At 34.8% G+C, this 72,089-nt stretch overlaps 1 protein-coding gene across 1 annotated transcript; it reads right to left on the reverse strand.

Moving 5' to 3' along the window:
- Positions 1 to 28,589: 28,589 nt before the first annotated feature.
- LOC144432726 (uncharacterized) lies at positions 28,590 to 42,603 on the reverse strand. Its single transcript, XM_078120993.1, has 10 exons — positions 41,331 to 42,603; positions 40,907 to 41,110; positions 40,008 to 40,421; positions 37,199 to 37,366; positions 36,626 to 36,940; positions 36,149 to 36,487; positions 35,485 to 35,799; positions 34,860 to 35,264; positions 33,551 to 33,666; positions 28,590 to 33,055 (listed from the first exon to the last, which is right to left on the reverse strand). The coding sequence occupies exons 1-10, from the start codon at positions 42,601 to 42,603 to the stop codon at positions 31,763 to 31,765; spliced, it is 4,842 nt and encodes a 1,613-aa protein (XP_077977119.1). The 3' UTR covers positions 28,590 to 31,762.
- Between the last annotated feature and the right edge of the window lie 29,486 nt (positions 42,604 to 72,089).

Below are 72,089 nucleotides of genomic sequence, written 5' to 3' on the forward strand. Positions count from 1 at the left end.
TAATTAGTTGAATAATTTCGGGACGAAAAATATTAAACCCTGGCACTATATTGGCGAGCACAAAATATATTGACGTACTTATCTTTGTATATGCGAAATATTTTTGAATAACCTCTCCCCATCTTTTATAATTTATTCTGACAGTCCCTCCCCTTCCGATTTTCGAGTGACGTCACGCCATAAGTAATGACGGCTCCAAAAGGCGAAGTAATATCGAGATCTATGTAACAAATCACGTCTTCATCAACCCAAGTGACTCGAATTAATGTACCTTGGAAATGGTCCTGTTCTGAAAAGATTCAATACCAATACAGTTTAATTTAAACTGCATTAAACAGTCGTCCCTTGTTTCTTGTAGAAGTGAATGTACTCAGGAGGTACATACTGTCTAACATACAAATAAATAACAAACACAAATTTACCTTGTATGGTCTATCACATTCCTCTTCTAACTTCCATGTAAAGTGACAAGGTAGACTCATCAATGTTTCTCGTTCAGATTTCTTTGTTGATTTGATATCCAACGTGAATGTGAAATCTAAACGTAAAACGAGAAATGTAACGTAATAATAATTATTTATATAGTTATTTTTTTACGTGACACAATATCTTATTACATCAACAACTCATACCACTAACGTGAGAGGAAAAATATTAAACGTCTTCACGCGAAGCATCTCCGACTACTATTGTGAGACGCATTTTGGTTCAGCCCAAGGATAAGACAACACCTTAACATCTCTTTTGAGTTATACACAAGGTACCATGTAAGGAATGTGACTAAATGTTTATTGGCGAATCGAGACAATTGAAAACCAGGATCGAGGAACAAAAAAGCAAAACTGTCGTTTCGGCTTTAGCTGAACACTTCTGTAGTAACGATCGCAACATAGCGTGGGACTGTTTACAATATTAATGATACATCCTGATTCGTCGAGAAAGAACATAGTAATTATCAACATCTAAACGCTACAATCCCAAAATCAACAGAGAAGGAGGCCATCAAACTTCTTAACATCTGCAATTGGTTATTCATTTCGCCACCGAGTGGTCAGGTATATATGTATATCATCGTCTCATCAAGTCGATGAAGATTCATAATTACATATCTTGGTTTAATTTACCGACATAAACTAATATCTGTCTGAGTAGTATTTTGGTCAACTACAAACGGACAACATTTCTCTCGTATTTAAATTTGAAGCCAGGCTAGCTTGTAGTGGAAATTGTGATGTCACGCTGAAAACATAGTTATTAACTGACGATATTGTATTTAAATATTCTGTAAATAAGAAAATATATTTCAAAGAATAATATAAATAACCTTCTATCATTGGATCCAGTGTTTTCCGGTCATCACTTTTTGTAAGATCCTCATGTCCTTGACCTTTGTTTTCAAGGTCACTTATCTCTTGACGCAATGTTACATTTTCACGTTTTATCTTTGAGTAGTAGTCAGCGATTCTGTCGTCTGATTTATCTTGTTGGCTTACAACTGACTTCATGGCTTTCATTTCATTCTGAAGTATGTCATGTTCCATCTGTTTACACTTCAACTTCTTCTCAGTCTCACTATGTTCACTCCAGAAATAGCTGAAAACGGAAAGATATTCATCGCGGGAGAGTAGTCTTAACATTGAGAGCGCACTTCTGAGCATGTCAGAGCTTAAAAGTTGCCGTTTCAAGTGCAGGTCGACAGCTTTATTCTTCACAAGGTCGAGTAGATCTGATAAGATAAATAGTGATAAGGTGTATAAACATCCCATAATATACAACTATTTAAAATTTGATATCGTCATTTGTTTCATTATAGTTTGTTATTTTAATACTACAAAATCATGAAGAGAAATTATGCAACTATGTGTTCAAGGTATACCCTCGTTTGTATTCGAAGGAAAAGAAATAAAACAGTCGTGAATTCGACTGTCATTCAGAAATGATTACATACATACCATTTGTACTGTATTTATAACCATCGCCATCTTTGACACGAATAGAAGATAACTGATCGTCATCTAAGATGAGAAGTCTTTGGATACCAAGGGCAGACAGAATCTCTGGTTTTTCAGATATCAACATTGACAACTGTTGAGATCGTTGCAGCTCCAATATCATTGTGATTGTAGTAGTCATTGCTGCAGCTTCTTCATCTGGTTCAGTCATCACCGTTTGACAGCTTCCAAGTAGTTTTGATAAACCAAGTCTCATGGCATCGTCTTTGTACAGAGACGTGTCGAGTTGAAGTGCTACCATAGCTGGACTTACTTCTATGAGAAGAATACATACAGTAGTTAAATAAATTGGAATAATTTAGCTTTTTTAGTACGAATGAGATGACATAATAGTAAAGTCGGGGATGTATATAGGAAAAATATTAGATATTTGTAACACATACACTCACCCACGTAACCATTTAACCATCCATCCATCCATCCATCCACACACACTAATACATCTCCCCGCACAGTGCACACGTGATTGCTGAAATCAATGTTAGTTTTACGTCATAATGCTCGGAGTATGATTCCGCCGACTAATACAAATTCGGGCCGGTCTGCGAGAATGTGTAGTCCGCGGAATCATACGAGGAGCATTATGACGTAAAACTAACATTGATTTCGTGGAATTATATATTTATCACATGATTAAGTATTTCCACATATTTTTTCCACAATTTAGAATAGCATTTTACGAATACTGCATCGTTTCATCGCACTTTATTCTTCATTGCGTATACACAAAAATGGCGTCGATGATATGGGGTTTTGAGTTGCCCTGTTTGATGTCACACAGGTGAAGGTTTGCACGTGTTTATGTGATAAAACATGTAACTTACAAATTCGTAACTCCTACCAATAACCGTCTGAAACTAAATAGCCAGACGAATCTGCTCACCTGGAACTTGTTCTAACCGCTCCTCCAAACTACTGTTAGAATCGCTGATTTCGGTTTCCTTTGGCTGGAGTTGTTCACGTTTGCTTTGGACTGACTGTGTACCCTTCAACTGATTTTTTAATATTTCACATTCCATTTTTCTGGACTTCAACATCTTATGTGTTTCACTGTGATCTTCCCATAAGTAGTACAGAATGGAAAGATATTCGTCTTTGGATAGTAGTCTCAGCACAGAGGGCGCACTGCTTGTCATGACGTCTGGACTCCAAAGTTGACGTTTCCTCTCCTCTGCTTGTTTTATGTTCATGCCTTTATCCACAACAAGTCGTGAGACGTCTATATAGAAAAATATTGCAATTATACTCATAAATCTAATAACACACATACCAAGTTCTTATCTTATATTTTATTACTGTATACTCACATGTTAATATTCTAAATGTTTTAACGCCCATTTCAATAGACAACAAGTAATTATAAAATTACATTTAGAATTGAATATCAAACATATCAAAGTCTTATTTTTATTATCTTATGCTCACATAACATACAACCATTTCAAGTTGTATACGTACCTGTGTGATTGTATTTATAACTATCGCCATCTTTGACACGAATAGAAGATAATTGATCGTCATCTAAGATGTGAAGTCTTTGGATACCAAGGGCAGACAGAATCTCTGGTTTTTCAGATATCAACATTGACAACTGTTGAGATCGTTGCAGCTCCAATAGCATTGTGATTGTAGTAGTCATTGCTGCAGCTTCTTCATCTGGTTCAGTCATCACCGTTTGACAGCTTCCAAGTAGTTTTGATAAACCAAGTCTCATGGCATCGTCTTTGTACAGAGACGTGTCGAGTTGAAGTGCTACCATGAAACGATGTTCGTCTATAAATGGAAAAAAAAGTAAAAACTGCCTGCTATTCGATAGAAAACTAAGAATAGGCTCATATTGTGATATTGATTTTTTATGCTTCTAAACATAAATAAATGTATTTCCCTTCATTACTCATCTTGTGGAAATTAAAATACCATGTGACAATTTCTTAGTACAGAGATATGCCGATTTGGCATACTCTAAGAGCACAAAGCTAAGCCCAGAAAGAAAATGTAAAAAATAAGGTCAGGCAAAAGTGTATTTAACTCGTGTTGTGAATTATAACAACTATACCTCTTGTTTCTTGTTGTTGCTGTTGCTGCTGTTCGTCTTCTTCCCTCTCTTCTCTGTGCTTTTCTGCTTGCCTGTTGATTCTGTCCTCTTGTGTTGATAAAATTGAGGTACGTGATACATCAATGCCACATACACCACACACTTTTGAATTGGTGACTTTGGGCTGATAACCTGTCAATTAGTAGATAAGATGTGTACAATACTTGCTAACAATATCAGTACTTTATGAGTAAAACATTGTATTCATATATACACATGAAATCCTAGAGTGCATCAATGAGGACAGGCAATGAGGATTATTTTGTTGTGCTAACGAGCGAAGAAAATCGAGGGCAAATTCCAATGTACGTTATCATGATAACCGTTCTTTGTTTTTATTAAATGTTTGTTTTACCGTCAGCATAACTTAATGTTTCTATTTTTATGAAGTCGGGATCGTAAATTGACAGTAACATAATATAAGTACGACGATCATGGGGTTTTAAGTTACGATCATCTATATTCTCAACTTTTACAACTTATAAAGAAATATAGAGGCGATTATGCGTCACATATAGTCCTTGCTGACCCTCATCTGTAAGGATTTATTACGTCATTACTTGAATAGATTACGTCATAACAAATCAATAGGAATTTACATTGACTGTGACACATATCTATATGAAAAATCAACATGTGATGTAATTATACGTCATCTATCACCAATTTAGCATTCTGATTAGTGGGGAGATTTGCATATATAGAGGCCTATTTTTCATCAATAGTCATATGTAGACAAACCTAACAGACAACTAGAAATCCGCTTATGTCATCATTGTGTGTACATTTGAAAATTATTTGAACTGCACGTTTCATGTTACAGGGAAATCATCAAAAACTCAACTACAGAGCAGCACAAGTGCGACCGGTGTCAGTAGACCCACGGTCTATCCTAAACATTATTCCTATAAAGTTTGGAACGATATCCAAATTACGGCCACAGATCAGATGGCTTAATATTTGTTTAACTAGAACACCAAAGCATATTACGAACATTTATGTACGTTTAAGCAGCAGTAGCTGTTACTGAACATATTTTTTGAAAATGTTTTGTTAGATACAATAAATTACTCAAAATATTGTATACCCTGAGCAGTATTGAATCACCTATAGGTGCACATATCCTTTATAGCTGTATACTTGATAAATCATGTCAGTAATTGATTTTTAAGTCCGTACACATAAATAAGCGCCCTCAACGGTGATCACGATTAAAACTGTTATTGCAGTACTAATGGATAAGATCGACCACTGATTAACATGTACAATGTCCCATTATTGGTATTTCAGTTAATAGATTATGGTTGTCTAGTCGAAAATCAATATCACAGTTACAAACGAGTGCAGGAATAGCATTGGTGAGGATTTGTCACAACATCACCAACATATAATTTTGACCACTAATTTACAGATACAGTGACGTTTTATAAGTTACTGACCAAGTATTTGAAAAAATTAATGTATATTTGTTACTTGATGGAAAAAATGTCCAAGTTGCAGCTAGTGCAGGTTAATGGAATACAATATTACAATGCAAGAACAAGGACGCCCTCATTTTTCAGGTGAAGGGCATTTGTTCGAATCTGACTTTGAGTGATATGCAAATAGTAAATATTACGTCATAAAACAGAGCAAACGCGCACTCTGATTGACTGGGTTGGGTGATAATGTTTAGGCTGAGACTGAGCTGAGATAACCAGAAAAACAAAAAACAAAAACGATTTGCAGTCATCACAGAGGTTCGTGATTCTAGGTCGACAGGAAAAATGAAACAGTGTTTTTACATATTGAAACTGAACTTGTAGTCGTGGGACACGTATACAAAGTATGTTATTTGCCAAATACCATTTCATATCCTGCTACTCGAGATCATTTTCCCGGTATTTCCGTCGTTATTACCGGGAAAATGACCACTCACAGCAATATATGGAGCGGTATTTGGCAAATAACAGATACTTATATTTGCCCAAGAAATACCAAGGAAATAAACCAAATCAAAATAAAACACAACTATTACATTTTATAATACACTAACCTTCTTTGAAATGTTTCAACCGTATTAGAGCACGTCGGTATTTCCATGATGGTATGGATACACGTAGGGATACAGCAGAGGCCTTGCATCGTTGTAGTTGTGGTACTGTAACCAGATCTTCCTTGAACGTAATGGCAAGACTTCCAATGGTATACTCATGCCACAATTTCTCTAATGAATTTGACGTAGGGCAGTTCAACACAAGACATAAACTTTGTCGTTTTAGTAGCTTAATTTCGATAGGGCCTATTTGTTCCAATAGGGCTTTTACGCGCGGTAAATCTCCAGAGCATTTTATTTCATGTAGCATTATGTCAGAAGCATCCTGAATCATCCGGGACATTTCATCTACAGTTGTCGTCTTCTGAGAGACTGGAATGACGTCAGAAACCTTCACCAAAATTTCGAGTTCTCCTATTAAAATCAAGCACAAAGTGACAAATCGTTCAATAGATTTCCTCAGGAGTAAAACATGAGGTTATTACCCGATATTCACCTCTTCGTTGTTGTATCACTAGGAGAGTGGTACGTTGTCGAAACGGCACGAATGGTGATACGAGATATAAGTGAAATATATGTTCTGTTTGCATTCTGATATGTTGGTTAGGAGACCTGGGTATTGTTATAGTGTGCTTTCAAATGATAAAGATGTACAGGATCTCTTGATGTCATCAAAGTGCAGAGTCTCTTAATACATGTGACGTCAATGGGTAGTAGGCCTATTAATCAAAAACCCAAATATGAAAAGTTACTGATTAAACCATTTTAAACAACAAAACACCATATTATTTTGTACAAAACCTCTTTTTTTCATTATCTCAAGGTCATTGCTCTTTTTAGTATTTTAGTATTTTAGCGGCAATAATGGTATGAGGAATCAATCCAATACAAAACACTGTATATTTCGTGGGTTCTAACTTTTTATGCATTTTGACAAAAGAAAACCACAAAATAATGTATTAGCTTACCTATCTCTGTTGTCACTGGTTGGACGAGACTTGACGTGTCGTCAGCGTTGCCACCACTACCTTTGTTATCACCAGGTGAACTTTCACCTCCATCTCCACCACCACGTCCATTTATAAAGCTATGTGGAAGTTGGTCTTTATTGGAAATATTTCGCTCCTTGTCACAGTTTTCAGGACTTCTTCCGTGACCGTCATTTTTATCGTCCGTTGCTGTGTTAAATAAATTACGATTTGGTAAGTATCAATACACACTAATACCAATAGTTACTATAAAACAAATACTGTTTGTGAAAAATTGAATTTCACCGAATCAAACACCTAACTAGTGTATATGTTTCTTTTGTCGTTTAGAATAGGTTGTCTGTAAATAATTTAAAAAGTAATAAATATAAGTGAAACGGAAAAATTGAATTCACCTTCAAGTTGTAGGTTTAGTTTGTCAGACTTCGCCATCATAGAGGATATACACCATTCAGTAAATGTTTTCTTTGACTCAGCAATCACGCCGTCCTCTGCAGATTTCTCCAATGCCTCTTTCAGATATCGGGCTTGTTGACAAGCTGTGGTGTAATTTTTTAAAGTTGTCATGATTTTGTGTTTCCATTTTTCACTAGCACTTTCAGTAGATTCCATAGGCCCGATATCGCAGAGAGGGGAGGTATGTAATGGAAAGTGCCTTTCTATCAGGGTGCCCATTCCAGATGATTTGTGTATAAGAACCGGAACTCCATTTCCAATGGCCATGAGACCAATTATACCAAAGGGATCCTGCTTCATGGAAAATGATATGAACAGATTAGACTGCTGCAGATCGCGTTTGATCTCGCCTGGAAACGATATTGGTGGGTATGGAGCAATTTGAAGATTACTAGTCTGTATTTTTCCTTCGATGTACTCTTTACAGTCGCGGTGACATTCTTCTAATATACCTCTGAATTTCCATACCAGTCGAACGTGATCGTATTCATAATACTTGACCACCATTCCCATGGCCGTTGCTGCAGTTTCGAATTCTTCAATTACATTGACGCCTGACACTCCATATATGGAAAGAAGTTCTATTCGCTGGTCGAGTGGTGATGGACAGAAATCAAAGCTAGGGAAGTCCTTTCCAAGCCATGGCAGATATGTTATGTGCGTTTTATTCTGTAGCATTCGAAGTTTGTTTCTGAAATGGTCAAACACCCTTGTTCCTAAGTGTATCAGGGTTTTTGAATTTTCGGCATAGTCAAATATATCATTTTCAATCTTTTGTAGGGATGCCGAAGTCAGTTCACTCTCTTCTGGAATATCGTGAAAGAACGGTACAAAGTCTGCATCGGGACAAATGTCTTTTTGGAAGGCCATCGCAGCACCCGCTGTTTCATTTGTAGAGATGACGTACCCAAAAATGAGGGAGATTGGCTCGTATTTTGTCACTTCTGAGAAGAATTCACTAGGTAGTAACAGCATATCAGCCATGTCATCAAATGTTATTGCCCTTTTATGTCGTAGTTGTGGTACAATGAGATGCACTCCACTTTTTCTCGCATCATCGATTTCTTCCTGTGTCGCCTCTAAAGCCGTAGAATAAACTCTATGCCCAGTTTTAGCAAGATTAATGGAAAGCTCCTTGTGTATAAACGATAGACCCACACCATATTTTTTTGGCCACCATTCTTTGCCAATTACCAACGCTGATCCTGTACGTGTTGACATTGTTCTCTTCTCCTGTAACAATTAAATGTAAGACAATGACGTAAATAAGTTACTGAAAGATATAGGCATATCTCTGTACCTTGATTTTAATTTCAACCTCTTGCATGTAACTGTAAAATCATCCACATCAGTTTCAATTGTAACGTACAACTTTTCTAACGTACGTATAATTCTCTGTTCGACATTTGATGAATGGGCATGCTATGTGAACCAGACTGGTTTATGTTTTACAAGACTGAATTGAATTATGAAAGTTGTGAAAATGAGTTAATGATCAGCTGACTGATCGAGTTTTGAGTAAATAATTGTTGTAGAAAGGATTCTACTGTTCAAATTTCCTTTTTCCATCCTCTCTGTAGACAAGACAGTGCTATTGTTGAATTTTGAAGAAGAATAACAACAGTGCTAGCCTCGGTATGGTATTTTCCTTGCATTCTATAGTCATTATGTATACAAGCGTAATGAAGATTTACAATTCTGATAACATCCTGGAATGTCTTAAAAATTCATCAGTTGTACGATATCAACGCTATTATATTATCATCTCCTGAGAATGTTCTGGTTGGGATATTTATTCATGTTCAGTTACAGCTGATACAGGTTTAACTGCGGTTGATACGTTTAGTCATATATCACGATATATTGTCAAACAATGAGAGTTAGATAACTAAATTCGACAACATTATGAATTCAGGAAATAACGTGAATGTTATATTAGTTACCTGTTACTTTTACCTTCAGTAAGGTTATATATAAAATTCTGTCCGTGTCTGTCTGTCTGTCTGTCTGTCTGTCTGTCTGTCTGTCTGTCTGTCTGTCTCAACGGCTGGCTCAGTTCAAACGAAATTTGACGAACACTCGTTTGGGTAATGTCAAGAACGATTTAGTTTTTGGTAATCATTTCATGAATATTAATGAGCTATTTTGAAAACGATTTATCGACGGTTTTCATTGGAAACAATCAGTTCATATATGCAACCCCATTTGAACATTATATTATAGATTTACAGACTCCCAAAACAAAAGTGAATACAATTATGTAGAACCTAACTAGTAGCACATATCATATAACTGACAAATCCAATTATCCTAAAATGTATTAATTATATTCCATATAACAGTATGTTACTGAGTGTACATCAATTCAAGATGGCAGCTAAAACTAACGAAGGATTATTCGGACAAAAGTTATTATTCCAATAGTTAACAACAATAAGGTTGATTCTGAAGATAACTGTAAAGGTGTCCATTGCGAAAAAGAAAAGACTGGAACAGAATTAATTAAACAATAAAAAACAAGGGCAGAAACTTACTTGCTTTGAAACTCGTTAATTAGCGAATGATAAAAACATGACTATGAAACTTAAGCTTAACAAAGTACAAGGAGCAGATTACGATAACGGATGTTCTCAAACATGGTTGATACCATCGAACGACATCCTTTAATGTGTAGGCGATCTCTTATGTTGGTGAATTACTCAGAGGATTTCTATTAAATAGTTATGAAAGATAATACTAATTAAATAAACCATAACAATTTCAAGTATTGAACATTTCACTTGGTTCTCTTCTAAATCTGAACAGACCTAAGTATTCAAATGTAAATATGATAAAGTACTATTTCAACTCCCCAGAGAAAAAAAAACATGACTCTAACAATCTGTTAAATATCAAATTAACTCCGAACACAAATACCATACCTACTTACCTTGATAATTTATCACCATTCATTCAGTGGTTCTTAACGATTGGTATTGAACTCAACAAAAGTTTGATATATACGGCAACATATGTTGTTAAATGAATAGCAAACGGTCATTTCTGATTGTCAACGCAAACAGTTGGTTGCATCAAGTTTAATTTCCACTTGTAAATTGAACGAAGTCTAGTGTTCACACACACCCCTACGATTATTTCTAAAGTAGGCAAACAGTAACAGCGGCCAGTCTTTCATGTCACAATGATGTATGATAGCAAAGACTTAAACGTGTACAAAGTCCACTAGGTCTGAGATTTCTTATCAACAAGTTGGCATAGTAACTCTAGTCAGAGATGTAAACTGAATGCCTACCGTACGAGTCAACCATAGATTGTTGTTCGTGCAATCACACTTAATTAGTTCTTTACAAATTAGCTAAAGCATACACTCATATTCGCTGAAAAATGATGGCAAAGGGGGCGGGGCGGGGATGGTAGTGTAATTAACCCAAAATGAGAAACGTACTTGTTTCCCGTACTACAGTGTAGTTCATGAGAATCGAACGTCTTACGTCTGCACTTTTTTGATGGCGCGTGGCACAAAAGACGATATGACGTTGTCGTACTCGTGTCTACATGTACCTTTATACATTTAAAACGATAAAAAACATCAAAAGTCTGAAGTAGGAAGACAGTTGACTGACAGCAAGTATTAACAGAAAATCAGATCACCGTATTTATATATATATGAATATATATATATATATATATATACAGCAAAATAATTCATTCACCATGTAATGATACTAGATCCAAGGGAAAACATTGTTATGGTAACTATAGAGGCTATGTAATTCAATCAGTATCACATGTTTAACATTGTGAAATATTCACAACAAGTTGCGGTATAAACTATAATAAATCGTTGGGGCGCCCTGTTACACTAGCTTCACCACCGTGTACTAATGAAATCTTACGAGAATCAGTAATAACAATGTTGATCTCAACATTTATTGACATTTGACCAATTACTGAATTCCTGTGAATAACAGTAATTATTGGAATTTGATGGCGTTCGCTCGTATGCTTCGTTAATTCGTCAACTGCTCCTACAAAGTATAATTGCAGTCCAAACTTACAGCAGAATTGGATTCGGTGCATAAACAATGTCTGATGGGAGTCAGGTGTTCACAGTACCCTCTGTGCAAGATTGTTACACATGTAATATTGGCAATAAATGACACAATGAATCAGGTCTGTGTATTATATTCTAGTACTATCATAGTGAAATATCTCCGAATCGTATACTGTCGCCTGCCATCGCCGATGTTGTAGTTGAATGTTTGTGAAACTGATGAACGATATATCAAAATTCAAAATGTTATTATAACTTTTAACCACATATTACTACAGTGCAACGACAGGTTTATATTTGCAGATTAACACAGCCGGAGTAGAAATCACGAAAACTTTAACGTTCGTTATTTTCCTTCGCCGAGCCACCATTTTGTGCGGGGATGGAATACGTTTTCGTGAGGGGGGTAGGGGGGTAGGGTAGGGTAGGATGGAGTAATTTGAACGGGGATGGAATTTATTTTTAACTCCTGAAAGGGTACGGGAGGTATTAAAAGAGGGATGTCTGTCTGTCTGTCTGTCTGTCTGTCTGTCCGTCTCTATATGTGTGTCTCTGTGTCTGTATATCTGTGTCATCATTTTCTTAAAAACGGCTGGCTCAATTATACTGAAATTTGGTATACACTATGTTTGGGGTAATGGCTAGACATGATTAGTTTTTCAGCGAGATCTGTTTGTGCTAATTATAGGAATTTGCATATCGATAAAATCTACTAATTAAGCAATATCTCAAGACTGCATACTTCAATTTCTATATAATTTAGTGTATTGTTAAACATAACAAGGTGCATTTGTCCTATAAAATTTGTTGATGTACCTTAAAGTGTTCATGAATAATTTGCTTAATTAATGAGTTTCGGTAATTATGCTATATCTTAAGACTGCATACTCCAATTTCAATACAATTCAGTACATACGTTAACCATAACAAATCACATATTATGTCCTATAAAGGTTGTTGATGTACCTTACAGTGTCAATGACTAATGTGCATAATTAATGAGTTTCGGTAATTAGGCTATATATTCAAACTTCAATTTCAGTATAATTTACTATATATATTAAACATAACAAAGTCCATACGCCCTATAAAGTTTGTTGATATAGCTTACAGTTTTAATGAAAAATTTGCATAATTAACGATTTTAGGTAACTAGGCTGTATCTTAAAAATGCAAGCGTCGAATTTCATATAATATTATAATATGGTACATATATCAACCACAATAATACACACCTGTCCTATTAAGTTTGTTGATACAACTTTTACTTTAATGAATAATTAGCATAATTCAGTTTAAATCTGGTCTACATTGAATGGGGGTGGAGTACATTGTAACGGGGATGGAGTTCATTTTTTATGTGGATGGAATACTTTGATTAGCACCCCTCCACATGGTCTGATGTGATGTGATGTGATGTGATGTAATGTAATGTAATGTGATATTCTGTGATGTGATATGACTGACAGCAGGTATTGACAGATATTTAGATCATTTGATTACATGCTTTGCTGTAATAAAGTCAGTTGATCTTTGTAATGATACTAGATCTAGAGCTAAGAAAATTTGTTATGGTAACTTGAAAATTTAGAAACATATTCCTAACTTTTGTAAACGATATGGAAAAATTCTAGAGTGTACATTGTTTAATGCGATTTTTGGTGGCGCTCTGATTGTGTATTATGCACCGCACTACCAATGACGTCTATTACAGGAACATGACAATAATAGTTTATTCACCTTTGATCAATCGTTTGATTCGTATGACTACATACATACATACATGCATACGTACATACATACATACATACATACATACATACATACATACACACATACATACATACATACATACATACATACATACATACATACATACGTACATACATACATACGGTTTACTGAAGAAAACAATCATAAAAGAATCACACCAATGATATGCAATACGAAAAACAAAATTTATTATCACAGAAAATTCGTGTTTGTGATTTACGGCCAAATGTGATAATTACATTATAACTGAGTCTCGGTCAGTGGAATGCTTCTACACGTCTATACAATCCATCACATGTAACAACAAAAGACTCCCTTATTGGAGCGCCATCAACGACAAGTCTTTCAGTCCTATAAGAATGATCTAGATTATCACCAAACAGCATAATTATAAAGATATAATTCAAAGGTATACTACTATATATTTTTATTTTATGGAATTCAAATAATATTTCTATACAATCATACAACTACAAAAGATTGACTTTTAAGTAAACACACATGCAAAGAAAATAATTTTCAATACTCCATATAATTTCCCAAAACACACTAAATCACAAATGTCCGAAAATGTCATCAACAAATACAATGATTTAAGCTACTGCAGATATTGGTCAATTGCTGTAAATCGTTTTACATTCGATGACAATTAAAACAAGGCTAAGTCATCTCTATGTAGCTATGATAGCAAATAGCGCCATCAACGTTGTATAATAACACATGGTGTTGAAATTAATCATTTGCTTGTAATATTCATTAGATGGGTAATGAAGTTAGTCAATGATTGGTATTTTTATGACTCATTAAGATCTTTACTTCAATTCTACTTGAATAGATTACATAGATCTAACAAAATTAAATGTTAAACTTGAATTACAGATAAACATCACAAATATCTTTCAAAACAATATGAATACATACAAAAGTACAATATCGTGTGTCATGTCATTAATATAAACAATGCACGTAACGTCAATTGTACATTCCAAAGCAGACATGAATAATTACCTTTCACTATAAATTTCAATATGTCTAGATATATAGTACGTAAGTAATGACGTCACGAAATAAAATAATTTCCAACACTTGCTGAAAAACACATTTTAAATAGACTTATCCTTACGAGAGCTATCTCACATATCTTTTGAAAATGCTGACAATTCTAACTATTTTTCATCAATAGGACATTGACAGCTTTGATTTTTTACACAAACGAATTGTGAAGTTTTGATGGATTTTATTGCTATGCTAGTGCTTCCTGTACTTTATTCACATTATGTAATTAAGGATAGTGAGTTTCACTTTGGTGAGGAGGTTGTATGCTGATGTTAAAGTCATTGGGACCACTTGGTAGTCGCATATTTATTCTCCTTAATTTAGATATGATTTTCTGAATGAGTGTCGAGGTGTCAGAGCTTGTATTCATAAATTGTTTTATAATCAATTATCACGGTAAAAGGTGTTTTTGTTTACATGCTTTACTACTAAAATAGCATTCGTGTCTTGAATTTTGATACATTCAATTTCATATATTGGTAATATGCAATTCGTGGAAAAATGTATGTACGAGGTTAGGGGTGGACTACCCTCTCCTCTTTATACTGCAAGTCTGGAGATTATTCTTCTCTCCGTCATACTGACTTGAGTACATTTACCTATCATTTACGGTCATCGAAATAATGAGAATGTCGCCGAGTGCTAGTTTGATATTCTTCCTTTGGGCTGGTCCACGTCGGGCGTGTCTAGAGGTTTCATGACGTCATCATTCCAACAGTTTAGCGCTCTAGCTTCTAAATAGAATAACTATTCGTTTGACAAGTTAGAAAATTCGTGTGATCGTTCGCAGTTTGTTTTCTGCTCTTATCATTGGTTCTTTCACACAACTGTGGAGGGGTTGGTTTCACACGGTGTTTCTAGTTTTCCTTCTGTCATATTTTTACGAGAACCTTGTCAACAACTTTGATTGTACACTGTTTAGCTCGTCAACACATTTCTTTATTATACCTATCACGAGTGCATTCTTTTCACTCGTGACTGATTGTTTCAAATTTGCTACTGTGTCATAGTATATGTTGATTGATTAGCGGTCGTTAGAATATTTCTGTGGCTGCTGATTTGAAGTTTATACAGTTGTCTTCATTTCTCTTCTTAATGTCATGTAGTTTGCCCTGTTTAAACTCTAGGTTCATGACAGCTTGCAATGTTGAGTCTGTTTTCGTTGTCATGACAGCTAATTGGGTGACGCATTGGAAACCGTACGATGAAATTGATATACATTTGTATTCTTCGGCTACTTATTCCTCTCTCTCTCTCTCGCTTGCTTGGTTTCACATCTTTGTATGGATGTCTGGACATGTAATCACATCTTTGTGCGCCAGTAGATGTCTTGACATCTAGTTAGCTGGATTATCATTTCCAGTTACCTCGAAGTTGTTGACTTTTGTAGCTTTAGTGGTAATCTTTCGTTGCAGGTGGTTTTGACCTTGGTTTGTTGTATATCCGCTCTTACTAGTGGTTCGTAATCAATGATTGTGTTGAATTTCTTAACAAATAAATAGAGGTGAAATCGTTCAAATGCCCATATAATTTGTTTTCTGAATATAGGATTGGAAATTGGCTTTGAATTTTACGACTGTTTTGAGTGGTTTTGCACTCTTGCATGTATAATGTATATACAACGTTGAATATGAACTTCCATCATCTTTCAGGATCAGGAAGTCGTGTATACCGAGAATGTTGACTGATGAGTAAGTATCGATGATAACATTACAAGTTTTACCTTGAATAGTAATATCCGATATCGCCAGTTCGTCATAAATAGAATGGCTAATCCAATTCAATGTCAGTTGGTTCGCCGGTCATTTCACTCTGTAATGCTTGTTGATAGAATTGACATGCCGTTTCAAACTCATTCAACTTGTTATACATATCACCTATCTTGACTAGTGCATCTTTGTTGTCTGGGTCACTGTGTAGCACCTTCTGCATCTCTTTGATTACAAGTTTAGCTGCCTTCTTCCCCCACCAGTACTCAACGCCGTCTTCAACTGTTTTCTCGAAGAATTTAATGGCATTGACTACACTGTAGTCCATCAGGGAGGCATCGTACGCCCTGGCCGTACACCAACACGCCCATGACTTGTAATATGGATCATTACTTATTTTGATAATTGACATGTATGTTGCGATCGCTTCTAAATATTTTCCCTGATACATTTGCATGCTGCCAATATCACAAGAAGCTCTTGCGAACACTCCACCAGCACACTGTATTGCACGATTGTAATATTCATTTGCTGTCACTAAATCTTCACTACATATTTGTTTACCACTATTCACGTCATGTCGATATTTCATGTAGTGTACGTGTCCCATATCATCATGGTAAAATGGATTATCTGGTAATATCTCCATTGCTTTATCGTAGTATTCAACTGCTTTGTCAAACTCATTTATTAATCTGTATATAACACCAGCACACCTCAACACCCATGGGGATTTAGGATTTATACGGAGAGCTTCTTGTATTTCATACTTTGCCTCTTCAGTGTTTGATTCTAGTAATACCCAACACAAGATAGCTCTAGCATAGCTATGATTAGGATTGATTCCTAAAACTCCCTTTAAAGATAGCTTACACTCATTCATTAAAAGAGTATGTTTTACATATGTGGTCTCATACATTCTGTTGTTACAATAAAATTGCAAAAGGCCTTGAAAGACCAGCCAATCTGGTTTGTTAGGGAATACACTTAATGCTCTTTTAAAACTATCAATACCTTCATTAAACGTTTTCTTTACAAAATATATGAAGGCTGTACCCTTGTGTCCGTAGATGAATGCTTTCTGCTTCTCGGTCAGTTTACCACTCCCTAGCTGATCTATTTCGAGTAATATTTCCCTAACCTTATCAACCTCACCTAAAGTGTGATAAACCCAGGCTTTATCAGCTAGAATAACTAACTTATCACCCAATGGTCCATCTTTATCATCACTGCTGTCACGTTCGTTCTGGTTGTCTTGGAGTGCTTTGTCAAACCATGATAAGGCAGCAACTGGATCTCTCTGTTCTGGAGGTCTAATTTCTGATACCTGTAGATAACCCATCATGGTTGTATGTGGTGTTGGACTTAGTTCGGGATGGTATGTTGTCTCCTTATATCTGCACACCTGACCCTATTAACGAAATACAATCGTACAATGATACAGCAACACTACAAACATAAACTCAATGCTGTTCAATTCTATTGATCATTTATTTATGTGAATAATTTTGGAACCGAAATATGTAATCTGGCACTATATTGCCGAGCACAAAATATATTGACGTATTTTGCAGAATGTGTGATGATATGCGAAACATTTTTGAACGACCACCTCCCCATCTTCTTTGCCAATTTATTCCAATAGTCCCTACCCTTCCATTTTTCGAGTGACGTCACGCCAAAAGTAATAACGGCTCCCTAAAGGCAAAGTAATATTACGAGATCGATGTAACAAATCACGTCTTCATCAACCCAAGTGACTCGAATTTATGTACCGTAGAAATGGTCTTGTTCTGAAGACTCATTACCAATACAGTTACAAAGTCGCCCCTTGTTTCTTGTAGAAGTGAATGTACACAAGAGGTACATACTCTCTAACATACAAATCAATAACAAACACAAATTTACCTTGTATGGTAGATCACATTCCTCTTCCAACTTCCATGTAAAGTGACAAGGTAGACTCATCAATATTTCTCGTTCAGATTTCTTTGTTGATTTGATATCCAACGTGAATGTGAGATCTAAATGTAAAATAAGAAATGTAACGTAATAATAATTATTTATATTGGTATCTTTTTGTGAGACAATATCTTAGTACATTAAACATGCATATCGTTAACGTTCTAATACGTTTGAGGAAAAACTACTGAAAGTCTTCAAATGTGCGAAGTAATCCGACCACTTCGTAACAAGTGTACATTGTCATGTATTCGTCTACGCAAGAATGTCACAAAGAAACTGTTTCTTAGCATACCATCTATATGGCATTCAAACCACATACTATTCTAAGATGCACTTTGGTCTAACCCATCGATAAGATAACACCTGAACATTTCTGTGGGGTGATATAGTGGAAGGACTGATGATGATGCCATACTTGCTCTCATGAACGATACAGACGCTGTGAAGGTATATAGAAGTTCAGTCACACGTTTTTCTGAGAGGTGTACTACACATTTCTTTTTAGCTAAATGTGAAACAGGTGCAGTACTGTTGGATTGCATAATAGCCCTCTAAATAGCCAAGTGGCTAATACTAATAGCTACATTAGCAATAAGAATAGATCTATTGTGGCTTGAAATGTCTATTCGGGCTATTTTCATTTTCCACCAGTAGTTTTCAGCCACTATTAGCTATTAGTAGCCAGGTAATAGTTTACTATCAGCTATTGTAAAACCAGGAGTATAATATAAATATCTCCTAGGCAGCTATTAAGGCTAGTAGCCAGGTGATAGCTAATTACGAACCACTGTAAAACCAGGAAAATAGTATAAATACCCCCATAGGAAGCTTTTGAGGCTAATAGCTATTAGTAGCCAGGACATAGCTTGTTTTAAAGTATTGTAAAACCAGGAATATAGTATAAGTATCTCCCTAGGCAGCTATTTCAGCTATTAGCTAATAATAGCCGCAATTAGGCATTAATATCCGGCTAATAACTGTCTTTCAGCTACTAACCCTCAGTACTCTCCAGGGACTGGCTATGCAGCTATTCAAGCTCTTAGCCATTAATAGTCGCTTTTAGCCATTGATCCCCATGGGCTGGCTATGCAGCTATTCAAGCTACTGGCCATTAATAGCCGCAATTAGCCATTAATAACCGGCTAATAGCTGGCTATCAGCTATCAAACCCAAGCCTTCTCCAGGGGCTGGCTATGCAGCTATTCAAGCTTTTAGCCATTAATAGCCGCTATTAGCCATTGATAGCCAGCTAATAGCTGGCCCTCAGCTACTAGCCCTGGCTCTCTCCAGGGGTGGCTATGCAGCTATTCAAGCTATTAGCTATTGGTAGCCAGCTAATAGCTGGCCCTCAGCTACTAACCCCAAACTTCCTAACTAGGAACAACAACGCTAAACTGTAGCATCGGCTTTAACTGAGTACTCCTGTAGTTGCAAACATAACATAGACCGGGACTCTGTTTACAGTATTATTGATACATTCCACACGATTCCTCTAGAAAGAGCTACGCTACAATCCCCAAATCAACAGAGAATGCCATCGAACTTCTTATTTAACATCTGCAATTGGCCGATTATTTCGTCACCTAGTGGTCAGCTCTAACTATATGGAATTTGTCATTCTGAAGATAATCGTCGACAAATTAAAGCTCATTAATACTAAAAACTATGAACTGCTTGTGTTTAACCATGTACATTTAAATATACTTCAAATATATTTTGTCATTGCGATTTCCTTTCCAGTCTACTTTATTCTGGGATTGCTATGTACTAATCATTATCACTAGTACAATTTATGTCCGCCATAGCACTGTGAACAATTTAGTAAACGTACATCGATATGTAAATATGTCAGTGAAGGCATGTTTCTAAGCTTAAGGCGGCGATCTTCCATTCCCCCGCTCATCAAGTCGATGAAGATGCAAAAATATCTTTGTTTAATTTAATTTTTTAATTTATGTCTTAGTAGTATTTTGCTCAAGTACAAACGGACAACAATTCTCTCTTATATTTGAATTTGAAGCCAGGCTAGCTTGTAGTGGAAATTATGATGTCACGCTGAAAACATAGTTATTAACTGACAATATTGTATTTAAATATTCTGTAAATAAGAAAATAAATTACAAAAAATAATATAAATAACCTTCTATAATTGAATCCAGTCTTTTGAGGTCACCACTTTTAATCAGATCCTGATGTCCTTGACCTTTGTTTTCAAGGTCAATTATCTGCTGTCGTAATGATATATTTTCACGTTTTATCCTTGAGTAGTATTCAGCGATTCTGTCATCTGATTTATCTTGTTGGCTTACAACTGACTTCATGGCTTCCATTTCATTCTGAAGTATTTCATGTTCCGTCTGTTTGCACTTCAACTTCTTTTCGGTCATACTGTGTTCTCCCCAGAAATAGCTGAAAATGGAAAGATATTCATCGCGGGAGAGTAGTCTTAACATTGAGGGCGCACTTCTGAGCACGTCAGAACTTAAATGTTGATGTTTCAAATGTAGGTCGACAGCTTTATCCTCCATAAGGTTGAGTAGATCTGATAAGATAAATAGTGATAAGGTGTATAAACATCCCATAATATACGACTATTTATAGTTTGCTATCGTCATTTGTTTGTTACGTTTATTTATTGTAGTGCGACAAATCCATGAAGCAGAGAAAGTTATGCATCTACGTTTGTGTTCAAGGCATAAACTCCTTTGTATTTGTAGAACACAAAAATAAAGAAAAAGTCGTGAATTCGACTGCCATTCACAAATGATTACATACATACCGTTTGTATTGTATTTATAACCATCGCCATCTTTGACACGAATAGAAGATAATTGATCGTCATCTAAGATGAGAAGTCTTTGGATACCAAGGGCAGATAGAATCTCTGGTTTTTCAGATATCAACAATGACAACTGTTGAGATCGTTGCAGCTCCAATAGCATTGTGATTGTAGTAGTCATTGCTGCAACTTCTTCATCTGGTTCAGTCACCACCAGTTGACAGCTTCCAAGTAATTTTGATAAACCAAGTCTCATGGCATCATCTTCGTAAAGAGACGTGTCTAGTTGAAGTGCTACCATAGTTGGACTTACTTCTATGAAAAGAATACATACAATAATTTAATAAAAGGGAATCGTTGATTTTGTTATTTGCACCGCTTCTGTACGGATAAGATGATATATTCAATTGCAAAATCGGGAAATATATACTAAGCAGAAGATGTGATAATTGTGACACTCACTCACTCACTCACTCACTCACTCACTCACTCACTCATTTATTCATTTAGTTACCCACCCAGCCACCCAGCCACTCACTCACTCACTCACTCACTCACTCACTCACTCACTCACTCACTCGCTTAACGACCCATCCACATACACACACATCCCCCACGCACAGTGTATACGTGATTGATAATCGTCGTCTTTAAATATAACTTTTAACTTACAAAATTCTCAACTCCCACACTTAACCGTCTGAACCTAACTGATCAAACGAATGTGCTCACCTGAAACTTTTCCTAACGACTCCTCTATCCCACTGTGAGACTCGATGATTTCGGTTTCGTTGGGCTGGAGTTGTTCACGTTTGCTTTGGACTGACTTTGTACTCTCCAACAGATTTTTTAGTTTTTCAAATTCCATCTGCCTGGACCTCAATATCTGATGTGTTTCAGTGTGATCTTCCCATAAGTAGTACAAAATGGAAAGATATGCATCCTCAGACAGTAGTCTCAGCACAGAGGGCGCACTTCTTGTCACGACGTCTGGACTCCAACGTGTATGTGTCCTCTCCTCTGCTTGTTTTATGCTGATCCCTTTATCCATAACAAGTCGTGAGAGGTCTACAAACAAAAATAAAATTATGAAATTATATTCAACTAACAAATATACCAAACTCTCATATGATTATGTACTCGTATAATATACTAAAATTTTAACTACCATTTCAAGTTTCACACATACCTGTGTGATTGTATGTATAACCATCGATATCTTTGACACGAATAGAAGATAATTGATCGTCATCTAAGATGAGAAGTCTTTGGATACCAAGGGCAGACAGAATCTCTGTTTTTTCAGATATCAACATTGACAACTGTTGAGATCGTTGCAGCTCCACTACTAATCGCTGTAATGTGATTGCAGGTAACAATAATACACCACTATCACATTTGACATTGGGAACCACTGATATTTCAACCAAACACATTTGACATTGGCATACACAAACAAAACATACAGCTCGATTACAATCAGTGTATCTGATGGCAACGTCCACCCAAGCCTGTAATCTTGGGACTGGGCGACATCTTTTAGGGGCCGGAAGGATCGCATTTTACTTTGACTAATTCTATAATGTTGTATAATTTTACATTTTCGGGGAAATTTGGCATCCCACTGCTGCCACATAACTTAGGGTTAGGGTTAGTGTTAGGTACCGTAATATCAGACCATAAATCGCTGATGACAACCATGTCATGAATTAAGTGAGAGGCGTGGTGTGAGGAGAGAATTAAGCCACAGTATATCCCACGGGAATAAAACGGGATGTTTGGGCTAATGTTGTGGAGATGTTGAGTAATATCTTGTTTTAAAATCATAACAAAATACCAGTTAAAGATATCCCCTTATCGTGCTTCATAATGTTAATTCTGTGTGACATAGTTCGTCTATAGTAGTTTGTTGTACTTTATATACTTGTATATTTAGAATACTCATCGACTTATAACATGAAATATTTATCCGTCTAACAAATCACTAGATTAACTGTAAACAAGAAATAAAACGTGTACAGGCCTATCCTGCACTGATGGTATGTGGTCAAATGGCACAGTAAGCGTTATTGTCGTTGTTGATTGCTGTGCTCAACAAGATTAGTTCAGTCTTCGTATAAATCAATACATTTTCCAAATTCAATATATACAGACATATTTATACAATCATATATATAACATACAACTTCGTGAACACACAACATAGCTGGTGCACAAACCTAAAATTAACATGTGTAAATGCTGTTAAATCCCATACCATATGGTTAACATTCTTGCACGAACGGTGAAAATGTTATTCGACATATAACGTCATAAACTACTTAAGGTGTTGAATTTAAAGGTGTACACATCTGACCTAGACAGCTTGAGTCAGGTCAAATGGCATGGTATGTACTGTTATCGTTGTTTATTGCTGTTTGCAAGATTAGTTCCGTCTGGGTACAAATCATTAAATTTGCCAATGTCAATAAATACCGACATATATAATGCAACCCGTCTATATAAAATACAACCTGGTGAACACACAGCAGAGCTGGTGTTCCACAAAAACGAAATTTAACATTTGTAAATATAGTGCCAATGGCATTGTAGCACAACTGTATTTAGTTGTTGCTATGAACGTGGTCTAGTTGCTAGGCATATTTGCATACATTTTTGGAATCTTTATTAACTTCCTGCTCTTCCCACTTTAAATCTTTGCAATACAAGCCATCATTCAGCTGTTGCTATGTCCGTTGTCCTGTTCCGAGGCATATTTACATACATATTTTGAATCCGTATTCATGTACCTACCCATCATCATTTCACTGTTACTAAGGGCGTGATCATAGTTTTGAGGGCCAATTGTGTCATAATTCTTTTAAAAATTAACTGCAGAATAACACCCCCAGAAATATCCCCACCAAGTTTCAACCCCATTAACTGTGCACTTTCAAGATATAAGTTTTTGACTAAAACTGACATGTTTACACCTAATTTGCATATCGCTGATGGTGTAATCACACTATTAACATATGCCCAGATGCTCATTAAATTTCAGGGAAATGTGCTTGCTGGGTTTGTAATTATAGATTTTTGACCACAAATGCATATTTTAGCCTTAATTTGAATAACTCTGATGGGATCATCATGTTATGAACAGGTCAATATAAACACTCTGAAGAAGGTTCCCATCAATTTCCAACCCAATCTGCTCAATTATCTTGGAATTATAGAATTTTAACCAAAATTTATAATTTTTAGCTCCGCTGTCAGCGAAAGCTGAAAGCGTAGCTTTAGGTATAGGTGGGTATTGAGGTATAGAGAGTAGAGTGAATCATAGGTGTCCGTCAAACTTTTATATTTTCACTATCTACTCCGAAAGTGACAGTCAGAATTCTTCGATATTTGGTGTGCATGTTCCCTGGGGGGAGGCTATTCAGATTTGTTCATGCCAAGTTGATCTGTGCCATTTTCAATTTTTTATGATTTTTTTTCCAAAAATGACACTTTCATCAACTCCTCATAAACTTCAAGTCAGATTGCTTTGATATCTGGTGTGTTGATGCACAGGGGGTAGCTTACTTAGATTTGTTAATTTCAAGTCAGCACGTCTTCTCTTCTATTTTTTATGATTTTTTTTTTGAAATTTGAAAAAAAAAATGAATATGTTAATGAGCATTATGACCGACGCCATATTGGAAATCAGTCCGCGAGACTTTAGGTAAAGTGCAACTTTTCAAAAGACACTATTGACGTCAAACAAGCAATGTTATATGTTCTATAGTCTTAATTCTATGCATTGTGCGCCCAAATGACAAATATTTGTTCGAAAAAGGGTTGTAAACTTCAAATCCAATTCTCCACCTCCTACAGAATGGTTCATTCCAGTATATGCACCTCATTATCATTGTGAGAAGTCTTCCTCCATGCCTGAACTGAAGTGTATCGAACGATTTTTGACAGAGTCAGTCGTCAATAAAAACGATAATACTCTTTCTAAAATTACCACATTTTGAAAGGGAAAGTACTTTGTGGTTCATTTATGGACTTTTGTTTTTGTACGATCAATATTGGTCGCAAAATTACAGCGTCAAAATTGCCGATGTGATAATGCACGACAATCCCAAGTACCTGGATGCACGAGGGACTAACCCAGAAGCAAGTCGTTGTCAGCCATACGTTACAGTGCAGTGGTAACATCGTCCGAGAAATCGCTGCGTTCAGTGTCATTATTCACAGAATTGTTGTTTTCGAGTGAAAACCCATCTTGAATTGTATAACTCTAACATGTCAAGTTATATTTTGAACAATGAAAGTTGTATCGCTAGTTTGAGACGATTTTCTCACGTACTATCGGGGCTTACTTGGACTTGGACCTTACTCCAGTTCATCGGGAAGTTTAGCCAGCCCGATAATTCTTTCTGGTTTAGTTTACAACACTTTTGATCGCGCAGATTTTGCTGTTGTGATGAAAAGAAATTAAAAAAAAGATCACTTCAACCATTTCATTGTGTTTTCTTTATGAAAGGTAATCGAACATGAACGAGTGTTACCACTGTAATCAGGAGGGACTATGCTGTAACGTATGGCAAGGGTTCGACATACACGCTGGTCCGCTATCCCGCGAGTCTAGTGACTTTCTGTAAGGACCAGTAAAGGTTACTAAAATGCCCATTGCAGGTAGTCCGACGGGACGGGATAGTGACTTTTCGATAGGTATATTAGGGAGCTCAGAATTCAAACCACCGGCTATATGATGAATTCACGGTCATAGTAAAATTCATTTGATTTTTAATTTGCTATTTTGACCAACTCCGGTTGTCTATTCGCGATAAAATTACGATTAGTTTGGGAACGGGGTAGATTTTCTATGATTCCGTGTCATAAAAGCATGTGTTGTGTAGTTTTCGAAAAGCACACCCGGTGGGAAAGTCGCCCAACAGGCGATCTCGCGCCATTGCTGTACTACATGGCACTTTATTCTGGCGGGGTGTCTCTTGAAAACGGGAATAGCGAAGGGTGAGCCAATCAAGTGAGACCTTTCAAATGTAGCTATATAGCCAATCAAATTAGTTGTACGATGATATGTGTATAATAATAATTATCATGTCTGGTTCGTCATGTTGCACATCACTGTTCTGTCACTTTCTACCTATATACTCGTAAATTCACGTGCTGTGACTGTGATCTGCATGTATTGGAGTGTGTTTTGACATGACGTGGTAGCCTACATCATGTTCCCGGAATTGTAATAGGCGTACACTGTAGTGTATTATGAATGCAACTCTTACATGCTTGATGCACTTTGGCGAAGGTCAACAACCCGGGTCCACATCTAGCATCTAGCACCTCGGACGCGATATTGACATTCAGGTTTGGGACTTTTCTGAATTAAGTCTGGGTTAATAGTGTAATTTCTCGTGTTTTGAGATGTAGGGAATGTGTTGTGGTTGCTTTCTGACGATCGCGTTATGTCTATGCTAAAATACACACGTCAATTAACGATACGAAAACGCTCAGCAATGAGATGAGAGCACATGTCAAAGGTGGTATGGGTAGACTACTGCTGTCAGTGTAGATCTAAAGTTATGATTTAATATATTTTGTCTGCCTGTCACTTCTGTCTTCAAATCGAAAAAAAAAAACATGATTAAAACATGATCAGAAACCCACGCTTGATCGACGGCATAATTGTACGTGCTTGGACCAGTTGCAATGAAAATGCGACACAAATACTATTACTCAAAACTGTCAAAACGGTGACACAATATGGCAATATTATGTAATCTGAAGACATATCGTTTCACAAAGAACGCGATAAAATTCCCTCAATCGGCAATCATTGATCGTGGTGATCTCTAGTATAGTAGTCGCGTCACCTCTATTCGATTGAACCATGGATAGATCAGTGATTTATCCCCAGGATACAATGTAACAATGAGCCGTCTCCCCTCCATTGCATCATGATTTTTTATATTGAGTAGATTAGTTGTGGTGAGCGTTTTGAATTTTACGTAGTGGACTTTGTACCTCTGAATTTAGACTGGGACAAGTTCCTTGATCGATATTTTTTTTGCGTTTGTTATGTGTTGATACTATTTCTTTTCCCATTTCTATTCCCACATTTTTTTGTCTTTTCCATACTTACAATGTAGCGAAGTCTAGGCTCTCGCAATACATGACTGGATGTTTTTCAGAAAAAAGTGTAAATAATTAGCCCAGACTTGGGTAAGCGGTAAAGTCTACTCTGAACCCGATAAAAACTCGCTGGTTGCCTGTGCTCTATTTGTCGTGTATGTATCTGAACATTTGCCGATTCATCATTCATGTACATCATACTCATAGCTAGCTAGCAGAATAAAGACTGGGTAGCAATTTATTTTACGCAATAATGGCTTGCTGTAGAACCTCGTTCTGACGTGCGCTTTCACGATGGCGGCCTTGTCAGCATCGTGCGAGGACTACACGGAAGATTCCGTGCCTTACAACCCCGTAAATCATGTTTTCACTAAATTTCCAAGGTAAATTTTTTTATTATGTATTAAACAACCCATACAATGTGTATTTATATTGAATAAATGTTATAGCAGGAAATTTGCAAGTTGTCAAATTACTGTCGATGGTAATGATTGTAGCTGTGTTGTGTCTGTGTCGAACTTTGTCCTGCCGACAATACAAGGTGCGTTGCGATGCTTGAAACAACACAACATTTTCAGGACTAAAATGTTAGTTTATATTCATTATCTCAGTGCCAAATTTGGTGTCTCTACCTTATGTGGTCTATATTTCGTACATATTTCAATCTGACCTTGCAAGTTCTCAAGTTAATGAGTGTGGGTACATACGTACGTCTGTGTTGAATTTACCATGGCTGACAAAATAGGTTCATAATGCTCGAAACAGCACAAAATTTTGAAGACTAAAATTTCAGTTTATATCCATTATGTGTGCCAAATGTAAGGTGATCGAATCACTCTTCGTGTTACTGCAGCCTCCAAAAACATAACGTCGAACCATTGTCTAATAACGGTACTGCCATAGTGAACCGCTAGGCTAACAACACCAAGACCAGGTTGGCCGTTTTAACATTTAATGCCTACCCTGTCACTGTCCCCATGTTTCCCTAGTCCTGCTTGCAGACAGAGAAGGAAGGGACGAATTATTCTGTCTGCAAGCAGGACTACCCTGTCACTAACTTAAGTGCTTCGGGGAGGTTCTCTCCGTTCACTCCGTTAATATTGGAATAGTCTAAGAACAGTCCAGACTCTGCGTTTATTTTAGAATATGACAGACCTAGATATAAACAAAGTCTTACATGTAAATGGTACACTCAACCTACATCAAAGGCACCCGCTGTTGTTTTTTGTTCTTTACCTATATATTGTATCTATAGCTACTTGAAGCTCACTCCATGCAAGTGTAACAAATAGTGAGCCTCTACTGTTAAGGTAACCCCCTTCAATGTTTCTCTCTCTCTCTCTCTCTCTCTCTCTCTCTCTCTCTCTCTCTCTCTCTCTCTCTCTCTCTCTCTCTCTCTCTCTCTCTCTCTCTCTCTCTCTCTCCACTCTGTACACGGGATCGACTTGGACTTTTAGGGAATTAGCTCAGACTACACACAATGTTCATGGTTAACCTGGATCATTTGGAATTGGACCAGTCAGGGAGCAGATCGAAGCTCCTGACCCCAGACCGTCTCTTCCAAAGACTGAATCCATCATTTTATTATTCCATCAAATTCTTATAAACATAAAATATACAATACTCAAATGATTGGGTGATAAAATAATCAGCACCATAAATGACTAAAACGGAAGTATTGCCGTCGCCTTAATTCAATGCAAATGATATTGGCAAATATGAAAACTAGCTAAACAATGTGATCACGTCATTGTCCTTCCAACTGTCTGTAATCAGTCATTATTTGACACTGTTGATCTTTTAATAACTTAATGTTGTCATCGCAGAAGAATACTATTCGCGAAATGCAAACATTTGTTCTAAGTATTAATTCATGACAGCTGAGAGTTCACGGTGACCTCGCAAAACATCAAAACTTAGCGAATATCAAAAAGTTGTATTCTGTCATCCGTAACACAAGCAAACACACTGCTCTATATTCGCCAGTTGTGTGTCCAGAGGCTATAAAACCGTTCCTATATCAAACGACACGTCACAGTGCTTCTGGCATGCTGTGAGTGTGATTAATCCAATTCATTTGACAATGTGTACTTTTCCTCTCTTAGACCTCAACGGCTCCGTTTGTCCACGCCGTGCAGTAAATCACGTTTTTTAATAATTGATTCCTTGCAAGTAATATGAATGAACTCATTGCAGCAGTGTAACATAGTTTGTTCACCTTTGACTGTATAAACATTCAAAACCTAAGTTCAGTTGTGCTAAGAATCGCTACTATCATGGTCTACTGAACATAAAAAAATGTTAAAGAAACACACCAATGAAATGAAACGAAAACAACACAATTTATTACAAAATTGGAAATTATATATAATTATTTCACTCAGTGAAACTTTCTTTTACAATCTTTGTAGCTGACACTTTTGTGACCCCCCACCCCCAGAAAACAAACGAACAAACAAACAAACAAACAAAAACTTGAAATCTGTTTACGGAAACTTTCACAAAATCTCTGGTAAGTTGTGCTCTATCACAGGATATTATTGCCAGCAGAGCACCATGACGTGGTGTCAAATGTAAGTCACAGAATTCTAATCTATCACATCTACAGATCAATTGGAAGATCATTATAAAGGATCATCCAGTAATTAAAAAGGGGGAAATTACCCTCTCCTATTCATTTTTATCTAAATACAAAGTAGTTTTCCCACAATCTCCTTTATCTGTAATACAACCCTTGCCATGTCCTGTTATTTAAACATGCGTGAATTGGGTTAAAATGTTGAAGGTGAAAGGGACCCAAGTCTGACACTCAGTGGCAAAGACTCAATCCCAACCTTTTAATTACATTTAAGAGCTTTCCACTACTATCACGACCATGGTAAAAATGACTGGAAGAACATAACATGGACTAAGGTCAACGTCCCCAGTCCAGGACATTACGTCCATTGTCTTACTTTACTGCCCCCCCCCATTCTGTGCTGTGAGACCACTTCTCTCCTAACACCACCATAACTAAAAACAAAAGTGTTTACTGCACTCAGGTTGTCAGCCGTTATTGTACTATGAGTGTTTTGATATCATGGTACAACAGTATACGGTAAAGTGTTACATAACCTAAATAGCGCCAATTGTGTTGTAGCACAACTGCACAGTTTTTATCAATGTTTATACACATGCTGATTCATGCTTGGTATACATGTTCATTTGCTGTATGACTAATAAGTATGCAGTTGCCTATCCTACCATGTTGTTAGCTTTGCAACATACATGTACGCTATCAGTGGCTGTTGTTATGTTGCTAGACATATTTACATACATTTTTGAATGTTTATTTGTAATTGTAATTGTAATGGTAATTGTAATTTATTTACCCATCACAAAAAAATAATACATAACAATTGAAAGCATATAATACACAATGTGTGCATAATTGTATCAGAGCGGGCGAGAGGCTAGAAAACAGTTTCTATAACTATTCACTTGTCTATGAATCCCTGATGTTATCTTTGCGATATACATGGTCATTTGCCTGTTGATATGGGTATGGTCTTTTTGCTAGGTATATTTTCATGCATTTTTTGAATGTTAATTCATTTGTCTATTATTCCCTGTTGTTATCATTGGTAAATACACCACCGTTTGGCTGTTGCTATGGGCGTAATCTTGTTGCTAGGCACATTTACATACATTGTTTGAATGTTTATTTACTTGTCTATTAATCCCTGTTATCATTTTGAAATACGACACCTTTGGTTGTTGTTATGGGCGTGGTCATGGTTGCTAGGAATATTTGCATACATTTTGTTAAATGTGTACTCGCCTTCCAGATGATGTTATTTCACCTTGCTATACTGTCATTTGGTTGTTGCTAAGGGCGTGGTAAAGGTTGCTAAGGTTAATTGTGTCAAATATTTTGAAGGAAATCTGCAGAATAACCCTTTTAGAAACATTTCACCAAGTTTCAGTCTCAGTCTCACTGACCAAGTACTTTTTGAGATATAATTTTTTTGACAAAATTCATTGTTACACCTAATTTGCACATTACTGATGAGATCATTATTTGCTTAATACTTCTTCATCTATACACCCTCAGATGCATCGCAATTAAATTTCAGCCCAATCTGCTGAGTATTTTTGGAATTAAAGATTTTGGACCAAGAAGACACATTCTTATATTGCATATTACTGATGGAATCATCATGTCATGAAGAAATCTAAATTTAGTCACCTCTAAGAATGTTGCCACCACATTTCAGGCAAATCTGTCAAGAAGTTTTTGAGTTTAAGCTTTTTGACAAAAAATCACATTTTTTGACACACATATCCACGCAGACAGACAGACAGACAGACACTTGGCAATGCCTATAGCACTACTAAACCTTATCAGTTCAGTTGTGCTAAAACGATGTAAAACTGCCATTTTTTGGTATATTACTGTTCAGTATTGAAACATCGTTATGTTCGACATTTCTAAAAGCAAGAAGAATGTTTCAAACTAATATATTGAAGAACTATGGAACATTGCTTTGGTACTTGGTCAAGTGGTTGGCCATATTCACTACAAATACTGAGTATCGCCATGGTCACAGAGTGGTCGGTATTCACCAATCAGAAGTCAGAAAATGTTTTCGCCAGTTCGTTACAATTAGTATGGCTAATCGAATTGAAAGGTTAAATCGATCCTGGTACTAATTCGCCTGTCATTTCACTCCGTCTTGTTTATCGATAGTATTGACATGCCGTTTCAAACTCATTCAACTTGTTATACATATCACCTATCTTGACTAGTGCATCTTTGTTGTCTGGATTACTTTGCAGAACTTTCTGCATCTCTTCGATTACACGTTTGGCTGCTTTCTTCCCAAACCAATACTCAACGCCATGTTCAACTGTTTGATCGAAGAATTTGATGGCACTGACACTGTCGTGCAGGGAGTTTTCGTACACGTCAGCCAAATTCCAACACGCCAATGACGTATAAAATGGATCATTACTTGTTTCAATTACTGACATGTATGTTTCTATCGCTTCAGAATAGTTACCTTGATACTCTTGTATGACGCCAATGCTTAAAGTAGCTTTTATGTATACTCCGTCAGAGCATTGTATTGTACGGTTGTAATATTCATTAGCTGTCACTAAATCTTCACTACAGCTTTCTTTACCACTATTCACGTCATATTCATATTTCATTCTGTATATGTCTCCCATTCTGCCAAGGTAATCTGGATTATCTGGCAATATCTCAATTGCTTTATCCAAGTACTCAGCTGCTTTGTCAAACTCCTTCACTTCAGTGTACACTATACCAGCACACTGCAACACCAATGGGGATTTAGGGTTTATACGAAGGGCTTCTTGTATTTCATACTTTGCCTCATCAGTGTTTAATTTCACTAATATCCAACCCAGAAAAGCTCTAGCATAGCTATGATTATGATTGATTTTCAATACTCTCTTTAAAGACGTTTTACATTCCTTTATTGATAGAGTATACTGCTCATCTTTGGTCCCATACATTCTGTTATCGCGATAAAATTGCAAAAGTCTTTGCAAGACTAGCCAATCTGGTTTGTTTGGGAAAACACCTAATGCTCTCTTAAGGCTATCTATACCTTCATTACACGTTTTCTTCACAAAATACCTAAAAGGTGTACCTTTGTGACCGTACACGAACGCCTTCTGCTTTTCCGTCAGTTTACCACTCCCTATCTGATCTATCTCCTGCAACATTTCCCTAACCTTATCAACCTGACCTAACGTTTGATAAACCCAGGCTTTATCAGCTAGAATAACTAACTTATCACCCAGTGGTCCATCCTTATCATCACAGCTATCAAGTTCTTTCTGGTTGTCTTGGAGTGCTTTGTCAAACCATGATAAGGCAGCATCTGGATCTCTCTGTTCTGGAGGTCTAATTTCTGATACCTGTAGATAACCCATCATGGCTGTATGTGGTGTTGGACTTAGTTCTGGATGGTATGTTGTCTCCTTATATCTGTACATACGGCCCTATTAATCAAATACAATCGTACAATGATATAGTAACACCACAAACATAAACTCTGCACTGTTCAATACTATTAAGAGAGCATTTAATTATTTGAATATTTTCGGGACGAAAAATTAAAATGGTACGCTCAGTATATTGACGTACTTTGCAAAATGTGTGTTATGGTATGTTATGAATCTTTGAATAGCCGCCTATCCCCATCTTTTCCAATTTATTCCGATAGCCCCCCCCTTCCATATTTTGAGTGACGTCATGCCATAAATGATATGTAATGACGGCTACATAAAGGCGAGGTAATATTATAAGATCGATGTAACAAAGCACGTCTTCATCAGCCCAATTGCCTCCAATTTATGTACCGTGGAAATAATCTTGTTCTGAAAAGATTCATTACCAAAACAGTTACACAGTCGTCCATTGTTTCTTGTAGAAGTGAATGTACACAAGAGGTACATACTCTCTAACATACAAATAAATAACAAACACAAATTTACCTTGTATGGTCGATCACATTCCTCTTCTAACTTCCATGTAAAGTGACAAGGTAGACTCATCAATATTTCTCGTTCAGATTTCTTTGTTGATTTGATATCCAAAGAGAATGTGAAATCTAAACGTAAAACGAGAAATGTAACGTGTGTCTTAATAATTATTTATATGTATATGGTATCTTTTTGTGAGACACTATCTTATTTACATAGTACATGCATATCACTAATGTCCCAACACGTGTGAGGAAAAAATATTAAACGTCTTCAAATACGCGAAGCAACCACTTCATAACAAGTACAAATTGTCAGAATTATCAACATGTAAACACTACAATCCAAAAATCAACAGAGAGGGAGGCCATCGAACTGACTGATCATTTTGACACCTAGTGGTCAGCTATAACTATATAGAATTTGTCATTCTGATGAGAATCGTCAACAAATTAAAGTTCATTAATAAAACTTATCAAAGCTAAAAACTGGTAACTATTTGTGTTTTAGCCATGTACATTTAAATAAACTTCAAATATGTTTCGTCCTTGCGATTTCCTTTCAAGCTTAAAGTCTACTTTATTCTGAGATTTCGATGTACTAAACATTATCACTAGTACAATTTATGTCAACCATAGCACGATAAACCATTTAGTAAACATACATCGATATGTCTTGTCTCAGTAATCATCTGTTCCCTCCCCAACCATCTGCCCATTAAGTATGAATTCAAAACGATCTAAGGTTAATTTACCTAAATAAACTGATTTGTCTTGGTATTATCTTGGTGAACTACAAAGGGATAACAATGCACTCATATTTTGAAGCCAGCTTGTGGGGGAAATTGTGATGTCACGGTGATTAGGCCTTATAAACAAATCGTGAGGTTCCGGTTACACTCAATTTTAGAATAAGTGGGGTAGGCAGATTTATTTTATCATATATTTTTTTCATATGTGAGTGTCTAGTTCGTGTTTTCCATTGTTTTTCAAATGGTCTCAGTGTTGTTTATTTCTTCCTATCAGATGTACAGGCATTATAGATTGGAAGAAAGTTTTTTTTTATTAATTTTTAAGTTGATGCCAGTTTCCGCATCCACTAATTCTCGCGAGACTTCATAATTTTTGCGATGTTGTTATTTTTTCTCGAATACGTAAACAAAAGTTTAGGTTCTGCAGTGAAAAGCTAGGTGGGGTCGGGTACTACCGGAACCATACATTTATTTTTTAGGCCTTACATGTACATTTGTTATAACTAACAATATTATATATAAATTTACTGTAAATAAGGAAATAAATTACAAAAATTACTAAAAAATAACCTTCTATCATTTGATCGGTTGCTTTCTGGTCATCACTTTCGCTCAGATCCTGATGTCCTTGACCTTTGTTTTCAAGGTCACTTATCCGTTGACGTAATGATACATTTTCACGTTTTATCCTTGAGTAGTATTCAGCGATTCTGTCGTCTGATTTATCTTGTTGGCTTACAACTGACTTCATGGCTTCCATTTCATTCTGAAGTATGTCATGTTCCATCTGTTTACACTTCAACATCTTCTCAGTCTCACTGTGTTCTCCCCATAAATAGCTGAAAACGGAGAGATATTCATCGCGAGAGAGTAGTCTTAACATTGAGGGCGCACTTCTTGTTAGTACGTTACAGCCTAAATGTTGAGGTTGCAAATGTAGGTCGACAGCTTTATCCTCCATAAGGTCGAGTAGATCTGATAAGATAAATAGTGATAAGGTGTATAAACATCCCATAATATACGACTATTTACAATTTGATATTTTCATTTGTTTATTGTTTTTTGTTCATGAAACAGAGACAATTATACAACTACATGTCTGTTTGTGTTCAAGGCCCAACTCGTTCGTATTTGAAGAAAAAGAAATAAAAAAGTCATGAATTTGACTGTTATTCAGAAATGATTACATACATACCATTTGTACTGTATTTATAACCATCGCCATCTTTGACACGAATAGAAGATAATTGATCGTCATCTAAGATGAGAAGTCTTTGGATACCAAGGGCAGACAGAATCTCTGATTTTTCAGATATCAACATTGACAACTGTTGAGATCGTTGCAGCTCCAATAGCATTGTGATTGTAGTAGTCATTACTGCAGCTTCTTCATCTGGTTCAGTTACTACCGTTTGACAGCTTCCAAGTAGTTTTGATAAACCAAGTCTCATAGCATCGTCTTTGTACAGAGACGTGTCGAGTTGAAGTGCTACCATAGCTGGACTTACCTCTATGAAAAAAATACCTCCAATAGTTTAATAAATCCGAATCATTGATTATTTTTAGTTTCACATTTTCTTCACAGATGAAATGATATAATCAGTTGTAAAGCCTAGAACATATATAGGTAAAACATATGGTAATTATGATACATTATGGCACACTCACTCACTCACTCACTCACTCACTCACTCACTCACTCACTCACTCACTCACTCACTCACCAGACCACACACACAACCTCACACACAGTTTATACGTGATTGATGATCATATGCTTTGATATAACATGTAACTTACAAATTCGTAATTTCCACTAATAACCATCTGAACCTAAATAGCCAAACGAATCTGCTCACCTGGAACTTGTTCTAACCGCTCCTCCATCCTACTGTCAGAATCGCTGATTTCGGTTTCGTTGGGCTGGAGTTGTTCACGTTTGCTTTGGACTGACTTTGTTCTCTCCAACTGATTTTTTAGAATGTCACATTCCATCTGTCTGGACTTCAACATCTGATGTGTTTCACTGTGATCTTCCCATAGGTAGAACACGATGGAAAGATATTCGTCTTCAGATATTAGTCTCAGCACAGAGGGCACACTTCTTGTCACGATGTCTGAGCTCTGTAGTGTATGTTTCCTCTCCTCTGCTTGATGTTCTATGTTAATCGCTTTGTCCAACACAAGTTCAGACAGATCTGCGAAGATCAAATAATATAATACTACGTGTAGAAAAAGTGAAACAACAAGTACACAAAAATTCAAGTGTAATTTGTGGCTGATTTTCATTAACTGATATGAGATATTCTCATCCAGCTTTCCCGTCAGATACTTACCGTCAATGTTGTATTTATAACCATCGCCATCTTTGACACGAATAGAAGATAATTGATCGTCATCTAAGATGAGAAGTCTTTGGATACCAAGGGCAGACAGAATCTCTGGTTTTTCAGATATCAACATCGACAACTGTTGAGATCGTTTCAGCTCCAATAGCATTGTGATTGTAGTAGTCATTGCTGCAGCTTCTTCATCTGGTTCAGTCACCACCGTTTGACAGCTTCCAAGTAGTTTTGATAAACCATGTCTCATTGCATCGTCTTTGTACATACATGTGTCGAGTTGAAGGGCTACGATATCATGACGTTCACCTATGAATAGAATGGCAACATTTATAAGTTGTCTGTTATTAAATCACAACTAAGACCACTTATAACTTCATTGATGTTTGCGTTTGAACGCCAATGACTGCGTATCCCCTCATTATTTATTGTGTCACTCAGAATACCATGTGACACTGTCTTTGCATAAAGACATGGCGATTGGAAGTACTACCAGGGCACTAAGACCATCTACGAAAGAAAATATAAATACTATTAGGCTAAAGTAAGAATAAATTATTGTAATACCCCGGGTTCGTATTTGTTGCTGTTCTTCTTCCTCGTCTTCTTGGTGTCTCCTTCTTTTCTTTGCCCACCCATCGATTCCGCCCTCTTGCGTTGATAGAATTGAGGCACGTGATACACCAATGCCACATACACCACATCCTTTTAAATGAGTCACTTTGGGCTGATAATCTGTCAATTAGTAGATAAGATGTGTAAAATACCTGTTAACAATAGCAGTATTTTATGAGTAAGACATTCTATTCATGCACAAATGCAATCATAGAATGCATCACTGAGGATAGGCAATGAGGATTATTTTGCTGTACAAACTAACAAAGTGAATAAGCGGTAAAATGCAATATATATATATATATATATATATATATATATATATATATATATATATATATACATATAATTTCATTCTTCTTTCGCCAAGTAGAGTGCTCGATCACCTTGGAGAGCTATCATACATAAATAAAAATGAAAGAAGACGAGTCTGATATTACATAGTGGAATTACACTACGGACTGTTTCACCCGAAGGATCGTCAGGTGTAATAGTGTGGTTTAATAGTATTCGTTAGCTATACATCCTGCCTTATGTACATAACTTATGTGTGTTCACTGACGGCTGTGTGTACACAAAAAGATTGACAACAAAGGTTACGTAGGTATATCCAGTGTACTGCATAAAATCTTCAACCGTAATAATACTAAAGTGAGCTATAGTTGCATGGACAACATGGGTAAATTAATCAGCGGTCATAATAAAGCCATACTTTCAAAAGCTAAGCAAACACAACAAAATACCTGTAACTGCAGAAAACCAAAGGAGTGCCCTCTCGCAGGAAAATGCCTCATAAAAAGCGTTGTTTACAAAGCAACAGTCACCACTAACCAAGATCACAAATCATACATAGGCGTTAGTGACACAGAATTCAAAAGCAGGTTTAACAACCACAAGTCTTCAATTAAACTTGATCACAAGAAGAAAGACACTGCGCTCAGTAAATACATTTGGCACCTAAAAGACAGCAACATTAATTACGACGTACACTGGTCAGTTCTCAAGCAGGCTTCCTCATACTCTAACGTTACCAAACGATGTCAACTATGCCTCTGGGAAAAATATTTTATTATAACTGCCGACAAATCAACGAACTTGAACAGCAGAACTGAATTAATCAGTAAATGCCGGCACGCTAACAAGTTCTTACTTAATAATACGTAACCTTTGTTGTCAATCTTTTTGTGTACACACAGCCGTCAGTGAACACACATAAGTTATGTACATAAGGCAGGATGTATAGCTAACGAATACTATTAAACCACACTATTACACCTGACGATCCTTCGGGTGAAACAGTCCGTAGTGTAATTCCACTATGTAATATCAGACTCGTCTTCTTTCATATATATATATATATATATATATATATATATATATATATATATATATATATATATATATATATATATATATAATTTATATATATATATATATATATATATATATTGTACAGATCAAGCATAATGGAATATTGTGCATGAACTATGCTTGCATCTTTAAAGCATTATGCTGGAAAAGTTCATGAACAGTGCTTTTGTGGATTAGTGTATGTAAACAGTATTCAATTTGCACCTTTGAGGTGTCCATAGAGCATCTCATTAATGATTCATCAAGTTAACAATGCATCAGCATCTCATTATAATCATTGCATCTAGATAGCAGAGTACATGGTTACTACTAAGTCACAAAGCATGTGCGCATAAAGTGCTGTTTATTTTGTATCAGAGATGCAAGCATTATTCCATGCATATGCTTTGATGATGCAACAACAGTGCATCAATGCATAGTTAGCACCCCAATTGTGCAAGAATGATCCTTTTGTGATGTGATGCGTGCACTCAGGTGATGTTTTATGCGAGCTACACTGTATATATATATATATATATATATATATATATATATATATATATATATATATATATATATATATATATATATTTACATACATTTTTGAATGTTTATTCACTTGCCTATTAATCCCTGTTTCTATCTTTACAATATATTTGATCATTTGGCTGTTGCCAAGGGTGTGGTTTTGTTGCTAGGCATATTTGCATACCTTTTTGAATGTTTGTTCACTTGTCTAAGAATCCCTGTTATCTTTGTGAAATACACCATCGTTTGGCTGTTGCTATGGGTGTGGTCATAGTTGCTAGGGGTATTTGCATACATTTTTTGAATTTTTACTCACTTGTCTACCAGATGATGTTGTTATTTGACCAAAATATACTGCCAATTGGTTATTGCTAAGGACATGGTCATGGCTGGTAGGGCCAATTGATTCAAAATATTTTGAAGAAAATCTGCAGAATGTTACTTTTAGAAACATCTCACAAAGTTTCAGTCTCATTGACCAAGTCCCTTTTTTGACCAAAATTCACGTTTTACACCTAATTTGCATATCACTGATGACATCATTATATGCTTAATTTTTCTTCATCTATACATCTCCAGATGCATCCCCATTAAATTTCAGCCCAATCTGCTGAGCAGTTTTGGAATTAAAGATTTTTGACCAAGAAGACACATTCTTAGCCGTAATTTGCATTTCACTGATGGAATCATCATGTCATGAACAATTCTCAATCTAACATCCCTAAGAGTGGTGCCATCAAATTTCAGACCGATCTGCCTGTAGTTTTTGAGTTTAAGTTTTTTGACAAAAAAAACACATTTTTTGACCCGAATCACACAAGAGTGGTATGATCATTTTGATACATACATGTATTTCTATTATGATATACTACGACAAACTTACCTTCTTTGAAATGTTTCAACCGTATCAGAGCACGTCGGTATTTCCAGGATGGTATGGTTACACGTAGAGATACAGCAGATGCCTTGCATCGTTGTAGTTGTGGTACTGTAACCAGGTCTTCCTTGAATGTATTGGCAAGACTTCCAATGGTATACTCATGCCACAATTTCTCTAACGAATTTGACGTTGGGCACTTCAACACAAGACACAAACTTTTTTGTTTCACTAGCTTAATTTTGATGGGGCCTATTTGTTCCAATAGGGCTTCTACGCGGGGTAGATCTCCAGGGCATTTTATTTCATGTAGCATGATGTCAGAAGCATCCTGAATCATCCGGGACATTTCATCTACAGTTGTTGTCTGCCGAGCGGCTGGACTGACATCAGCAACTTTCACCAAAATTTCGATTTCTCCTGAAATAAGTACCCAATGCCATCGTTTAGTAGACTTTTTCAGGAGTAAATTATAATACTATGGTTTATTTGGATACTGATATGTTTGATATAAGACCTATGTATTATTGTACAACTTTAATGTTAACACGTCTACAGGATCGCTATCAACAAACTTTAGTCTGTGGCAATATTTGACATTACTTGGTGAAGACCTTTTAATCAAAGAATATGTTTTGTTAATAGTGTTAGCTCCGTTGTGACCAAATATTTTACCGATGAAACTAAGTAAAAGGAAGTATTAGAGCTACTTTTTAAAACAAATTTAAATTTTATAAACTAACCATTAGTCACCCTTGATGTTTTGATATAAAATCCTTAGTGACAGTGTAGTTTGAAGGGATGATGTATTGAACAGTGCAAACATACTGGGTATTTCTTAGAGTCCAGATTTTCTCGTATAATATCAAATTAAAACATATTATGATAATTGTTTATTATCTTACCTATCTCTGTTCTCACTGGTTGGATGAGACTTGATGTGTTGTCATCGTTGTCACCACCACCTGTATCATCACCACGTGAACTTTCACCTCCATCTTCATGTCCATTTCTCAACATATGTGAAAGTTTACCTGTGCAGGAAATGTCCTGTTCCTTTTCAGAATTGTCTGCATTTCTGCTGTGACTATCACTTTTATCGTCTGTTACTGTGTGAAAAAAAAAGTAAATACCAATGAACATTACAGTAATATCAATAAGCACAATGGAACAGTAGCCATGCAAATAGAAAATGTAATTATGTCTGACCAAACACCAAATTCATTTGATTATGAACATATTGGTATATGTTTGTTCGTCTTTTAGAAATGATTGACCAACAAATGATATAAAATGTAAGACAGTAGCAAAATGAGAAAATTATTTCACCTTGGTTTGGTTTGTCAGCCTCCGTTGCTATACAGGACGCACACCATTTAGTAAATGCTCTCTTTGACTCGGCAATCACACCATCCTTTGCAGATTTGTCCAATGTCTCTTTCAGACATTGGGCTTGTTGACAAGCTGTGCTGTATCTCTTTAAAGTTGTCATGATTTTGTCTTTCCATTTTTCACTAGCACTTTCAGTAGATTCCATAGGCCCGATATCGCAGAGAGGGGAGGTGTGTAATGGAAAATGCCTTTCTATCAGAGTTCCAATTCCAGAAGATTTGTGTATAAGAACCGGAATTCCAGCTCCCATGGCCATGAGCCCAATGATACCAAATGGATCCTGTTTCATGGAAAATGATATGAACAGACTACACTGCTGCAGATCGCGTTTGATCTCGTCGGGGAACGATATTGGCGGGTAAGGAACGAGTTGAAGATTACCGGTCTGTACTTTCCCTTCGATATACTCTTTACAGTCGCGGTGACATTCTTCTGATATGCCTCTGAATTTCCATACCAGTCGAACGGGATCGTATTCATAATACTTGACCACCTTTCCCATGGCCATTGCTGCACTTTCGAATTCTTTCATTGCATTGATACCCGTCACTCCATATATGGAAAGAAGATCTATTCGCTGGTCGAGTGCAGATGGGCAGAAATCAAAGCAAGGGAAATCCTTCCCAAGCCATGGCAGATATGTTATGTGTGTTTTATTTTGTAGCATTCGTAGTTTGTTTTTGAAATGGTCAAATACCCTTGTCCCTAGATATATCAGAGTTTTTGATTTCTCGGCATAGTCAAATATATCATTTTCCCTCTTTTGTAGGGATGCCGAAGTAAGTCCACTCTCTTCAGGAATATCGTAAAAGAACGGTACAAAGTCTGCACTGGGACATATATCTTCTTGAAAGGCTCTCGCAGCACCCGCGGTTTCATTCGAAGAGATGACGTAGCCGAAAATGAGGGATATTCGCTCGTATCCCTCAAGTTCTGAGAAGTAGTCTCTGGGTAGTAACAGCATATCAGCCATATCATCAAATTGTATTGCCCTTTCATGTCGTGGCTGTGGCACAATGAGATGTACACCACTTGTTTTCGCATCTTCGATTTCTTCCTGTGTCGCTTCTAAAGCCGTGGAATAAACTTTTTGCCCTGTTTTAGCAAGATTAATGGAAAGTTCCTTGTGTATCAACGATAAACCCACACCATAGTTTTTTGGCCACCATTCTTTACCAATTACCAACGCTGCTCCTGTAGGTGTTGACATTCTTCTCTTCTATGATCAATGTAAGACAGTGAATTAATGAGTTACTATTAAAACTGTAGACCCATCTCGCCGGGTAAATTGATTTCAATTTCAACCTCTTGAATGTAATAACAAAATCACCCACTGTTCATATATTTCTTTTTGAAAGATCTCTAGACAAGACATTGTTGAATATTTGAAGAAGAAAAACAGTGCTAGCCTTTATATGACACTCCTTGCATTATTAGTATACACATGTAATGGAAATGTAGAATTTTGACAACAGCTTGTCATATCTTAAGCGTTCACCTATTTTACAATAAACTATTTGATAACAATAGAGAAATGATTCCCCTGGGGATTTTCCGTTTGGTATTATCTATTCATCTTTAAAAGCTATCAATTGTAGTGCTGGTGAGATCTTAACACAGAAAACATCCTTGTCTCTAGAACGACTCGAACACATGACCTCCTGACTACTAATCTTGAGCTCCAAGAACAACGCCACGAAAAGCCTGCGTTAATTTTTTTTTCATCGAAATATTTTAACAGAGGAGAGACATATTTTAGAGAAAGGAAGTGAGGGAGGGTGACGTTTTATCAAGACGGACTAGGGTGAGGGTCACATATGCCACAGGCAGGGCTTGATTTTACGCCACCCCTAATTACGGAAGGCTCCCTAGTAACCAATTCAACAACGACCTATGTGCGGTGGCATCTGTTGAGTGCTGTCATAAAGAGCCCAGTGACTACGACGATGAGTGCATTGCATAATTAATGAAATTTACAAATTATATTCTATACCATAAATTATTTAGCTTAGAAACATGAGATATTCTGATAATGTGTAATGAAGGCTTTACGGAAGGCATTCAGTTTACATCTATTTCAGAATAATGGGGCGACCTGTTGTGCATTGAAAACGATTTCTGTGTGTATGTGTAATTTGAGACAAACTATTGACATATTACTGTATAGGTTTATAGAGATAGGTTGACCTGACACGTACTCCGCTTTAGAATTGGGAACAATACCAAATGACGTATACTGGTATTCAATGAAGCGTTCAGATTTAATAATAAACAAAACACCCCGCCTCGGGAATAGTGTATAACCTGTGACTTTGTAGTGGAAATTGTATCAGAATAACGATAAGTTACATTCCAAATCAAATGCCCAGGTAAAAGAGTAATTTCGCGACAACCAAAGTATAGAGAATTAGATTATGTAAAAGGTTGAACTCACAGTGATAACAAGGAGAGCTTGTGATGTTAAACCTTCAAATACCTTAAAATAATGTATGCAAATGACTCATCCGATTTTAAAAACTACACCATCAACCTTTAACAGATTAAGCATTTTATTGCATCTGATGAGACCCCTAATGCAAGTAGGTACACAAGCTAATACTTATGAAAATAAGGGATATAGCAACACGTCTTGTAGAAAAAAGTGTCATTTGTTATCAGCAATGTGACATGTTATATGAATTGTCAAGTTTGTATTCTTTGGTCATTGCCTATGTTTTATAGGACACGTCCATTATCATTATTGCCAATGATCTTGTCAGAGAGGACGCTATTTCACAACATATTGAGGGCGGACGAAAATTAAAACATAAAGGTATTTTAATATTGGAACTGAAAAGCTGGGTCTGTTGAGTAAGGATAAACAGAAAAAATAGGGTTACCACAAAACTGTTCAAAATTTTACAGTATCAATATTTTATTTGACATGAAATAATGTAAAAAGTACATCATTCTATAGTCAAAAACAACTACATAAACCCCCAAAAACAATTATAATACATAATAATAGATAATTATATATATATATATATATATATATATATATATATATATATATATATATATATATATATACTAAACTACAGTATTGAATTTTATGTCAGTATCAAACCACGCAAGGACTGACTGATCGGCTTTTCACTTTCAGGGACCAGTCATTTTATTCGGTCGGGGGCGGGGGGGGGGGCGGTGGATTGGTTGGGTCATCCTGTTTTTGAAATTGGCGGTCGAGGGTCATGCTGTTTTGAATATTATGACTGGGGGTCATTTTATTTGGCTTGTGATAGAAAAAATCCTTTTCTATAATGGCATAGCCTTGTCTGAAATTTGGTACATGTAAATAGTTGTTCTTGTCCCTGTATCTTACATGCATTCTTTAATATTACTTATTAGTTCAAACATAACTATAACTATACATATACATATATATATATATATATATATATATATATAACTCGGTGAGTATCAATCTGCTAAGACAGTGCTCTATACCGCAGTGGCAGAGCGTAATAGTTTTGGTAGTACTGGAACTCTTTCTTGGGTGTAACTCGGAGTTTCACGCATATTGCGATCATCAGACACTCATCGTATTTTTCTAATTCAAAAATTGGTCTTCTAGTTCAAGTGTCGGTCTTCTAATTCAAGTGTTGGTCTTCTAATTCAAGTGTCGGTCTTCTAATTCAAAAATCGGTCTCCTATACTATACTATACTATACTATACTATACTATACTATACTATACTATACTATACTATACTATACTATACTATACTATACCATACCATACTATACTATACTATACTATACTATACTATACTATACTATACTATACTATACTATACTATACAGAATGGTATTGTATACTATACACTACATTATACGATACTATATACCATACTATACAATATATACTATACTATGCTATATACTATATACCATGCTATACTATATAGTATACTATACTATATACTATACTCTACAATATATACTATGTATTATACTATGCTTTTTATATATACATGTATTATGTTATACTATACTATAGTATACTCTACTATACTATACTATATCATACTATACTATATACTATACTATACTATACTATACTATACTATACTATACTATACTATACTATACTATACTATACAATACTATACTATACTTTACTATAATACTATACTATACTATACTATACTACTAGTATACTATACTATACTATACTATACTATACTATACTATACTATACTATACTATACTATACAATAGTATCTACTATACTACATTATAGTGTAGTGTAGTGTAGTGTAGTGTAGTGTAGTGTAGTGTAGTATAGTATTGAGGAGTGTTGTATTTCCGTATTTGTTTGCCCAGAGTTTACTTGTATTGTTCATCAAATAGAGATTCCAGTATTATGATAGTGGACTCAGGTTACTAGTATTTATTTCTGTTTCATTATAGCCTCTTTTCGCCAGTTTCCCGGTGAAGAATTTAATTTTCTTTTGAAATTCTTTTTCGTTACTACATGTTCGTATGTATCTGATCGTTTGACCCTTAATGGACCCTTTGAAGACTGAGTTCGGGCGGCAGTATTACCTGTGTAAATATTGGAATGAGTTTTGATATCCAATACTTTGTGTTATTGGTGTCGTTGACATTTGTGGATTGTGATATGTTACTTCCGTATCTGAGCTTTCCAACGAAAATTTGAAAGTTGGATGTATTTGGTTTATTTTTTCACTCAGATTATTTAGTTCAACTTGGGTGCCACAAAATATCATGAAAACGCCACCCCTGAAAAGTGTCCAGAGTGATATTTTATCCGTGTAGATTTCAATAATGCGACTTTCCAGTTCATGGAATGTCGGCTATTTCGGGTGATGCCCAAGAGCCAATGCACATGCATGTTTGTGTGTAGAATTCTCCTTTAAATTTAAATGTGTTTTTCGTGAGAATCACATAATAGTTTTAGGAGATACACAGGTGGTGGTTTTGGAATGCTATAGTCGATTGTTTGTGTAACTGGCGAGTCAAGTGCTTCGACAACTGACTGCATTGCGCCAGTATGTGTGTACATACCACATCTAAGGTGACTAGTATCCAATTTTCAGGAAATACATACAGTAGCTTCTGATGCCATGTGATGATACACTTTGTGCAATTGTGAGACATATCTCGCTGGACACCCACAAATGAGATCCCATTGGTCTTCAACACAACATACAGTCTCTATATTAACTGATCTCATCTACGAGATGCAATAACTAAACACTGGGACGTAATAGCAGACAATGAGATATGAAATCAATTATATCCAAAAAGACCAATCATAGCACAGAAGCGAAACATAAACTTAAAAGACAAGTAGGTCAACACTCAATTGCAGCATTCCGAATTTAAAAATCTAGCGGAAATAGAACGAGATAATAGTATAATGATGTTTATGTCACATTTATTTATAATAGTATAATATAGTATAGTATAGTATATAGTACAATATATAGTATATAGCACAGTCTAGTATATAGTATAGTATAGTATAGTATAGTATAGTATATAGTATAGTATAGTATATAGTAAAGTATAGTATAGTATAGTATAGTATAGTAGAGTATAGTAGAGTATAGTATAGTATGATATAGTATAGTATACTATATAGTACAGTATATAGTTTAGTATAGTATAGTATAGTATGGTACATAGTATAGAGCATAGCATAGTATATAGTGTAATCTAGTATATAGTATAGTATAGTAGAGCATAGTATAGTATAGTATAGTATAGTACAGTATAGTATAGTATATAGTACAGTATAGTATAGAATAGTCTAGTATATAGTATATAGTATAGTATATAGTAAAGACAAGTATATAGTTCCATATATAGTACAGTATATAGCATAGTCTAGTATATAGTATAATATAGTATAGAATAGTATAGTATAGTGTAGTATAGTACAGGATATAGCATAGTCTAGTATATAGTGCAGTATAGTATAGTATAGTATAGTATAGTATAGTATAGTATAGTATAGTATATAGTAAAGAATATATTATATAGCATAGTCTAGTATATAGTATAGTATAGCATAGTACAGTACAGTATAGTATAGTATATAGTACAGAATATATTATATAGCATAGTCTAGTATATAGTGAAGTATAGTATAGTATAGTATATAGTATAGTATAGTATAGTATAGTATAGTATAGCATAATATAGTATAGCATAGTATAGTATAATATAGTATAGTATAATATATAGTACAGAATATAGTATAGTCTAGTATATAGTATAGTACAGTATTGTATACTATACTATATAGTATAGTATAGTATAGTATAGTATAGTATAGTATAGTACAGTATAATACAGTATAGTATAGTATAGTACAGTTGAGTACAGTACAGTATAGTATAGTATAGTACAGTGTATAGTATATAGCATAGTATAGTATATAGTGTAGTCTAGTATAGTATATAGTATATAGTATAGTATAGTATAATATAGTATAGCATAGTATAGTATAATATAGTATAGTATAATATATAGTACAGAATATAGTATAGTCTAGTATAGTATAGTATAATACAGTATAGTATTGTATACTATACTATATAGTATAGTCTAGTATAGTATAGTACAGTATGATATAGTATAGTATAGTACAGTATAATATAGTATAGTACAATGTATAGTATATAGTATATAGCATAGCACAGTATATAATGTAGTCTAGTATATAGTATAGTATAGTATAGTACAGTGCAGTATAGTATAGTATATAGTACAGAATATAGTATAAAACAGTCTAGTATATAGCATTGTATAGTATAGTGTATAGTATAATATAGTTTATAGTATATAGTATAGTATAATATATAGTACAGTATACAGTATATAGCATAGTCTAGTATATAGTAGAGCATAGTATGGTATAGTATAGTATAGTATAGTATAGTGTAGTATATAGTACAGTATATAGCATAGTCTAGTATATAGCTTAGTATACTATAGTATAGTATGGTACATAGTATAGAGCATAGTATAGTATATACTGAGTCTAGTATATAGTATAATATAGTATAGTATAGTATAGTATAGTATATAGTACAGTATAGTATAGTATAGTCTAGTCTAGTATATAGTATAGTATAGTATATAGTATATAGTAAACACAAGTATATAGTACAGTATATAGTATAGTATATAGTACAGTATACAGCATAGTCTAGTATATAGTATAATATAGTATAGAATAGTATAGTATACTGTAGTATATAGTACAGGATATAGCATAGTCTAGTATATAGTATAGTATAGTATAGTATAGTATAGTATAGTATATAGTACAGTATAGTATAGTCTAGTCTAGTATATAGTATAGTATAGTATATAGTATATAGTAAAGACAAGTATATAGTACAGTATATAGTATAGTATATAGTACAGTATACAGCATAGTCTAGTATATAGTATAATATAGTATAGAATAGTATAGTATAGTGTAGTATATAGTACAGGATATAGCATAGTCTAGTATATAGTGCAGTATAGTATAGTATAGTATAGTATAGTATAGTATAGTATAGTACAGTATAGTATAGTATATAGTAAAGAATATATTATATAGCATAGTCTAGTATATAGTATAGTATAGCATAGTACAGTATAGTATAGTATAGTATATAGTACAAAATATATTATATAGCATAGTCTAGTATATAGTGAAGTATAGTATAGTATAGTATAGTACATATTATAGTATAGTATAGTATAGTATAGTATAGCATAATATATAGTACAGAATATAGTATAGTCTAGTATATAGTATAGAACAGTATTGTATACTATACTATATAGTATAGTATAGTATAGTATAGTATAGTACAGTATAATACAGTATAGTATAGTATAGTACAGTAGAGTACAGTACAGTACAGTATAGTATAGTATAGTACAATATATAGTATATAGTATATAGCATAGTATAGTATATAGTGTAGTCTAGTATAGTATACAGTATATAGTATAGTATAGTATAGCATAATATAGTATAGCATAGTATAGTATAATATAGTATAGTATAATATATAGTACAGAATATAGTATAGTCTAGTATAGTATAGTGCAGTATAATATAGTATAGTATAGTACAGTAGAGTACAGTACAGTATGATATAATATAGTACAATGTATAGTATATAATATATATCATAGCATAGTATATAATGTAGTCTAGTATATAGTATAGTATAGTATAGTATAGTATAGTATAGTATAGTACAGTATAATATAGTATAGTACAGTAGAGTACAGTACAGTGCAGGATAGTATAGTATATAGTACATAATATATTATATAGCATAGTCTAGTATAAAGTACAGTATAGTATAGTATAGTATATAGTATAGTATAGTCTAGTATAATATAGTATAGCATAGTATAGTATAATATAGTATAGTATAATATATAGTACAGAATATAGTATAGTCTAGTATATAGTATAGTACAGTATTGTATACTATACTATATAGTATAGTATAGTATAGTACAGTATAATATAGTATAGTATAGTACAGTAGAGTACAGTACAGTACAGTATAGTATAGCATAGTACAATGTATAGTATATAGTATATAGCATAATATAGTATATAGTGTAGTCTAGTATAGTATAGTATAGTATTTGGTATATAGTATAGTATAGCATAGCATAATATAATATAGCATAGTATAGTATAATATAGTATAATATAGTCTAGTATAGTATAATACAGTATAGTATTGTATACTATACTATAGTACAATGTGTAGTATATAGTATACTAGTATAGCATAGTGTAGTATATAGTGTAGTCTAGTATATAGTATAGTATAGTATATAGTATAGTATATAGTACAGTATATAGTATATAGCATAGTCTAGTATATAGCATTGTATAGTATAGTGTATAGTATAATATAGTTTGTAGTATATAGTATAGTATAATATATAGTACAGTATACAGTATATAGCATAGTTTAGTATATAGTAGAGTATAGCATAGTATAGTAAAGTATAGTGTAGTATATAGTACAGTATATAGCATAGTCTAGTATATAGTATAGTATATTAGAGTAGAGGAAAGTAGAGTAGAGTATATAGTATAGTGCAGTGTAGTATATAGTATAGTATAGCATAGTATATAGTACATTAGATAGTATAGTCTAGTATATAGTACAGTATATAGTATATAGCGTTGTCTAGTATATAGCATAGTATAGTATAGTATAGTACAGTGTATATTGTACAGTATAGTGTATAGTATAATATAGTATAGTATATAGTATAGTATAGCATAGTATAGTATAGCATAGTACAGTATAGTAGAGTATATAGTACAGAATATAGTATATAGCATAGTATAGTATAGTATTGTACAGTGTATATTGTATAGTATAGTGTGTAGTATAATATAGTTTATCATATATAGTATATTAAAATATATAGTACAGTATACAGTAAATAGCATAGTCTAGTATATAGTACAGTATAGTATAGTCTAGTATATAGTATAGCATAGTATATAGTTTATAGTAAAGACAAGTATATAGTACAGTATATAGTATAGTATATAGTACTCGAGTATATAGCATAGTGTAGTATATAGTATAGTATAGTATAGAATAGTATAGTGTAGTATATAGTACAGTATATGGCATAGTCTAGTATATAGTATAGTATAGAATAGTATAGTATAGTATATTAGAGTAGAGTATATAGTATAGTGTAGTGTAGTATATAGTATAGTATAGTATAGCATAGTATAGTCTAGTATAGTATAGTCTAGTATAGTATATAGTACAGTCTAGTATAGTATATAGCATAGCATAGTCTAGTTTAGTATATTATAGTATATAGTATATAGCATAGTAAAATACATAGTTAATAGCATAGTGTAGTATATAGTACAGTACAGTATAGTTTAATATATAGTATATAGCATAGTATAATATATAGTATAGTATAGTATACTATAGTATATAGTATAGTATAGTATATAATATAGTATAATATAGTGTAGTATACTATATAGTACAGTGTATAGTATATATCATAGTCTACTATATAGTACAGTACAGTATAGTATAATATACCATATACTATACAATACTATCCTATGCTATAATATATACCATACACTATACTATACTATATACTCTACTATATAATATACTATATTATACTATATACTACACTTGCCTATATACTATACTATACAACACTACACTATGCTATATTCAATATACTCTACTATACACTACTATACTATACTATACTATACTATACTATACTAATTTTATACGATACTATACTTGACTATACTATACTATACTATACTATACTATACTAATTTTATACGATACTATACTTGACTATTTACTATATACAATAGTATAGGTATACAATAATATTATAGTATAGTATTGTACAGTATATAGTATAGTATATTATATAGTACGGTATGCTATAGTATGCTATACTATAAACTACACTATACTATATTCCATATACTAGTACATTATACCATACCATACTATACTATACTACACGACACTATACCATATACCATATACTCTACTATACTCTATTATACTATAGTATACTTAAGCAATAAACCACACCCTGGGGATGGTATACCACTCGGTTTTGAGCAGTGAACTCAATATATTTCGTTCACTGGTCAAAACCGAGTGGTATACCATTCCCAGGGGTGGTTTATCGCTATTATATTATACCAGTATATTGAAACTGTCGGAAACAAGATATGACGCAACATTTTCTGGTTTAATTTGTGCCCCCATCCCTGCACGGACTATAACGTTCGTAGACGAACAGTGAGAGAACATCAAAATTTGGACACGTGCCAACTGTGCATTATCGCTCATTTTAGACGCGCTAGTTCGATGCCTAGATCAATCAGATCTCTCGATTTGCGCCATCAATATACTGGACTGTATACTATACTATATACCACATACTCTACTATACTATAATCTACTACACTACACTACACTATACTATACTATACTATGCTATACTAGACTCTATACTATATACAATAGTGTAGGTATAGAATAATATTATAGTATATTATTGTACTGTATATAGTAGAGTATATTATATAGTACTGTATGGTATAGTATGCTATACTATACACTACACTATAATATACACTATACACTATATTCCATATACTCTACTATACTCTAGTATATTATACTATACTATACTAGACTATACTATACTTTGCTATGCTATACTATATACCATATGCTCTACTATACTCTACTATACTATACTATACTAGACTATATATGATAGTATAGGTATAGAATAATATTATAGTATTGTATTGTACAGTATATAGTATAGTACGGTATGGTATAGTATGCTATACTATACACTAAACTATACTATATTCCACATACTCTACTATACTCTAGTATATTATACCATAATATACTATACTATAATATACTATACTATACTATACTATTATATACTATAATATACAATACTATACTATGCTATGCTTTACTATATACCATATACTATACTTTACTATATACCATACTATATGATATACTATGCTATACTATACTACATTACACTATACTATATACTCTACTATATTATACTATACTATACTATTCTATACTATATAATATACTATATTATATTATATACTACACTATACTATGTACTATACTATACTACACAAAATAACATATACTCTACTATACTATACCATACTATATAGTATACTATACTATATATTATACTACATAATGTACTATACTAGACTATATATAATATATACTATATATTATAGTATAGGTATCGAATAATATAGTATAGTATTGTACAGTATATAGTATACTATACTATATAGTATGGTATATAGTATAGTATATAGTATACTAGTAGTATAGAATAGTATAGTATAGTATAGTATGGTATAGTATAGTATAGTATACAGTATAATATAGTATAGTATAGTTTAGTATATACATGCAGTATAGTATAGTATAGTATAGTATATAGTACAGTATATAGTAAAGTCTGGTATATAGTATACTATACTATATAGTAGAGTATACTATACTATATACCATATACTATACTATACTATACAACACTATACTATATTATATTATACTATGCTATCATGCTATACACCATATACTATACTATATTATATAATATACTATATTATACTATATACTATACTTGACTATATACGATACTATACTATACTATGCTATATACCATATACTATACTATACTATACTACACTATACTATATACCATATACTATACTCTACTACATGACTATATACCATATAGTATACATTACTATACTCTACTATACTATACTATACTAGACTACCATACTAGACTATATACTATATACTATAGTATAGGTATAGAATATTATAGTATAGTATTGTACAGTATATAGTATAGTATATTGTATAGTACAGTATATAGTATAGTATAATATAGTATATAGTATATAGCATAGCATAGTATATAGTATATAGTCTTGTATTGTTTATAGTATAGTACCATACACTATTATAAGCCCAGTGGATGTATTTGTATTGAACAAAATGTTCACTTCGTAAGCCCACATAGGGCAAGTAAATAAATAAAACAAACTATACTATACTTTGTACTTGATCTTTTTTTCATTATCATTTGTGTCAATATGACTTGAAATGATTTAAACTTTTGAAAACCTAAAATTAGTGATACTTTTATGATATAACTAAGTTGTGTTTTACTTATGAATGGTGCTCTAAATGGCCTCCAAAAGGTGTTCATTTTTCAAAAGATCTTACCATGGGAGGGGGACACCCCCTCCCACTTGTATAGCATGCACGCATGGGCATAGCATGCACTTCTCCCGACACTTTTTCAAGTTCTCTCCCTACTTTGAAACTTACTGAAACCCCTAGGTTTACAATTATGTTAATTTCATTTCTAATAATGTACTTTATAATTAGCTGAATTAATCTATAATGATAATAGTTCACTCAATCTAAGAGATATCCTAGAACTTTTGGTTACTAAAACCATGAATATTTTGCACAGCTATGAACAGACAATCATACTTCTCATAGGGTTCCTGCCTAAAGAGCTTTATATATTGCAAGAAAGAACAAGAATATTTCTTGTCAACAGATGTGGGGGGGGGGGGGCAGTGTTTTTTATTTGTCAGCAGGGGTGGGGTGAAAAAGAAGTCAGCTTAAAATCTGATCGCTCCCTAAAATCAGTCTCATTCAACAACAAAAAATAAAACTGAATCAAATAAAATGAAATCATTCACCACTTACATGCTAGCTTCACTCTGTGTATAACATGTAAAATTGTCAGATATATAGAAGTCCACACTGGTTTTCTGTTCATTTTACATTTTATTACTTATTAATATTATCCATGATTTAAGTTATATGACTATATCTCTTTGCAATATCCAAAATTTTTCTAATGACAAAAGATTGTGTCTTTTAACATTCTCATTTAACAAGTGCTTGAAGTACAAATTACAAAAACACATGTGTGTTTACACCAACGAAGAGAGCCAAGAGACAAGATTAAACAAAAATCACATTTTTATACCTAATTTTCATGTCACTGATGAGATCATCATATGCTTAACACTTCTTCATCTATATACCCCAAGAGCCATTCAAATTAATTTCCAGCTCATTACTTTTGGAATTAAAGATTATTTTACCAAAAAGACACATTTTAGCAATAATTTGCATATCAATAATGGAATCATCATGTTCTGAATAATTCTTAAAGCAATAAAAAAAAATAATTGTTTGATTCCGGTTATCTGACCCTGCCTAGTTTTTCACTGCCGACCCTAACCTTTTTATTAACAAGTTCAAGAAAAAAATTGTAACATCACAAAAATTATGAAGTCTCGCAAGAATTGGTGGATGTACAAACTGACATCAATTTAAAAAGACAATATAAAACTTTTCTTCCAAAATGTAATGACTGTACATCTGATGAGAAGAAACCAAAAACAGAGAGCATATGGAGAACAATGAAAAACATAACTACCTCAGATATGAAAAAAAATATTTAGAAAAAAAGAAATATAAAATGGCATTGTAGCACAACTATTGTTTTCCAAAATACTGCCAATGGCGATGTAGCACAACTGTAGTTTTTTAAAATATTTATCCATATGCTAGTCCATTCTAAAAATAGGTGTTCATTTGTTGAATGACTATCCAGTTGCCTATCCAACCATGTTATGTTTGGCACATATGTGATTATTGGGCTGTTGCCATGGGCGGGGCCATTGTTGCTAGGGATATTTGCATACATTTTTTGAATGTTTACTAACTGCCTACCAGATGGTGTTCTTGTTTAACCAAAATATACTGCCATTTGGTTGTTGCTAAGGCCATGGTCATGGTTGCTAGGGCCAATTGTGTCAAACTATTCTAAAGGAAATCTGCAGAACAACACTTCTAGAACCATCTCACCAAATTTCAGTTTCCCTGACCAAGTACTTTTTGAGATATAAATTTTTGACCAATTTACATGTTTACACCTAATTTGGATGTTACTGATGAGATCATTCTTCATCTATACACCGGCAGATACATCCCTGTTAAAAGTTCAGCCCAATCTACTGAGTAGTTTTGGAATTGTAGGTTTTTAACCAAAAAGCCCTACTTTGCATATTACACATGGAAACATCATGTCATGAACAAATCTTAATTTACACACCCCTGAGAATGTTCCCACCAAATTTCAGGCCAATCTGCCCAGTAGTTTTGTAGTTTAAATTCTTTGACAAAAATCATATTTTTGACCCAAAACCCATATATCTGATGTGATCATTTTCATTTGAACAATTTCACTACTAGACATCCAATATAACATGACCACCAAGTATCAAAGAAATCGGACTGCAGTTTTCGACTAAGTTGTTTACACACACACACACACTCTTCATTTCAATTGTATTAAAAATGTTCAAAATAGAGCTCATGTCCTTGTGCACAACTAATTGATTTAAGATCTAAATTTCTGTTTTACTACACATAGAGTCTGAAGTTATTTTTTTTCCTCTTAGAGACGAGCAAAACAACAGCTTCTTTGAATAGGACATCTGTTATGTACTGTGTAACAAACCTGTAAGAGATAAGAAAGTTAACAAAGGATTAATACATTTATTGTTCAACTCTAAAACTTGCAAATATTTATGGTCAAAGTATTGGTGTAGTATTTGATCATGACTTCTTTTGCTAGTTATGTTTCTGTTAAATGAGATTTGGAAAAGAGCAAAGTTTGCAAGGCTAGGTACATGTAACTCTGGTGTCCGGTCTCACAGTTACATGAACATGCTAAAAATTTTGTTTAGTTTGTAAGGCTAGGTAACTCTGGTGTCTGGTCTCCTAGTTACATGCTAAAATACAAAATGGCTGACATTTTTCTAATAAATTTTAGTAGTTTAGTCTAAGATGGATAGAAATAGGTGAAAAACAGTGACAGTGTTGTTGTAGCATGAATCAATTTGGAAAAGAGTATAGTTTGTAAGGCTAGGTAACTCTGGTGTCTGGTCTCCTAGTTACATGCTAAAAATCAAAATGGCTTACATTTTTGTAATAAATTTTAGTAGTTTAGTCTGAGATGGATAGAAATAGGTGAAAAACAGTGACAGTGTTATTGTAGCATGATTCAATTTGGAAAGGAGTATAGTTTGTAAGGTTAGGTAACTCTGGTGTCTGGTCTCCTAGTTACATGCTAAAAATCAAAATGGCCGACATTTTTCTAACAAATTTTAGTAGTTTAGTCTAAGATGGATAGAAATAGGTGAAAAACAGTGACAGTGTTATTGTAGCATGAATCAATTTGGAATAGAGCATAGTTTGTAAGTCTAGGTAACTCTGGTGTCTGGTCTCCTAGTTACATGCTAAAAATCAAAATGGCTGACATTTTTGTAATAAATTTTAATAGTTTAGTCTAAGATGGATAGAAATAGGTGAAAAACAGTGACAGTGTTATTGTAGCATGAATCAATTTGGAAAAGAGTATAGTTTGTAAGGCTAGGTAACTCTGGTGTCTGGTCTCCTAGTTACATGCTAAAAATCAAAATGGCTGACATTTTTCTAACAAATTTTATTAGTTTAGTCTAAGATTGATAGAAATAGGTGAAAAACAGTGACAGTGTTATTGTAGCATGAATCAATTTGGAAAAGAGTATAGTTTGTAAGGCTAGGTAACTCTGGTGTCTGGTCTCCTAGTTACATGCTAAAATACAAAATGGCTGACATTTTTCTAACAAAATTTAGTAGTTTAGTCTAAGATGGATAGAAATAGGTGAAAAACAGTGACAGTGTTATTGTAGCATGAATCAATTTGGAAAAGAGTATAGTTTGTAAGGCTAGGTAACTCTGGTGTCTGGTCTCCTAGTTACATGCTAAAATACAAAATGGCTGACATTTTTCTAACAAAATTTAGTAGTTTAGTCTAAGATGGATAGAAATAGGTGAAAAACAGTGACAGTGTTATTGTAGCATGATTTAATTTGGAAAGGAGTATAGTTTGTAAGGTTAGGTAACTCTGGTGTCTGGTCTCCTAGTTACATGCTAAAAATCAAAATGGCCGACATTTTTCTAACAAATTTTAGTAGTTTAGTCTAAGATGGATAGAAATAGGTGAAAAACAGTGACAGTGTTATTGTAGCATGAATCAATTTGGAATAGAGCATAGTTTGTAAGTCTAGGTAACTCTGGTGTCTGGTCTCCTAGTTACATGCTAAAAATCAAAATGGCTGACATTTTTGTAATAAATTTTAATAGTTTAGTCTAAGATGGATAGAAATAGGTGAAAAACAGTGACAGTGTTATTGTAGCATGAATCAATTTGAAAAAGAGTATAGTTTGTAAGGCTAGGTAACTCTGGTGTCTGGTCTCCTAGTTACATGCTAAAAATCAAAATGGCTGACATTTTTCTAACAAATTTTATTAGTTTAGTCTAAGATTGATAGAAATAGGTGAAAAACAGTGACAGTGTTATTGTAGCATGAATCAATTTGGAAAAGAGTATAGTTTGTAAGGCAAGGTAACTCTGGTGTCTGGTCTCCTAGTTACATGCTAAAATACAAAATGGCTGACATTTTTCTAACAAAATTTAGTAGTTTAGTCTAAGATGGATAGAAATAGGTGAAAAACAGTGACAGTGTTATTGTAGCATGAATCAATTTGGAAAAGAGTATAGTTTGTAAGGCTAGGTAACTCTGGTGTCTGGTCTCCTAGTTACATGCTAAAATACAAAATGGCTGACATTTTTCTAACAAAATTTAGTAGTTTAGTCTAAGATGGATAGAAATAGGTGAAAAACAGTGACAGTGTTATTGTAGCATGATTCAATTTGGAAAGGAGTATAGTTTGTAAGGTTAGGTAACTCTGGTGTCTGGTCTCCTAGTTACATGCTAAAAATCAAAATGGCTGACATTTTTCTAATAAATTTTAGTAGTTTAGTCTAAGATGGATAGAAGTAGGTGAAAATCAGTGACAGTGTTATTGTAGCATGAATCAATTTGGAATAGAGCATAGTTTGTAAGTCTAGGTAACTCTGGTGACTGGTCTCCTAGTTACATGCTAAAAATCAAAATGGCGGACATTTTTCTAATAAATTTTAATAGTTTAGACTAAGATGGATAGAAGTAGGTGAGAAACAGTGACAGTGTTGTTGTAGCATGAATGAATTTGGAATAGAGCATAGCTTGTAAGGCTAGGTATAACTCTGGTGTCTGGCCATGTTTAAAACGAAAATTGCGAACATTTTTGTAATAAATTTTAGTACTTTAGTCTAAGATTGGTAAAGGAAGGTCAAAAACAAGGAAAGAGTTGATTTAGAATCCACCAGTTTGGAAAGAGCTTGTTTTGTCAAGAATGATAGCCCTGTGAAACTTACAAGTGTGTCTCTGAATTGTCTTTTATATGCTGATGAGTCTCTACCACTAGAAATTAAAGTTGAGTTGCAAAGTTGTTTATTTAAATTACATTATTTTGTACAAAGTAGAAAATAATAATCAACATTAAGAAATCAAGGTCATATGTAAATACAGGAAATCCAAATTTTATTTTTTATAATTTTACTCTCGACAATGTAAGCCTAAGAGAATACTGTTTTCTTGGTATCATTATTTCTTCTAACAGTAAATTTAAACAAAACCTCAATAACTTGAAGTTTAAATCCACGAGAGCTCTCTTAAGTTCATGTATAACTATTTCTTCTAACTAGAGTATTTCTATTCAACATGGGGTATTTATATTTTATTATTAGAAACTTACTTGTTAAATATAATGAGAACAGTGTGTGGTCAAATCTTTGCAGGTTTAATTATACTAGGAAGGTTCATCATAATTTTATGACTTATAACTAGAATTTTGTAATCATGGTACAGGGAACTACATAATGACATTAGAAGAAAAAAGCACTAATAAAAACAAAATGAGAACATTTAGATTATTTAAAACAGCTTTTGGTTTTGAGAAACATCTTCTGCAAATTAAAAATCCAGTTGGTAGAAGACTAGTGACTAAATTTAGAATTTTGGATTATAATATTTATATTGAGTTGGGGAGATGGTGTACTCCTAAGATTCCTGTACATGATGAAAGAATCTTTAAATTTTGTCAAATTATGCGGTAGAAGATGAATTTCATCATTTCATTCTTTGTTCTCATTATACAAATTAAAGAAAGGCACTTATCCTTCTTCATTTCCATTAGATAATTCAAATTTTCATTCAGTTTCTGCATATTTTGACCTCAGATGATAGACATCCTCTTGGAAACTTTCTCGTCGATGTAAACAGTGCTCCATCAGTTGGTTAAAACATGGAAGTGGGTTATACTTCCATGGTTAAAAGAATATATTTTAATCATTTTATTTCTGCATGTTATTTTTGTATGCTTTACCATGCATGTAAAGATTGACTGACTGTAGACACAGCTGAGAATACAGTACTACTACCAGTATCAATGCCTGTTGTTAAACTTCATGCTAGTCACTAGGAAAGCTCAGAAAACTGTCTATGTATACACAATCTTGCATGGTTCTCTTCAAAACATCGTTCATTCCAACAGCTGTGTTTATTCAAAACTCATTATATGGCCCATTTTAAACCCACAGAATGTTAATTGTACTTGTGTCAATTGCTTTGTACATTGTATTTTGAGCATAAAGATGCATTCATAATCATGTACGCATAATAAATGTTACACCTCGTTATCTTATCTTTATCTGTGTTTATGTGTTACAACTCAGAGTGAGACAATGCATAGGGATGGGTCTATACTAGCGACAAACACACTACTTTCTAAACTGCATGTCCTGCTTGATATTACGGGAAACGTTTCTGACAATGGAGAATCAGTCCCTTGTGACGTGAGCTAAGATTCTATTCAAGAATGCTATCTATGATGATCATACAAAATAATGACGTTATTTGGGTATATACAATATTCAAAGTTATCGTTGCCGGCGATTGCTCCGGAATATTCAGCTGCCAATATTGATTGTTTTGTATTACGGTCGAAATAGAGTAGAATATTGCCATCATGGAATAGTGTATACTTATTAGCACACAAGTTGTTGTGATCCAGACACACGCATAGTTTTTCTAATAATAGTGACACATGTACATTTTTGTCGATGAAAGAACAGGGGTCAACTTACCGTGAAAGTTCGCACCTCTGGTTCGCACTTGCACTACGCTCTCGCGATGTACACTAGTAGGGATTTTAGTACAGAATACGTCATTTTCCGTACTATAGTTCAGATCGAGTTCAATTCTGTACTTTTATGCTGATGAGGTGGACGTTTCTGTACTTTCCCATTAGCGCCTGTCTAATCGGATTATACTCGATCTGAAAAATAGTTCAGATTGCGAGTCGGAAGTGATTTGAATACATTTGCATTTAGTTCAGAATATATTCATGAGTTCACCCCGATAACCGGGCAGTAAACAAATGAATATTCAAATCTATCTCGCTTGCATGTGATTCAAGGCGTGTACACTAGTTAGTTAGTTAGTTGTCTGTGTTTGACCACATGAAGGCGGAGGGGAGGGTGCAGAAGAAAAGGGTTACACACATGTATGATATGATGAGAGCTACATTTAATGTACATGTCAGTTGACATGTACATATATACGAACTGACATGTATACGTACATGTACAACTACGCTAGCATGTAAACGTTAGCAAAAATTCTTACTACTACCTCAGACCACTAAAATACTAGAGTGGTCTGAGCTACTACTACTTGCAAAAAGTATTTACAAGCATTTCCATGTAGGTCAATGAAATATCACCTATGTGGGTTATACTTCAATAGTCGGTCAAACAGCGTAAAGGTCTACATTCTACAATGATAAATACATTCGATGTTAGTCAAAGAGGACAACAATGACAGACATGATTGTTCAAATCGATGCGACCGAAGATGAATTCACGGTGTATATTTGGTGGCGTCGCCGTTGAATTGATGATGATGACGACTCGTCCGACCTAGACGGTTCTGGTCCAGTTTCAAGTGAAAGTCAGAATTATCACGGTGCCATTGATTATACTAACTGTGATGAAACTCGCCCACTCTAGTCTCTATGACTTCATTAGCCCCAAAATGCAAGAACATAATAATGGTATTGTAAATCGAAGTTCATGCCTGCTCTGACTGTCGCCTGTTTTTTGTTTTCTTACATTTTATACAATTTTAAATTGTTAGCTTTGTATTTCCTGCATTAATGTTGAAAACTGGTCTTTTTACTGTGCGTCTGCAATGCGCAGGTAAAATAGTGTGTTAATCTAGCATGGTGAGTACGCGCTCGCTTATAGTTTTGCATACCTTGGACTGCCTGTCGTTCAGTATTGTTTTAGCCTACTTCTAAAGGAAAATGGTCTGTAAAGGGACTGCTTTAGTTGTCACAGTGCCGTTGTGGATTTATAAATCGATTTATGACAAGTGAACCTACCTATTTTTTTCCGACTCACTCAGTCAAGGAGTGCGATACACCAATCACCGTGTATTTAGCTTTGTATACAGTGTATGGATAATAGCAAGTTTCGGGACTGAACAATCATAAATTGTTGGTTAGATTTATTTTTTTATTCAATGTAATCTGGGTTGATTAGGAATTTTCAGATATCAGGATTTAAACCTCGGATTTTAACTCGGAAGGGCTATATTTTTTGCCTCAGTCAGAATTATATTAGTAGAACTCTCACCAACGTTCCCAATGTGAACCAGTGATCTGAAAGTTGGTGAGAGGTCCTCACGTTGGATTGCAGAACTGCATGTTCTTGCCGAGAAGATAAAGAGGTGTAGTAATTATGGTTTAAAACTGACTTTTACAAACTGTGTATCGGATTTAACTGGGTACGCCAGTCGTCTAGGGTCTATGATTTTAGGCCGAGTCTGCTGACAAGCGCTTGTCACTAGAACAATATGCTGCTGACAAGCGTGACCTTTGACACCCATTATGATGTGTTTTGGCGTCAAGTGTAAAACGTTCTTATTACCCTTGAAATTGATTGCACTTTATCACTTTATCAAACACCATCAGTTCTTAAAACTGTTAATTTACGTGTGATAGCTCCTGTTTTTTCCAACAACCGCGAAGTCCGCCGCGTACACACATGTACACTTCACCGCCTATATGCTCCATGGCCATGGCCGCGTATGTGATGTAGTACTACGTGCAACGTGTAAACAGTAAAGGTAATTAATCTAAAACAACTAAAGTTTGTTGCATCAATAACATTCATTATTGTGAAGGACAGGTAAAATGCGTATAGTTTTTGTGGTGTTGCGTGGTCTTTTTACTTGTTTTATCCCATGTGCAGTGATGGCCTCAAAGTAATGACATTTGACCTGAACAGCTGACGATAGCTCACCGGCCGCGCAAGTTAAACGCCGAATCGTGAAATAAGCATTAAATCTCAAGTACTAGTAGCTGGGGTGGGAAACTTGAAACTACTACAGGAAAACGACACGGTGGCGGTATTACTCCATTCCGGGACTTAATTGTGTCAAAGGTACGGGTCAGTACTAGCGCACATGTTGACGTCGACCAGGCTGTAGTACACACGTACGCTCGGCGCTTGTCACGAGAACAATATGCTGCTGACAAGCGCTTGTCACCAGACACTCCGATGATTTTTATGTTGTGGATGAATGTGGCACTTTGATCTGAACCTCAGACCACTATAATAGGAACAGACTAGAATCGCTTTTTGTTTTAGGTGTGAATGGGGCTCTAAACATCTCTTCACTGTCATGCATGGTTACCCCTCAAGCCGAACGTTGTGCAAAACGATACTTCGTGTCTTTACGTTTTTTTGCAATTGTGTTTTAGTGGCATGAGTCTGAACAAGTGTTCATACAGTACAGCAAAGTCCCACCAACAAAATCCATAGCAATAGATGCAGGAAAACCTCAGTATGGGCGACGGTGAAATCATGGTGTTAATTCTAAAACTTTTGAAAGCAAGAACATATTTTTGTGCAACTTTTGTATTAAAAGCATACCATTCCAATTCAAGGACAACGATTTTGTTCAGAAATGGTGGTAGGACTATAATCCTTCCCACCTCCTTCCTTCCTACCTCCATAGTTCAAAACCGCTGATCGTAACTGCATGGTACAGCGCATCTACATTTATTTCTGAGTTACGGAGGGCATTATTTGATAAGTACCCAATTCGTCCCTGTATTAGATCTTGTATAGTCATAATATTACAAAGATATGTGATTGTTGTGATCATTTCATTTGCTCATTATGTATTCAAGTGTAGTCAAATTTTCTTAGGTGTATGAGCAACTTTACTTCACCAATACATTCTACTTTCTCACGAATATTGTAAAATAACATGGCTCAGCCCATTCACTCGATTAGTTTTGAGGCTGTCATTCATTTTTACTTTGAATTCTTTTATTTACAAAACAAATGACAGTTTTTGACCCCAAAAATGACCAAAAACAGAAAATTGAAAATATCTTGCTGTCATAAACAAATATGAATAGACTTCTCGATAAAATTTCATTTACTCATTGGGAACGTCGAACGTACATTGTCAAAAAGTCGCACTGGCGCAAAGTATCATGGGAAAACTTTCTTTGGCACACCTCACGAAGGAAATATAGCCGCAACAAAAAAGTTAATACTGGGATCATGTATTTTTTAAATTTAGCCTTTACCTTATAGAATAGAAGTATCAAAAGTGTATGCACTACCAAGTATCTGTGGTTTGTGCAAACATGCCAAATCGCTGATGATTGTTAAACAACAAAACTTTGCATACCATTGTCATTAATAATTCTACGTTTTACTTCTGATTCAGTTCTAAACACTTACGATTGAAATGATCGTCAATGATACGCTGATTTGTAGTTGATGGTAATTAAAAATATTTTACAATGACGATTTCGACCATTAGCCGATGGAGGTGACCCCAACCAAACATGTCACAAGATGTAAATTTGCACACTTTTTTGTGTCAATATGTCTGTTCTGGTCAGTCTGTTTTGGGAATTTATGGTACATTCACTGTCGCAGTTTTCAGCCAGGGTCACGTTATTCGACGATTACTATTTGGATAAACACTGCAAAAAAGTAACACCCGTAATTGTTGCTTAGACATTTTCCTAGGGTCTTTTTCAACAGGATTTATAGTAAGAAGTAACTTTGTTGATGGTGTAGTCACTGAATTTATAACCCTACATCGATGACTTAGTAATTGAACACGCAAATGAATTATCATGAACACATCTACTGCCGATCCGACCCTGGGATTCGATCACAATTCATGGCGCCGCTTGCCAGTCTATGTCTTGGTCACGCAAACGTGAACACTCTGATATCTGAAACACTTCTTTGCTCCAGATACGCACCTTTTTTTTTCATGGAAAATGTCATATAGTTTGAAGTAAGCTGGGAGAAAATATTAATGAGATATTTGTAGATTTAAATAAGAGTGAAATGATAGTCAAGTGATTTTGAACCATCTCCGTGTATTTTGCTTTAGCGAAAACACTGACAACTACTAGTATGTGATCGCCGATATTAGTTCTCGCAAAACCGATAAAAAAAATACCACAACATTAGTGTTGAATCTTTTGTACGAATGCCTGAGCATGACAATATATCCGAAGAAAACAGCGAGGGTTGTTCGCTGAGCCGGTATCCGAAAATCAAATAAAGTCTGTTTGAAAACTGCGACTGTGAGTGTATAGTTGATGATTCAAGGACGGTTGCCCATTAAAGACACATCGGTTTGTTCATGGAGGTAGAAAAGACGTGTTCCTACCTCCATGGTTTGTTCAAAAATGGAGGTAGGCTACCTCGAATATTCAAAGTTATCAGTTTTGAATCTGTGTTGCTATTGTTGACCATTACTCACATACCAGTCCCTCACCCTCTTAGAAGTACAACTGCGAAACTTCAAAGATTATCTACAAGGTTGTGAACTTCGTAGCAAGCAAGGTGGGGGTTAAAGGAAGGTGTCATCCCTTTGACACTTACAATGTGGTGATTGTTAACTGCCCTCACTTCGTTTTATATTGTCATTTTTTTAGCTTTAAGTTGCCGACATACCACCTTCCATGCAAAGATGACATTCTGTTTTTAACAAAACCAATAGGTAGAGGTATTATTTGTATTTTTTGTATCGCGTTTCAGCGATATCAATTTTACTGAAGTGCAAATTGGTCATTAGCTGAAATTTTCACACAGCAATCTATTTAAATCCTACCGGCATAAGTATTACAGTGTTGTTGTGTTAGTTGTCTGTGGTTTTTGCGTAGTAGAAAGTAACAGCACTACGTCCTCTTTGTCCTACATTATCGGCCTGCAAAAGGCATTTCAAGTTCAATTATTTCAACTTCTTCTTTGTATAGTGGGTAATGTCAATCAAGGTATGGGTTTATTGATTTCTGTTCATTTCTTGCCACCTGTGAAGGGGTCACGTGAAAATCACTTTTGACAATGCACATTGCTTGTCCTTACACCAGGGCACAGTCTTAGTGGTAGAAAAGCAGTAGAGTATGACAGTTGGTACAATTAATACCATATACAATTAATTTGTAGGTGAGGTTGCGACCAAGTAGGGAAAAATGTCAGTCATTACCAGTGAATGGCTCACACCTAAACGACAACAAACGTTTGACGATTTATAAACAATGGGAAATATGCAGCTATCTCGATGTTCATTTTAACCTATTTTCATATGTACCCAGAGAATATTTTCAGAACTGGCATCCAAATTACCAAGTACTGATATGCCGCTTTAGTTATGGCCGGTTTTGTGAGATGTTTTGCATGCACAATGTAAACCACAGACAAGGCATGTCAACTTCTACTTGCAAACCCGTCTATTTCAGGCTTGGCCTCTTACCACTCTTGGAGGAATTGTATTGACTCCTCCAAGACCACGTCTGACATAGTGGCCTGAAACCCATAGTCTATCGCGAGTATATTGTCTACCCTTCAAGAGACACACATTCTCTGCCAGACACCCTTTTAAAAATACGCTTGTTAAACGTCTACTCCTGGAGTTAAATTTGGTTCAACTCATGAGCAAAATATTTATACGTGACTCCGGGCCTCTTTCAGACAACCCGAATTTTCACGCACGCCCCAATTCGTTTTTCCCGTGACAACAATTTTCTCCTGAGCCTCCCCCTACCCTAATCTAGTTCCTGACGACCGTGTTCCAATTTTACACTACATCTTTACATATTAGGTATAGTCAAAGTCATTACTCTCGTTGCCGATGTGTTGGCAATTATATATACATGTATATATATAATATCCATAATCACAACATACTTCCTGCTCAAAGAAGAACTGTTTCAGCTTATTCCATTTCGATATAAACAGAGTCCAGGGATAAATACCCATGTACTACTCCTTATATTACTGGCTAGGTAATGTCAACCGTAAAATAATCCAAGCACCAGCGTCCCTAAAATCCTTGAAACAGTGTCGATATTACAGTATTTTGCTGACACTTACTACTTTCTGTAACTGGTCTATATTTGTGATATCATGGTAAATATGCTTGGAATTTATGGCCTAGCAAACCAGACATTACGTAGACTTGAATATTGAATCAAGAAAATCAAAAACAAAAACAAGGCCATGGCCATGGCCGGTCAGGTACTGATGTTAGTACTTTAGACATCAGTGGGGGTCACACTTGGTCATTGAAACTATATTGACCGACCAAAATTCTAAACATCACGGATAAATAATTTCATATCGAAATGTATGTACGGAGATTCAGGTTTTTAGACCACGTGGCTTTGACATGACATCATCAGCTAAATTTGCAATACGAAAGTAACGTAAAACATGGATGTATCTAGTAGGGAGCAAAGTCCGCATGTCTGTATGGATGTTTGAAGATTTACTATCGGTATATGGGAGGCATAGAGGGAAATATTTGAATAGCGTTATTTAACGTTACATAATTCATAACTGACTACTAAACTACCGTCAAGAGGGTTGTTTTTGCTTCCATTTATCTGTATTAATTTTTTTAAATGCAGTGATGGTGACTGCCAATGCCGATAGTGAAAATATGGCCCGCACATTCTGAAGATTTTTGTATCATACAAGTTCAATGTTGTAGCTGAGAATGTGATTTATATTTATAACTCAGTAGAATGGGTACCGGTACTGATGCGAGGGATGTGAACCAACCTTTGTGTTGCGTGCTTTTTAATATCGCCGTGTGTGTGTGTGTGTGTGTGTGTGTTTGTTTGTTTGTTTGTTTGTTTGTAATGTAGATTCGTCATTGATATACTGCTACTAGATCAGACCGTGGGTTATACTTCAATGATCAGAACATGACCAGACACAACTCTCCACGGCACCATTTTGGTTTTGCAACTTTGATTACTTTGTTTTGAATAGCTTTTGTCAAGTTCTTGACTTTCCTGATATGACACTAAAGCAAGGGCGGCGAAATATTATTATAGTAGTCCTTCAAAAAACAAGACAATTTTGAAACTTTTAGTGGAAAATGTTAGTGAAGACACAGTTTACCCGCATAAATTAACTAACAAAAGACAAAAGAAATGTACACATGGTTCATTTTCTAGGTGTCGACCTCATGAATATGCACCAAGATTTAGAACCGAGTCAGCTTTAAATGCGTTCACACCTCCAAATCTGGTCTGGACAATATTGTCTGGGCTTAGTCACCCTTTTATGCGGACTACAGAGCGGCCTGGTGCGGACTATTTCTGCCACCGATTAATGCCTGAAAGTCAAGGGAAAGAAAGGAGAGTGGCATATGCTGAGGTTGTGTACAACCAGCAACCCATAACATTTTAGCAATCTACAGTTCTACCTCAGTATGACTATTAGCCATGCTAGGTAGTTACTATAATGATTAATATAATGGTTGTCTTGGTAAAAGTTGTCGACCACCCCCCCCCCCAAAAAAAAAAAAGAAAAAAAAAAAAGATACAAAACATTCTATGATATTGAAAGCGCTTCTGGCATGTAATTCCATAGAACAGTTTCCTGTAGGGAATGGCAGCGATTTCATTCAAACTCAAAGACAGAGATGTTGCTAACCAACGTGAACAGCCATAAAAAATTGTATGTGAATGAGTATGACTCTGAGATCCCGCTAACGGTTTCATTGTTGTCGGTCTAACCAGATACACTGGAGAACTTCACTGTCTATGATCTAATCGTATTGCTCAGTGTGAAAACTGTACAAAGCGTTACTATTTTGGCGTTGTATTTTCGCACATTTTTGGTTCACAAGGGTCCAATAATTTAAGCTTGAGTTAGGAAATAGGCCTGTTAAAAAAATTGTGTTGTTCCGATTAGGCCAAATAATAGAATAGGTGGGGTAGGTAGATTTATTTTATTTCATTTTATCATATATTTGTTTTCATGTGCGAGTGTCTAATTCTGGTTTTCCATTTTTTCCAAATGGTCTCTGTGTTATTGGCTTCTTTCCATTAGATGTACAACCATTACAGATTGGAGGAACAGTTTTATATTGTCTTTTTAAGTTGATGTCAGTTTCTGCATCCACTATGTCTCGTGAGACTTCACAATTGTTGCGATTTTGTTATTTTTTCAAGAACACGTAAAAAAGTTAAGGGTCGGCAGTGAAAAACTAGGTGGGTCGGGTAACAGAAACCAAACAGTTATTTTTTAGGTCTAAGGCATAACGTAGCATATAAATCTACCCAACCTGCGCGAGCAAGATCTGCATCGGTCAATGTAATATTTACATGGTCTATTACAATTTGATAAAGTGTACCATTGTATATGCTTGTGCGAGACGTAAAAAAACATCATGCCGTCTAATTGTATGAAACGATTTAGTCACTATGGTTTTGAAGTCAGTGAGATAATGTTTGTGAAGTACCCGTATCGTGATGTTATCGCTTGTATAGAAAAACCATCACTGAGGCAAAATCTCACTTTTATCATCATTCATTTTTTAAAGTCTTCAATCGTGCCAATTAAAAATATCGATACTGCAGTCAGTTATGTGACTTTTTTTTCCAAAAATGTTTATCGTGCATCTCGATTATATATTTTTTCGTCTTCGTAACATCTTTTTTTTTTATTGTGCCAAAATTAGTAGCTACCACATATAGAACAGTGGAAAAATACAGAATGAGACTGATGATGATGCATGCACGTTGTGATGGACTCGTGATTAGCTCTAGTCCAGATGCCAATTAGTATCTAACTAAACCATAGACAATAGAGAGTGTCCTCTCTATTTTCTATGACTAAACCAAGTTTAGTGAGTGGAGGTGTTAAGTTAGGGTGGAATATAATATATGGAAAAAGTCTGATTGATACTGACTGTGATGGGTAGAAGAGCATTTTTAATTGTCAAAAACAGGGTTGGGGGCCGAATGATATGATTCAAAACGTCATGATTTTCTGGTATATCTTTGTTGTCATGTTGTGTGTCCAGTTGAGGATGGCTGTCTTTGACTGGCAAGTTAAGCTACAACAGTAAGTGACTGACTTTGAAAGCAAAGAAAGTGGAAGAACATTGGTGTTAGTTAAAAAACTATTGTTATTAAAGATAAACAAGTAAACACAGCAAAACAATTGAGAGTCGGTACGGAAAGGAGCAGATGACCACAGGAAGGTGTTCAGCTGTTCTTCATTGTTCTTTGCAATTTGACGACCGGGCGAGGCCTTGAGTAAGTCCAGAAGTTCGAGCAGTCAGTACGTCGCCATTGATAAGGCCGAATGTTTTTGGCAGTATATTAGGTTGTCATTGAGTAGCTAGCTGTTTATCAGTATTCCACTCAGATGAAACACTCTTTGTCACTTTATAATCTGGCATTATACATGGGATAATTTCCAAAATGTACATGTTTTATCATTTCATTTTGGACTTTATAGAAGTTGATGACTAAAATTACCTTACCCTCGATGAAAGTTATGAATGCGACTAGGTTTTACCATAGACAGGGTGGAGGGTCTATGGTATTTTACCTACTAGAATTAGTTACGACAAGATTGTAAATGCACATGGGCGAGTTTTGCCAGATTGCTTTATTTCAAGTGATTTGAAAATTGTGAATGGCGGACTTGGCCGTGGTCCATCGAATTGTCGAGTACTACCGTGGTGGCACTAGTCGTTCCTCACTGGAACGGCAAGTGCCACCTTCCGGCGATATTTATTGTCTTTGAACCTTTCTCAACTAATAAATCACACATAACTCCCCAAACGCTTCCATTCTAGAAATCCGGTGCCGACCCTAAACCTTTTTAATAAAGAAGAAAAATCAGTAAAATCGCGAAAATTGTGAGTGAAGTCTTGCCAGAAATGGTCATCAACTTAAAAAGACAATAAAAAACGCTGTTCTTCCAATTTGGAATGCAGAGCAGATGTCTTTGAAATAGAATTATTTAGTTTGGTTTAAAATTTAGTTGAAGTGGGCACAAAACTTGATTTGGTTCTGACTGTTCTGAATTTAGGGACACGAAATCGTCTCCCTGATGGCAGGAGTTCAAAGTGTTGGGACATAATGTGGCCTTTGTCATTTACCATTTTCCCAGCTTTGTTTTGTACACGAGATGTAAACATTTCATTCAAATTAGTCTGCTTTTCACTCAATACTTTACTAAACACATTTACAATTTTGTTCAAGACACTCTTGTAGCTAGTCCCTAGACTACCAAACCAGCACAAAAAAAGAAAATGTTAAACCGACTCAAAACTCCGATAGAATGTCTGTAATACCTTGGCATTTACAAAATTTTAGGCCCCTCAATTGTTGTAGACAGTAAACTCTAGATTGACATTTCTTGTTAATGAAATCTGTGTCAAGACTGTTCCTATATATATATATATATATATATATATATATATATATATATATATATATATATATATATATATATATATATATAGTCACCTGTTCAACTTTAACATTGTCAATAAAAGGTCGGGCACTACTTTAGGGTTCTTCCTGAAGTCGACCTTTCGTCCAAGTAGTTTTCTTTACACCAAGTAACAAACCTATCAACTTCATCCAAATAAGTACGGTCAGTATTTGACAGGTCAACTAATGCAGAGTTATCGGAATATTTGATAAGTGGATTTGTA

This window comes from Glandiceps talaboti, chromosome 3 (genome assembly GCF_964340395.1).
Source record: "Glandiceps talaboti chromosome 3, keGlaTala1.1, whole genome shotgun sequence".
NCBI classification, from domain to species: domain Eukaryota; kingdom Metazoa; phylum Hemichordata; class Enteropneusta; family Spengelidae; genus Glandiceps; species Glandiceps talaboti.

Coding starts and splice junctions, on each gene's coding strand:
- LOC144432726 (XM_078120993.1), bottom strand. CDS start 42,603: ATGTCAACACCTACAGGAGCAGCGTTGGTAATTGGTAAAGAATGGTGG. Junction 36,941..37,198: donor GCAACAAATACGAACCCGGG/GTATTACAATAA, acceptor TTCTATTCATAG/GTGAACGTCATGATATCGTA. Junction 33,667..34,859: donor AACCGATCAAATGATAGAAG/GTTATTTTTTAG, acceptor TTTTACGTTTAG/ATTTCACATTCTCTTTGGAT.